Source organism: Oncorhynchus nerka, linkage group LG22 (genome assembly GCF_034236695.1).
Source record: "Oncorhynchus nerka isolate Pitt River linkage group LG22, Oner_Uvic_2.0, whole genome shotgun sequence".
Taxonomy (NCBI): Eukaryota; Metazoa; Chordata; class Actinopteri; order Salmoniformes; family Salmonidae; genus Oncorhynchus; species Oncorhynchus nerka.
The window spans coordinates 3,895,462-3,967,550 of record NC_088417.1 but is presented as its reverse complement, the minus strand read 5'-3'; positions in this window follow the sequence as shown (position 1 = coordinate 3,967,550).

The following is a 72,089-nucleotide window of genomic DNA, read 5'->3' as shown; positions in this document are numbered from 1 at the left end:
ATCAGAGCCATAACATGTATCAGAGCCACAGTAAACATGTATCAGAGCCATAACATGTATCAGAGCCACAGTAAACATGTATCAGAGCCATAACATGTATCAGAGCCATAACATGTATCAGAGCCACAGTAAACATGTATCAGAGCCATAACATGTATCAGAGCCATAACATGTATCAGAGCCATAACATGTATCAGAGCCATAACATGTATCAGAGCCATAACATGTATCAGAGCCACAACATGTATCAGAGCCATAACATGTATCAGAGCCATAACATGTATCAGAGCCATAACATGTATCAGAGCCACAGTAAACATGTATCAGAGCCATAACATGTATCAGAGCCACAGTAAACATGTATCAGAGCCATAACATGTATCAGAGCCATAACATGTATCAGAGCCATAACATGTATCAGAGCCATAACATGTATCAGAGCCATAACATGTATCAGAGTCACAACATGTATCAGAGCCATAACATGTATCAGAGCCATAACATGTATCAGAGCCATAACATGTATCAGAGCCACAGTAAACATGTATCAGAGCCATAACATGTATCAGAGCCATAACATGTATCAGAGCCATAACATGTATCAGAGCCACAGTAAACATGTATCAGAGCCATAACATGTATCAGAGCCATAACATGTATCAGAGCCATAACATGTATCAGAGCCATAACATGTATCAGAGCCATAACATGTATCAGAGCCATAACATGTATCAGAGCCACAGTAAACATGTATCAGAGCCATAACATGTATTAGAGCCATAACATGTATCAGAGCCATAACATGTATCAGAGCCACAGTATACATGTATCAGAGCCATAACATGTATCAGAGCCATAACATGTATCAGAGTCACAGTAAACATGTATCAGAGCCATAACATGTATCAGAGCCATAACATGTATCAGAGCCATAACATGTATCAGAGCCATAACATGTATCAGAGCCATAACATGTATCAGAGTCATAACATGTATCAGAGCCATAACATGTATCAGAGTCACAGTAAACATGTATCAGAGCCATAACATGTATCAGAGCCATAACATGTATCAGAGCCACAACATGTATCAGAGCCACAACATGTATCAGAGCCACAGTAAACATGTATCAGAGCCATAACATGTATCAGAGCCATAACATGTATCAGAGCCACAGTATACATGTATCAGAGCCATAACATGTATCAGAGCCATAACATGTATCAGAGTCACAGTAAACATGTATCAGAGCCATAACATGTATCAGAGCCATAACATGTATCAGAGCCACAGTAAACATGTATCAGAGCCACAGTAAACATGTATCAGAGCCATAACATGTATCAGAGCCACAGTAAACATGTATCAGAGCCATAACATGTATCAGAGCCATAACATGTATCAGAGCCATAACATGTATCAGAGCCATAACATGTATCAGAGCCATAACATGTATCAGAGCCACAGTAAACATGTATCAGAGCCATAACATGTATCAGAGCATGTATCAGAGCCAGTAAACATGTATCAGAGCCATAACATGTATCAGAGCCATAACATGTATCAGAGCCATAACATGTATCAGAGCCATAACATGTATCAGAGCCATAACATGTATCAGAGCCACAGTAAACATGTATCAGAGCCATAACATGTATCAGAGCCATAACATGTATCAGAGCCACAGTAAACATGTATCAGAGCCATAACATGTATCAGAGCCATAACATGTATCAGAGCCATAACATGTATCAGAGCCATAACATGTATCAGAGCCATAACATGTATCAGAGCCATAACATGTATCAGAGCCATAACATGTATCAGAGCCAGTAAACATGTAAGAGCATAACATGTATCAGAGCCATAACATGTATCAGAGCCACAGTAAACATGTATCAGAGCCATAACATGTATCAGAGCCATAACATGTATCAGAGCCATAACATGTATCAGAGCCACAGTAAACATGTATCAGAGCCATAACATGTATCAGAGCCATAACATGTATCAGAGCCATAACATGTATCAGAGCCATAACATGTATCAGAGCCATAACATGTATCAGAGCCATAACATGTATCAGAGCCATAACATGTATCAGAGCCATAACATGTATCAGAGCCATAACATGTATCAGAGCCATAACATGTATCAGAGCCATAACATGTATCAGAGCCACAGTAAACATGTATCAGAGTCACAGTAAACATGTATCAGAGCCATAACATGTATCAGAGCCACAGTAAACATGTATCAGAGCCATAACATGTATCAGAGTCACAGTAAACATGTATCAGAGCCATAACATGTATCAGAGCCATAACATGTATCAGAGCCATAACATGTATCAGAGCCATAACATGTATCAGAGCCATAACATGTATCAGAGCCATAACATGTATCAGAGCCATAACATGTATCAGAGCCACAGTAAACATGTATCAGAGCCATAACATGTATCAGAGCCAGTAAACATGTATCAGAGCCACAGTAAACATGTATCAGAGCCATAACATGTATCAGAGCCACAGTAAACATGTATCAGAGCCATAACATGTATCAGAGCCATAACATGTATCAGAGCCACAGTAAACATGTATCAGAGTCACAGTAAACATGTATCAGTGCCATAACATGTATCAGAGCCACAACATGTATCAGAGCCACAGTAAACATGTATCAGAGCCATAACATGTATCAGAGCCACAGTAAACATGTATCAGAGCCATAACATGTATCAGAGCCACAGTGAACATGTATCAGAGCCACAGGAAACATGTATCAGAGCCATAACATGTATCAGAGCCACAGTGAACATGTATCAGAGCCATAACATGTATCAGAGCCATAACATGTATCAGAGCCATAACATGTATCAGAGCCACAACATGTAACATGTATCAGAGCCACAGTAAACATGTATCAGAGCCATAACATGTATCAGAGCCACAGTAAACATGTATCAGAGCCATAACATGTATCAGAGCCATGACATGTATCAGAGCACATGTATCAGAGCCATAACATGTAAGAGCCATAACATGTATCAGAGCCACAGTAAACATGTATCAGAGCCATAACATGTATCAGAGCCACAGTAAACATGTATCAGAGCCATAACATGTATCAGAGCCATAACATGTATCAGAGCCATAACATGTATCAGAGCCATAACATGTATCAGAGCATGTCACAGTAAACATGTATCAGAGCCATAACATGTATCAGAGCCATAACATGTATCAGAGCCATAACATGTATCAGAGCCATAACATGTATCAGAGCCATAACATGTATCAGAGCCATAACATGTATCAGAGCCATAACATGTATCAGAGCCATAACATGTATCAGTAAACATGTATCAGAGCCATAACATGTATCAGAGCCATAACATGTATCAGAGCCACAGTAAACATGTATCAGAGCCATAACATGTATCAGAGCCATAACATGTATCAGAGCCATAACATGTATCAGAGCCATAACATGTATCAGAGCCATAACATGTATCAGAGCCACAGTAAACATGTATCAGAGCCACAGTAAACATGTATCAGAGCCATAACATGTATTAGAGCCATAACATGTATCAGAGCCATAACATGTATCAGAGCCACAGTATACATGTATCAGAGCCATAACATGTATCAGAGCCATAACATGTATCAGAGCCACAGTAAACATGTATCAGAGCCATAACATGTATCAGAGCCATAACATGTATCAGAGCCATAACATGTATCAGAGCCATGTATCAGAGCACAGTAAACATGTATCAGAGCCATAACATGTATCACAGCCATAACATGTATCAGAGCCACAGTAAACATGTATCAGAGCCATAACATGTATCAGAGCCACAGTAAACATGTATCAGAGCCACAACATGTATCAGAGCCACAACATGTATCAGAGCCACAGTAAACATGTATCAGAGCCATAACATGTATTAGAGCCATAACATGTATCAGAGCCATAACATGTATCAGAGCCATAACATGTATCAGAGCCACAGTATACATGTATCAGAGCCATAACATGTATCAGAGCCATAACATGTATCAGAGTCACAGTAAACATGTATCAGAGCCATAACATGTATCAGAGCCATAACATGTATCAGAGCCACAGTAAACATGTATCAGAGCCATAACATGTATCAGAGCCATAACATGTATCAGAGCCATAACATGTATCAGAGCCATAACATGTATCAGAGCCACAGTAAACATGTATCAGAGCCATAACATGTATCAGAGCCATAACATGTATCAGAGCCATAAACATGTATCATGTATCAGAGCCATAACATGTATCAGAGCCATAACATGTATCAGAGCCATAACATGTATCAGAGCCAGTAAACATGTATCAGAGCCATAACATGTATCAGAGCCATAACATGTATCAGAGCCACAAAACATGTATCAGAGCCATAACATGTATCAGAGCCACAGTAAACATGTATCAGAGCCACAACATGTATCAGAGCCATAACATGTATCAGAGCCATAACATGTATCAGAGCCATAACATGTATAAGCCATAACATGTATCAGAGCCATAACATGTATCAGAGCCACAGTAAACATGTATCAGAGCCATAACATGTATCAGAGCCATAACATGTATCAGAGCCACAGTAAACATGTATCAGAGCCATAACATGTATCAGAGCCATAACATGTATCAGAGCCATAACATGTATCAGAGCCATAACATGTATCAGAGCCACAGTAAACATGTATCAGAGCCATAACATGTATCAGAGCCATAACATGTATCAGAGCCATAACATGTATCAGAGCCATAACATGTATCAGAGCCACAGTAAACATGTATCAGAGCCATAACATGTATCAGAGCCATAACATGTATCAGAGCCACAACATGTATCAGAGCCATAACATGTATCAGAGCCATAACATGTATCAGAGCCATAACATGTATCAGAGCCATAACATGTATCAGAGCCATAAGAGCCATAACATGTATCAGAGCCATAACATGTATCAGAGCCATAACATGTATCAGAGCCATAACATGTATCAGAGCCATAACATGTATCAGAGCCATAACATGTATCAGAGCCATAACATGTATCAGAGCCACAGTAAACATGTATCAGAGCCATAACATGTATCAGAGCCACAGTAAACATGTATCAGAGCCATAACATGTATCAGAGTCACAGTAAACATGTATCAGAGCCATAACATGTATCAGAGCCATAACATGTATCAGAGCCATAACATGTATCAGAGTCACAACATGTATCAGAGCCATAACATGTATCAGAGCCATAACATGTATCAGAGCCATAACATGTATCAGAGCCACAGTAAACATGTATCAGAGCCATAACATGTATCAGAGCCATAACATGTATCAGAGCCATAACATGTATCAGAGCCATAACATGTATCAGAGCCATAACATGTATCAGAGCCACAGTAAACATGTATCAGAGCCATAACATGTATCAGAGTCACAGTAAACATGTATCAGAGCCATAACATGTATCAGAGCCATAACATGTATCAGAGCCATAACATGTATCAGAGCCATAACATGTATCAGAGCCATAACATGTATCAGAGCCATAACATGTATCAGAGCCATAACATGTATCAGAGCCACAGTAAACATGTATCAGAGCCATAACATGTATCAGAGCCATAACATGTATCAGAGCCATAACATGTATCAGAGTCACAGTAAACATGTATCAGAGCCATAACATGTATCAGAGCCACAGTAAACATGTATCAGAGCCACAGTAAACATGTATCAGAGCCATAACATGTATCAGAGCCACAGTAAACATGTATTAGAGCCATAACATGTATCAGAGCCATAACATGTATCAGAGCCACAGTAAACATGTATCAGAGCCACAGTAAACATGTATCAGAGCCATAACATGTATCAGAGCCACAACATGTATCAGAGCCACAGTAAACATGTATCAGAGCCATAACATGTATCAGAGCCACAGTAAACATGTATCAGAGCCATAACATGTATCAGAGCCACAGTGAACATGTATCAGAGCCACAGGAAACATGTATCAGAGCCATAACATGTAAGAGCATGTATCAGAGCCATAACATGTATCAGAGCCATAACATGTATCAGAGCCATAACATGTATCAGAGCCACAACATGTATCAGAGCCATAACATGTATCAGAGCCACAGTAAACATGTATCAGAGCCATAACATGTATCAGAGCCACAGTAAACATGTATCAGAGCCATAACATGTATCAGAGCCATAACATGTATCAGAGCCATAACATGTATCAGAGCCATAACATGTATCAGAGCCATAACATGTATCAGAGCCACAGTAAACATGTATCAGAGCCATAACATGTATCAGAGCCACAGTAAACATGTATCAGAGCCATAACATGTATCAGAGCCACAGTAAACATGTATCAGAGCCATAACATGTATCAGAGCCATAACATGTATCAGAGCCACAGTAAACATGTATCAGAGCCATAACATGTATCAGAGCCATAACATGTATCAGAGCCATAACATGTATCAGAGCCATAACATGTATCAGAGCCATAACAAGTATCAGAGCCATAACATGTATCAGAGCCATAACATGTATCAGAGCCACAACATGTATCAGAGCCACAGTAAACATGTATCAGAGCCATAACATGTATCAGAGCCATAACATGTATCAGAGCCATAACATGTATCAGAGTCACAGTAAACATGTATCAGAGCCATAACATGTATCAGAGCCATAACATGTATCAGAGCCATAACATGTATCAGAGCCATAACATGTATCAGAGCCATAACATGTATCAGAGCCATAACATGTATCAGAGCCACAGTAAACATGTATCAGAGCCATAACATGTATCAGAGCCATAACATGTATCAGAGCCATAACATGTATCAGAGCCATAACATGTATCAGAGCCACAGTAACATGTATCAGAGCCATAACATGTATCAGAGCCATAACATGTATCAGAGCCAGTAAACATGTATCAGAGCCATAACATGTATCAGACCATAACATGTATCAGAGCCATAACATGTAAGCCATAACATGTATCAGAGTCACAGTAAACATGTATCAGAGCCATAACATGTATCAGAGCCATAACATGTATCAGAGCCACAGTAAACATGTATCAGAGCCATAACATGTATCAGAGCCACAGTAAACATGTATCAGAGCCATAACATGTATCAGAGCCACAACATGTATCAGAGCCACAGTAAACATGTATCAGAGCCATAACATGTATTAGAGCCATAACATGTATCAGAGCCATAACATGTATCAGAGCCACAGTAACATGTATCAGAGCCATAACATGTATCAGAGCCATAACATGTATCAGAGCCACAGTAAACATGTATCAGAGCCATAACATGTATCAGAGCCATAACATGTATCAGAGCCACAGTAAACATGTATCAGAGCCATAACATGTATCAGAGCCATAACATGTATCAGAGCCATAACATGTATCAGAGCCATAACATGTATCAGAGCCACAGTAAACATGTATCAGAGCCATAACATGTATCAGAGCCATAACATGTATCAGAGTCACAGTAAACATGTATCAGAGCCATAACATGTATCAGAGCCATAACATGTATCAGAGCCATAACATGTATCAGAGCCATAACATGTATCAGAGCCATAACATGTATCAGAGCCATAACATGTATCAGAGCCACAGTAAACATGTATCAGAGCCATAACATGTATCAGAGCCACAGTAAACATGTATCAGAGCCATAACATGTATCAGAGCCACAACATGTATCAGAGCCACAGTAAACATGTATCAGAGCCATAACATGTATTAGAGCCATAACATGTATCAGAGCCATAACATGTATCAGAGCCACAGTATACATGTATCAGAGCCATAACATGTATCAGAGCCATAACATGTATCAGAGTCACAGTAAACATGTATCAGAGCCATAACATGTATCAGAGCCATAACATGTATCAGAGCCACAGTAAACATGTATCAGAGCCATAACATGTATCAGAGCCATAACATGTATCAGAGCCATAACATGTATCAGAGCCATAACATGTATCAGAGCCACAGTAAACATGTATCAGAGCCATAACATGTATCAGAGCCATAACATGTATCAGAGCCATAACATGTATCAGAGCCATAACATGTATCAGAGCCACAGTAAATATGTATCAGAGCCACAGTAAACATGTATCAGAGCCACAGTAACATGTATCAGAGCCATAACATGTATCAGAGCCATAACATGTATCAGAGCCATAACATGTATCAGAGCCATAACATGTATCAGAGCCATAACATGTATCAGAGCCACAACATGTATCAGAGCCATAACATGTATCAGAGCCATAACATGTATCAGAGCCATAACATGTATCAGAGCCATAACATGTATCAGAGCCATAACATGTATCAGAGTCACAGTAAACATGTATCAGAGCCATAACATGTATCAGAGCCACAGTAAACATGTATCAGAGCCATAACATGTATCAGAGCCACAGTAAACATGTATCAGAGCCATAACATGTATCAGAGCCATAACATGTATCAGAGCCATAACATGTATCAGAGCCATAACATGTATTAGAGCCATAACATGTATCAGAGCCATAACATGTATCAGAGCCACAGTATACATGTATCAGAGCCATAACATGTATCAGAGCCATAACATGTATCAGAGTCACAGTAAACATGTATCAGAGCCATAACATGTATCAGAGCCATAACATGTATCAGAGCCACAGTAAACATGTATCAGAGCCATAACATGTATCAGAGCCATAACATGTATCAGAGCCATAACATGTATCAGAGCCATAACATGTATCAGAGCCACAGTAAACATGTATCAGAGCCATAACATGTATCAGAGCCATAACATGTATCAGAGCCACAGTAAACATGTATCAGAGCCATAACATGTATCAGAGCCACAGTAACATGTATCAGAGCCATAACATGTATCAGAGCCATAACATGTATCAGAGTCACAGTAAACATGTATCAGAGCCATAACATGTATCAGAGCCATAACATGTATCAGAGCCACAACATGTATCAGAGCCATAACATGTATCAGAGCCATAACATGTATCAGAGCCATAACATGTAAGAGCATAACATATCAGAGCCATAACATGTATCAGAGCCACAACATGTATCAGAGCCATAACATGTATCAGAGCATGTATCAGAGCCATAACATGTATCAGAGCCATAACATGTATCAGAGCCATAACATGTATCAGAGCCATAACATGTATCAGAGCCATAACATGTATCAGAGCCATAACATGTATCAGAGCCATAACATGTATCAGAGCCACAGTAAACATGTATCAGAGCCATAACATGTATCAGAGCCACAACATGTATCAGAGCCATAACATGTATCAGAGCCATAACATGTATCAGAGCCATAACATGTATCAGAGCCATAACATGTATCAGAGTCACAGTAAACATGTATCAGAGCCATAACATGTATCAGACCCATAACATGTATCAGAGCCATAACATGTATCAGAGCCATAACATGTATCAGAGTCACAGTAAACATGTATCAGAGCCATAACATGTATCACAGCCATAACATGTATCAGAGCCACAGTAAACATGTATCAGAGCCATAACATGTATCAGAGCCACAGTAAACATGTATCAGAGCCACAACATGTATCAGAGCCACAACATGTATCAGAGCCACAGTAAACATGTATCAGAGCCATAACATGTATCAGAGCCACAACATGTATCAGAGCCACAGTAAACATGTATCAGAGCCATAACATGTATTAGAGCCATAACATGTATCAGAGCCATAACATGTATCAGAGCCACAGTATACATGTATCAGAGCCATAACATGTATCAGAGCCATAACATGTATCAGAGTCACAGTAAACATGTATCAGAGCCATAACATGTATCAGAGCCATAACATGTATCAGAGCCACAGTAAACATGTATCAGAGCCATAACATGTATCAGAGCCATAACATGTATCAGAGCCATAACATGTATCAGAGCCACAGTAAACATGTATCAGAGCCATAACATGTATCAGAGCCATAACATGTATCAGAGCCATAACATGTATCAGAGCCATAACATGTATCAGAGCCACAGTAAATATGTATCAGAGCCACAGTAAACATGTATCAGAGCCACAGTATACATGTATCAGAGCCATAACATGTATCAGAGCCATAACATGTATCAGAGTCACAGTAAACATGTATCAGAGCCATAACATGTATCAGAGCCATAACATGTATCAGAGCCACAACATGTATCAGAGCATGTATCAGAGCCATAACATGTATCAGAGCCATAACATGTATCAGAGCCATAACATGTATCAGAGCCATAACATGTATCAGAGCCATAACATGTATCAGAGCCATAACATGTATCAGAGCCATAACATGTATCAGAGCCACAACATGTATCAGAGCCATAACATGTATCAGAGCCACAACATGTATCAGAGCCATAACATGTATCAGAGCCATAACATGTATCAGAGCCATAACATGTATCAGAGCCACAACATGTAAGAGCATAACATGTATCAGAGCCACAGTAAACATGTATCAGAGCCATAACATGTATCAGAGCCAAAACATGTATCAGAGCCATAACATGTATCAGAGCCACAGTAAACATGTATCAGAGCCATAACATGTATCAGAGCCATAACATGTATCAGAGCCATAACATGTATCAGAGCCATAACATGTATCAGAGCCATAACATGTATCAGAGCCATAACATGTATCAGAGCCATAACATGTATCAGAGCCATAACATGTAAGAGCCATGTATCAGAGCCATAACATGTATCAGAGCCACAGTAGAGCCATACATGTATCAGAGCCATAACATGTATCAGAGCCATAACATGTATCAGAGTCACAGTAAACATGTATCAGAGCCATAACATGTATCAGAGCCATAACATGTATCAGAGCCACAGTAAACATGTATCAGAGCCATAACATGTATCAGAGCCATAACATGTATCAGAGCCATAACATGTATCAGAGCCATAACATGTATCAGAGCCACAGTAAACATGTATCAGAGCCATAACATGTATCAGAGCCATAACATGTATCAGAGTCACAGTAAACATGTATCAGAGCCATAACATGTATCAGAGCCATAACATGTATCAGAGCCATAACATGTATCAGAGCCATAACATGTATCAGAGTCACAGTAAACATGTATCAGAGCCATAACATGTATCACAGCCATAACATGTATCAGAGCCACAGTAAACATGTATCAGAGCCATAACATGTATCAGAGCCACAGTAAACATGTATCAGAGCCACAACATGTATCAGAGCCACAACATGTATCAGAGCCACAGTAAACATGTATCAGAGCCATAACATGTATCAGAGCCATAACATGTATCAGAGCCACAGTAAACATGTATCAGAGCCATAACATGTATCAGAGCCACAGTATGTATCAGAGCATGTATCAGAGCCATAACATGTATCAGAGCCATAACATGTATCAGAGCCACAGTAAACATGTATCAGAGCCATAACATGTATCAGAGCCATAACATGTATCAGTGCATGTAAACATGTATCAGAGCCATAACATGTAACATGTATCAGAGCCATAACATGTATCAGAGCCATAACATGTATCAGAGCCACATGTATCAGAGCATGTATCAGAGCCATAACATGTATCAGAGCCATAATAACATGTATCAGAGCCATAACATGTATCAGAGCCACAGTAAATATGTATCAGAGCCACAGTAAACATGTATCAGAGCCACAGTATACATGTATCAGAGCCATAACATGTATCAGAGCCATAACATGTATCAGAGTCACAGTAAACATGTATCAGAGCCATAACATGTATCAGAGCCATAACATGTATCAGAGCCATAACATGTATCAGAGCCATAACATGTATCAGAGCCATAACATGTATCAGAGCCATAACATGTATCAGAGCCATAACATGTATCAGAGCCATAACATGTATCAGAGCCATAACATGTATCAGAGCCATAACATGTATCAGAGCCATAACATGTATCAGAGCCATAACATGTATCAGAGCCATAACATGTATCAGAGCCATAACATGTATCAGAGCCATAACATGTATCAGAGCCACAACATGTATCAGAGCCATAACATGTATCAGAGCCACAGTAAACATGTATCAGAGCCATAACATGTATCAGAGCCACAACATGTATCAGAGCCATAACATGTATCAGAGCCATAACATGTATCAGAGCCACAACATGTATCAGAGCCATAACATGTATCAGAGCCATAACATGTATCAGAGCCATAACATGTATCAGAGCCATAACATGTATCAGAGTCACAGTAAACATGTATCAGAGCCATAACATGTATCAGAGCCATAACATGTATCAGAGCCATAACATGTATCAGAGCCATAACATGTATCAGAGTCACAGTAAACATGTATCAGAGCCATAACATGTATCAGAGCCATAACATGTATCAGAGCCACAGTAAACATGTATCAGAGCCATAACATGTATCAGAGCCACAGTAAACATGTATCAGAGCCATAACATGTATCAGAGCCATGTATCAGAGCCACAGTAAACATGTATCAGAGCCATAACATGTATCAGAGCCACAACATGTATCAGAGCCACAGTAAACATGTATCAGAGCCATAACATGTATCAGAGCCATAACATGTATCAGAGCCATAACATGTATCAGAGCCATAACATGTATCAGAGCCATAACATGTATCAGAGCCATAACATGTATCAGAGCCACAGTAAACATGTATCAGAGCCATAACATGTATCAGAGCCATAACATGTATCAGAGCCACAGTAAACATGTATCAGAGCCATAACATGTATCAGAGCCATCATGTATCAGAGCCATAACATGTATCAGAGCCACAGTAAACATGTATCAGAGCCATAACATGTATCAGAGCCATAACATGTATCAGAGCCATAACATGTATCAGAGCCATAACATGTATCAGAGCCACATGTAAAGCATGTATCAGAGCCACAGTAAACATGTATCAGAGCCACAGTAAACATGTATCAGAGCCATAACATGTATCAGAGCCATAACATGTATCAGAGTCACAGTAAACATGTATCAGAGCCATAACATGTATCAGAGCCATAACATGTATCAGAGCCACAACATGTATCAGAGCCATAACATGTATCAGAGCCATAACATGTATCAGAGTCACAGTAAACATGTATCAGAGCCATAACATGTATCAGAGCCATAACATGTATCAGAGCCATAACATGTATCAGAGCCACAGTAAACATGTATCAGAGCCATAACATGTATTAGAGCCATAACATGTATCAGAGCCATAACATGTATCAGAGCCACAGTATACATCTATCAGAGCCATAACATGTATCAGAGCCATAACATGTATCAGAGCCATAACATGTATCAGAGTCACAGTAAACATGTATCAGAGCCATAACATGTATCAGAGCCATAACATGTATCAGAGCCACAGTAAACATGTATCAGAGCCATAACATGTATCAGAGCCATAACATGTATCAGAGCCATAACATGTATCAGAGCCACAGTAAACATGTATCAGAGCCATAACATGTATCAGAGCCATAACATGTATCAGAGCCATAACATGTATCAGAGCCATAACATGTATCAGAGCCACAGTAAATATGTATCAGAGCCACAGTAAACATGTATCAGAGCCACAGTATACATGTATCAGAGCCATAACATGTATCAGAGCCATAACATGTATCAGAGTCACAGTAAACATGTATCAGAGCCATAACATGTATCAGAGCCATAACATGTATCAGAGCCACAACATGTATCAGAGCCATAACATGTATCAGAGCCATAACATGTATCAGAGCCATAACATGTATCAGAGCCATAACATGTATCAGAGCCATAACATGTATCAGAGCCATGTGTATCAGAGCCATAACATGTATCAGAGCCACAACATGTATCAGAGCCATAACATGTATCAGAGCCATAACATGTATCAGAGCCATAACATGTATCAGAGCCATAACATGTATCAGAGCCATAACATGTATCAGAGCCATAACATGTATCAGAGCCACAGTAAACATGTATCAGAGCCATAACATGTATCAGAGCCAAAACATGTATCAGAGCCATAACATGTATCAGAGCCACAGTAAACATGTATCAGAGCCATAACATGTATCAGAGCCATAACATGTATCAGAGCCACATGTATCAGAGCCAAACATGTATCAGAGCCATAACATGTATCAGAGCCATAACATGTATCAGAGCCACAACATAATCAGAGCCATAACATGTATCAGAGCCATAACATGTATCAGAGCCATAACATGTATCAGAGCCATAACATGTATCAGAGCCATAACATGTATCAGAGCCATAACATGTAAACATGTATCAGAGCCATAACATGTATCAGAGCCATAACATGTATCAGAGCCATAACATGTATCAGAGCCATAACATGTATCAGAGCCACAGTAAACATGTATCAGAGCCATAACATGTATCAGAGCCATAACATGTATCAGAGCCATAACATGTATCAGAGCCATAACATGTATCAGAGCCATAACATGTATCAGAGCCATAACATGTATCAGAGCCATAACATGTATCAGAGCCATAACATGTATCAGAGCCATAACATGTATCAGAGCCATAACATGTATCAGAGCCACAGTAAACATGTATCAGAGCCACAACATGTATCAGAGCCATAACATGTATCAGAGCCATAACATGTATCAGAGCCATAACATGTATCAGAGCCATAACAAGTATCAGAGCCATAACATGTATCAGAGCCATAACATGTATCAGAGCCACAGTAAACATGTATCAGAGCCATAACAACATGTATCAGAGCCATAACATGTATCAGAGCCATAACATGTATCAGAGCCATAACATGTATCAGAGCCATAACAAGTATCAGAGCCATAACATGTATTAGAGCCATAACATGTATCAGAGCCATAACATGTATCAGAGCCATAACATGTATCAGAGCCATAACAAGTATCAGAGCCATAACATGTATCAGAGCCATAACATGTATCAGAGCCATAACATGTATCAGAGCCACAGCATGTGTTACTTTCCTGTTTGCGTTTGAGTGCAAATGTTGGTCAAGCCATAATGCAGGGAAATGAGGACAAAGCACTAGATAACATTTTTCTAGTATGGAACTGATTCAATTAGACTGATTCAATTAGACCGATTCAATTAAATTAGACTGATTCAATTAAATTAGACTGATTCAACTAGACTAATTCAATTAGACTGATTCAACTAGACCGATTCAATTAAATTAGACTGATTCAATTAGACTGATTCAATTAGACTGATTCAATTAGACTGATTCAATTAGACTATTTTGCTGGAGGTCAAACTCGGGTCAGTTCAGTGCTTAGAGACCGTTTATAACTGAGTTATACGGGGACAAAGAATTAGATCCTTTTATTCAATATCGAACTGATTCAGTACTCTGATCTATATCTGATCTCTCTCAGTCAAAAGAACAACGTGTGTGTGTGTCCATGGACTGTCTCTGGTATCTGTACCTGTGCTGACCACATACCTGAATTAAAGATGTTTACAGTAACTAAGTATTCCATCTAAACAACCACATGTAAACCAGTGTAAAATATACCGTACCAAGTATGGAGTATCTCCGAGAACACTATACAATACAGTACACAGATAAAACACCACGCTCCCTAACCACAGCATACAATACAGTACACAGATAAAACACCACGCTCCCTAACCAAAGCATACAATACAGTACACAGATAAAACACCCCGCTCCCTAACCACAGCATACGATAAAGTACACAGATAAAACACCACGCTCCCTAACCACAGCATACGATGCAGTACACAGATAAAACACCACGCTCCCTAACCACAGCATACAATACAGTACACAGATAAAACACCACGCTCCCTAACCACAGCATACAATACAGTACACAGATAAAACACCACGCTCCCTAACCACAGCATACAATACAGTACACAGATAAAACACCACGCTCCCTAACCACAGCATACGATAAAGTACACAGATAAAACACCACGCTCCCTAACCACAGCATACGATGCAGTACACAGATAAAACACCACGCTCCCTAACCACAGCATACAATACAGTACACAGATAAAACACCACGCTCCCTAACCACAGCATACAATACAGTACACAGATAAAACACCACGCTCCCTAACCACAGCATACAATACAGTACACAGATAAAACACCACGCTCCCTAACCACAGCATACAATACACAGATAAAACACCACGCTCCCTAACCACAGCATACAATACAGTACACAGATAAAACACCACGCTCCCTAACCACAGCATACGATACAGTACACAGATAAAACACCACGCTCCCTAACCACAGCATACAATACAGTACACAGATAAAACACCACGCTCCCTAACCACAGCATACAATACAGTACACAGATAAAACACCACGCTCCCTAACCACAGCATACAATACAGTACACAGATAAAACACCACGCTCCCTAACCACAGCATACAATACAGTACACAGATAAAACACCACGCTCCCTAACCACAGCATACAATACAGTACACAGATAAAACACCACGCTCCCTAACCACAGCATACAATACAGTACACAGATAAAACACCACGCTCCCTAACCACAGCATACAATAAAGTACACAGATAAAACACCACGCTCCCTAACCACAGCATACAATGCAGTACACAGATAAAACACCATGCTCCCTAACCACAGCATACAATACAGTACACAGATAAAACACCCCGCTCCCTAACCACAGCATACAATACAGTACACAGATAAAACACCACGCTCCCTAACCACAGCATAAAATACAGTACACAGATAAAACACCCCGCTCCCTAACCACAGCATACAATACAGTACACAGATAAAACACCACGCTCCCTAACCACAGCATACAATACAGTACACAGATAAAACACCACGCTCCCTAACCACAGCATACAATACAGTACACAGATAAAACACCACGCTCCCTAACCACAGCATATGATGCAGTACACAGATAAAACACCACGCTCCCTAACCACAGCATACAATACAGTACACAGATAAAACACCACGCTCCCTAACCACAGCATACAATACAGTACACAGATAAAACACCACGCTCCCTAACCACAGCATACAATACAGTACACAGATAAAACACCACGCTCCCTAACCACAGCATACAATACAGTACACAGATAAAACACCATGCTCCCTAACCACAGCATACAATACAGTACACAGATAAAACACCACGCTCCCTAACCACAGCATACAATACAGTACACAGATAAAACACCACGCTCCCTAACCACAGCATACAATACAGTACAGAAAAAACACCACGCTCCCTAACCACAGCATACAATACAGTACACAGATAAAACACCACGCTCCCTAACCACAGCATACAATACAGTACACAGATAAAACACCACGCTCCCTAACCACAGCATACAATACAGTACACAGATAAAACACCACGCTCCCTAACCACAGCATACAATACAGTACACAGATAAAACACCACGCTCCCTAACCACAGCATACAATACAGTACACAGATAAAACACCACGCTCCTAACCACAGCATACAATACAGTACACAGATAAAACACCACGCTCCCTAACCACAGCATACAATACAGTACACAGATAAAACACCACGCTCCCTAACCACAGCATACAATACACAGATAAAACACCACGCTCCCTAACCACAGCATACAATACAGTACACAGATAAAACACCACGCTCCCTAACCACAGCATACGATACAGTACACAGATAAAACACCACGCTCCCTAACCACAGCCTAAAATACAGTACACAGATAAAACACCACGCTCCCTAACCACAGCATACAATACAATACACAGATAAAACACCACGCTCCCTAACCACAGCATACAATACAGTACAAGGATAAAACACCACACTCCTTAACCACAGCATACAATACAGTACACAGATAAAACACCACACTCCCTAACCACAGCAAACTGTGAAACTTGTTTCACTCTAACACCCCAACACCTCTCATCATCCCGAGGTCACCATCCCCACAGTGAAGCATGGTGGAGGTCGGAGGTTCACCTTCCAGCAGGACAATGACCCTAAGCATACTGCTAAAGCAACACTCGGGTGGTTTAAGGGGAAACATTTGAATGTCTTGGAATGGCCTAGTCAAAGCCCAGATCTCAATCCAATTGAGAATCTGTGGTATGACTTTAAGATTGCTGTACACCAGTGGAACCCATCCAACTTGAAGGAGCTGGAGCAGTTTTGCCTTGAAGAATGGGCAAAAATCCCAGTGGCTAGATGTGCCAAGCTTATAGAGACATACCTCAACAGACTTGTAGCTGTAACTGCTGCAAAAGTTGGCTCTACAAAGCATTAACTTTGGTTGGGTGTATAGTTACGCTCAAGTTTTCTTTTGTTTTGGTGTTATTTCTTGTTTGTCTCACAATAAAAAAATATTTTGCATCTTCAAAGTGGAAGGCATGTTGTGTAAATCAAGTGATACACCCCCCCAAAAAAAATATATTTTAATTCTAGGTTGTAGAGCAACAATATAGGAAAAATGCCCAATGGGGATGAATATCTTTGCAAGTCACTGCAGATGTTCCACCTCTCAGTTCTGCAAAAATGAAATTTGACCAATACTGACCAATGTTCACCCATTACTGTGGTAAGAACTACACTGAAAACAAAGTGGAGATTCAGTCTATATGCACTACAACATTACATGTATCACAGTAACAACAAGACAAATGACCTGTTTTCCCTTCTGAAAGTACAGACAATGGATGCAACCGTGTAACGGCTCAGGTTGGGTTGCAGCAGCTGTCCAGCTTCTCTCATAGTCCTCCCGTGTATGAGCACATGATGAACTAGGGTGGCACGGATTTCGTCTGAGATGACTTGTTTTTTGTTGTTGTTGTCCTCATCCTCATCCTCTTCCTCTTCCTCTCGGTTGTCTTGCAACTCGGGCATTGTTAGGATCCATTGATCCAAAGCACATGGCCTCTAGGCCCTATTGATTGATCCTGCCATTCTGATGGTTGTGTTAACAACATTTTGCACCTGGAGAAAGGTGTGCTGAGTTTGAGTTTAGGTTTGTGGAGACTTGAGTTAATTATTAATTAATAATTTAATTAATTTAATTTAATAATAATTATTATTATAATTAATTAATTATATTGTTGAGCATTTGTTTGCTGAATGAATATATAGTGCAATTATTTATTTATTTATCCACTTTTGTGTAAAGTCATGCAGAAAGAGTTTTGAATATTGAAACAGGTGAATAGTGTTTATGGTTACTGGTAATGTGTGTGTGTTTTTGGGATTGACGTAAGGGGATGGTGCTACAGGAAGCCGTTTTTGTGTTTATTAAGCAATCGAGAAAAACTGTTAGGTTAGGATGAAGGGAGGGAATAACCATGTCTGCAATAGAGGAGGGAGGGCGAGCTGATCCGATGCCTGGAATGGAATAAATGGAACGGTATCAAACACATCGATCCGAGATCAGTGTCTACTTCTACCTGGAAGGTTTTCATCTTTTTGTTGTGGACGGCAGTGGGAATAACCATGTCTGCAATAGAGGAGGCTGGTGGGAGGAGCTATGAGAGGACGGGCTCGTTGTAATGCCTGGAATGGAATAAATGGAACGGTATCAAACACATCGAACACATGGAAACCATGGAAACCACATGTTTGACTCCATTCCATTAATTCCATTCCAGACATTACAATGAGCCCGTCCTCCTATAGCTCCTCCCACCAGCCTCCTCTGGTCTACAATGACGTACAATGGCGAAGTAAATAAATAACCGTAAGCCTCTAATTCTCCACCTCTTAGGTCGGTAAAAATCATAAATCTGGAGAATCATCAATGTGCCGGACAGCTGAATGTGTCTCAATACCTGTAGCCCTTTCCTGGAGTCAGACGACCTGATGGGTGGAATGGTATTTATATTTTTAAGAATTTCATAATTAATTTGTTTTAAAAAGAAGACCAGAATCCCTCTGTGTGACCAAACAATTTTGATAATTAGTCTTCTGTGATGATGATATAAAGTGTAATCCTTGGGATGAAAACTCAAAATGACCTAGATGCACTATTTCAACTCTATATCTGACTGGATGTCTTCAGAGAGTTGAAAGCACTTCTTTATTTTAAGTCGCTCTGGATAAGAGCGTGGATAAATTTCTAAATGTAATGAAATGTTTGTTTAGCCCACTGCAGAAAACATGTATCCCTGATTTATAGTTAGTTAAAGTAATCCTTCTCATGAAGAACTAGATGCATTTGGATGAGGGACAATGTTCACTGACTCTCATATTCAATTTGTGTTTCTGGATACCCAGTAATGTGTGTGTGTTTTGACTTAAATGTAATGTAAATGTAAATTTAGCCCACTGCAGTAAAACATGTGTATGTGTGTCATTCCTGTCTCAGTAATGTTTGGATGAGGTCAATGTCAGTACTCTCATAATGTGTGTGTTTGTCATTACCCAGTAATGTGTGTGTGTCATTCCCCAGTAATGTGTGTGTGTTTTGCATTACCCAGTAATGTGTGTGTGTGTCATTACCCAGTAATGTGTGTGTGTTTTGCATTACCCAGTAATGTGTGTGTGTTTTGCATTACCCAGTAATGTGTGTGTGTGTGTCATTACCCAGTAATGTGTGTGTGTTTTGCATTACCCAGTAATGTGTGTGTGTGTCATTCCCCAGTAACGTGTGTGTGTGTCATTCCCCAGTAATGTGTGTGTGTTTTGCATTACCCAGTAATGTGTATGTGTGTCATTCCCCAGTAATGTGTGTGTGTGTGTCATTACCCAGTAATGTGTGTGTGTGTCATTACCCAGTAATGTGTGTGTGTCATTCCCCAGTAATGTGTGTGTGTTTTGCATTACCCAGTAATGTGTGTGTGTGTGTCATTACCCAGTAATGTGTGTGTGTTTTGCATTACCCAGTAATGTGTGTGTGTGTGTCATTACCCAGTAATGTGTGTGTGTTTTGCATTACCCAGTAATGTGTGTGTGTTTTGCATTACCCAGTAATGTGTGTGTGTGTGTCATTACCCAGTAATGTGTGTGTGTTTGCATTACCCAGTAATGTGTGTGTGTTTTGCATTACCCAGTAATGTGTGTGTGTGTCATTCCCCAGTAACGTGTGTGTGTGTCATTCCCCAGTAATGTGTGTGTGTGTCATTCCCCAGTAATGTGTGTGTGTGTCATTCCCCAGTAATGTGTGTGTGTGTCATTCCCCAGTAATGTGTGTGTGTTTTGCATTACCCAGTAATGTGTGTGTGTGTGTCATTCCCCAGTAATGTGTGTGTGTGGCATTCCCCAGTAATGTGTGTGTGTGTCATTACCCAGTAATGTGTGTGTGTGTCATTACCCAGTAATGTGTGTGTGTGTCATTACCCAGTAATGTGTGTGTGTGTCATTCCCCAGTAATGTGTGTGTGTGTCATTCCCCAGTAATGTGTATGTGTGTCATTCCCCAGTAATGTGTGTGTGTGTCATTCCCCAGTAATGTGTGTGTGTTTTGCATTCCCCAGTAATGTGTGTGTGTGTGTCATTCCCCAGTAATGTGTGTGTGTGTCATTACCCAGTAATGTGTGTGTTTTGCATTACCCAGTAATGTGTGTGTGTGTCATTCCCCAGTAATGTGTGTGTGTGTCATTCCCCAGTAATGTGTGTGTGTGTCATTCCCCAGTAATGTGTGTGTGTGTCATTCCCCAGTAATGTGTGTGTGTCATTCCCCAGTAATGTGTGTGTGTTTTGCATTCCCCAGTAATGTGTGTGTGTGTCATTACCCAGTAATGTGTGTGTGTGTCATTCCCCAGTAATGTGTGTGTGTCATTCCCCAGTAATGTGTGTGTGTGTCATTCCCCAGTAATGTGTGTGTGTGTCATTCCCCAGCAATGTGTGTGTGTGTCATTCCCCAGTAATGTGTGTGTGTGTGTCATTCCCCAGTAATGTGTGTGTGTGTCATTCCCCAGTAATGTGTGTGTGTGTCATTCCCCAGTAATGTGTGTGTGTGTCATTCCCCAGTAATGTGTGTGTGTGTCAACGGACTGTTTGTGGAGTCTGCTTTGAACATCCCAGGTCATTTTCCATGCTACTGTTACTCCTCAAAAGCAGTACACTGGGCTGTGTCTCTCGCTCTGTCTATGGCAGGCTGACAGACCATAAACCAGGAGGAAAGGTTCCTCCTAGTAACATCATATTTAAAGTCACATCTGTGATTGTTTGTCTTAGTGCTTATTCTGCTGATGTTTACACTGGTCTTAATGGTTGGAAACGGTGTGTCGGGAGAGAGAAAGTCAGCCTTAGATATTGTGTGGAATATCACTGACTAGAGGGGGCGGTAACCAGAGAATATCACTGACTAAAGGGGAGGTAACCAGAGAATATCACTGACTAAAGGGGGAGGTAACCAGAGAATATCACTGACTAAAGGGGAGGTAACCAGAGAATATCACTGACTAAAGGGGAGGTAACCAGAGAATATCACTGACTAAAGGGGGCGGAAACCAGAGAATATCACTGACTAAAGGGGGCGGAAACCAGAGAATATCACTGACTAAAAGGGGCGGAAACCAGAGAATATCACTGACTAAAGGGGGCGGAAACCAGAGAATATCACTGACTAAAGGGGAGGTAACCAGAGAATATAACTGACTAAAGGGGAGGTAACCAGAGAATATCACTGACTAAAGGGGCGGAAACCAGAGAATATCACTGACTAAAGGGGAGGTAACCAGAGAATATCACTGACTAAAGGGGGCGGAAACCAGAGAATATCACTGACTAAAGGGGGCGGTAACCAGAGAATATCACTGACTAAAGGGGGCGGAAACCAGAGAATATCACTGACTAAAGGGGGCGGAAACCAGAGAATATCACTGAATAAAGGGGAGGTAACCAGAGAATATCACTGACTAAAGGGGGCGGAAACCAGAGAATATCACTGACTAAAGGGGAGGTAACCAGAGAATATCACTGACTAAAGGGGGCGGAAACCAGAGAATATCACTGACTAAAGGGGGCGGTAACCAGAGAATATCACTGACTAAAGGGGCGGAAACCAGAGAATATCACTGACTAAAGGGGGCGGAAACCAGAGAATATCACTGACTAAAGGGGAGGTAACCAGAGAATATCACTGACTAAAGGGGGCGGAAACCAGAGAATATCACTGACTAAAGGGGAGGTAACCAGAGAATATCACTGACTAAAGGGTAGGTAACCAGAGAATATCACTGACTAAAGGGGGCGGTAGGTAACCAGAGAATATCACTGACTAAAGGGGAGGTAACCAGAGAATATCACTGACTAAAGGGGGCGGTAACCAGAGAATATCACTGACTAAAGGGGAGGTAACCAGAGAAAATCACTGACTAAAGGGGCGGTAACCAGAGAATATCACTGACTAAAAGGGAGGTAACCAGATAATATCACTGACTAAAGGGGCGGTAACCAGACTATCACTGACTAAAGGGGCGGTAACCAGAGAATATCACTGACTAAAGGGGCGGTAACCAGACTATCACTGACTAAAGGGGGCGGTAACCAGAGAATATCACTGACTAAAGGGGCGGTAACCAGAGAATATCACTGACTAAAGGGGGCGGTAGGTAACCAGACTATCACTGACTAAAGGGGGCGGTAACCAGAGAATATCACTGACTAAAGGGGCGGTAACCAGACTATCACTGACTAAAGGGGCGGTAACCAGAGAATATTACTGACTAAAGGGGCGGTAACCAGAGAATATCACTGACTAAAGGGGGCGGTAGGTAACCAGAGAATATCACTGACTAAAGGGGTGGTAACCAGAGAATATCACTGACTAAAGGGGAGGTAACCAGAGAATATCACTGACTAAAGGGGGCGGAAACCAGAGAATATCACTGACTAAAGGGGCGGTAACCAGAGAATATCACTGACTAAAGGGGGCGGTAACCAGAGAATATCACTGACTAAAGGGGGCGGTAACCAGAGAATATCACTGACTAAAGGGGAGGTAACCAGAGAATATCACTGACTAAAGGGGAGGTAACCAAAGAATATCACTGACTAAAGGGGCGGTAACCAGAGAATATCACTGACTAAAGGGGGCGGAAACCAGAGAATATCACTGACTAAAGGGGCGGTAACCAGAGAATATCACTGTCTAAAGGGGGCGGTAACCAGAGAATATCACTGACTAAAGGGGGCGGTAACCAGAGAATATCACTGACTAAAGGGGTCGGTAAACAGAGAATATCACTGTCTAAAGGGGGCGGTAACCAGAGAATATCACTGACTAAAGGGGAGGTAACCAGAGAATATCACTGACTAAAGGGGAGGTAATCAAAGAATATCACTGACTAAAGGGGCGGTAACCAGAGAATATCACTGACTAGAGGGGGCGGTAGGTAACCAGAGAATATCACTGACTAAAGGGGCGGTAACCAGAGAATATCACTGACTAAAGGGGGCGGAAACCAGAGAATATCACTGACTAGAGGGGGCGGTAGGTAACCAGAGAATATCACTGACTAAAGGGGCGGTAACCAGAGAATATCACTGACTAAAGGGGGCGGTAGGTAACCAGAGAATATCACTGACTAAAGGGGGCGGAAACCAGAGAATATCACTGACTAAAGGGGAGGTAACCAGAGAATATCACTGACTAAAGGGGGAGGTAACCAGAGAATATCACTGACTAAAGGGGGCGGTAGGTAACCAGAGAATATCACTGACTAAAGGGGGCGGAAACCAGAGAATATCACTGACTAAAGGGGAGGTAACCAGAGAATATCACTGACTAAAGGGGGAGGTAACCAGAGAATATCACTGACTAAAGGGGGAGGTAACTAGAGAATATCACTGACTAAAGGGGAGGTAACCAGAGAATATCACTGACTAAAGGGGGCGGAAACCAGAGAATATCACTGACTAGAGGGGGCGGTAGGTAACTAGAGAATATCACTGACTAAAGGGGCGGTAACCAGAGAATATCACTGACTAAAGGGGGCGGAAACCAGAGAATATCGGGACTCTGGTTAATGCGGCTCAAAAGTAAACTGCATCCCAAATGGCAACCTATTCCCTGTGTAGTGCACCAGATTGGCCGTTAGGGCTCTTGTCAACAGTAGTGCACGAGATTGGCCGTTAAGGGCTCTTGTCAACAGTAGTGCACTTTATAGTGAATAGGGTGGCATTTAGGACGTAAACGTATTCGTGGCTAACAGTAGTATCCATCCATCCACTGCTCTAAATACTGAAAGTATTCTCACTCTTCCTGAATATTTCCCCGTTCCTGACAGAAGGACACTGGAGCCAGAGGATCATCATCTAAGGGAGTGAATGTTATTTACAATAAGGGTTACATGGGGAGAATTGGACCTCTCTGAAAATAAAATGGATGGCCTTCCCTTCAGAAAAATAGAAAAATATGTTTTTACTTAAACCTTCTCTGAACGTTTGAAACAAAAAAAGAAAGAAAGAAGAAGAAGTGAAACCCCAAAATAATAATTCACCCTCGCTTTTACCCTCACTTCCCGGACGGACCCCGAGCCAGTTTCAGAAACGGTTCTTTACCCTCGCTTCCCGGACGGAACCCGAGCCAGTTTCAGAAACGGTTCTTTACCCTCGCTTCCCGGACGGACCCCGAGCCAGTTTCAGAAACGGTTCTTTACCCTCGCTTCCCGGACGGACCCGAGCCAGTTTCAGAACCTTTACCCTCGGGACGGACCCGAGCCAGTTTCAGAAACGGTTCTTTACCCTCGCTTCCCCTTTACCCTCGCTTCCCGGACGGACCCCGAGCCAGTTTCAGAAACGGTTCTTCGCCCTGTAAGCATTACTTGGCAAGGTTGTGGTTGTTCGCAGACCATCGTGGACAAGAGTAGGGGGTGGAAAGATCTCCTTTATAGTAAAAGTATTGCATGAATCTATCATCGTATTTGCAGGTCCCGAGAAAAAGTAGCCTTTTATTAAAATGTCATGTAAATTCTATGTCATACATACGTACATATTAGCAGAATATTTCTTCATACCACACAAATAACAGGCTATAAATATACAGAGAGGTATAACTATGTGTTTATCTGATCATATTTCTCCAATGCCAAATCAGTGTGTCTTGTTTGCAATGAAACTGTCCCTGTTTGCAAATAATTACAGTTATCATCATTAGTCATTTAGGTCAACATTGGATCATTCAGAGATCCTCACTGAACTTCTGGAGAGAGTTTGCTGCACTGAAAGTAAAGGGGCTGAATAATTTTGCACGCCCAATTTTTCAGTTTTTGATTTGTTAAAAAAGTTCGAAATATCCAATAAATGTCGTTCCACTTCATGATTGTGTCCCACTTGTTGTTGATTCTTCACAAAAAAATACAATTTTATATCTTTATGTTTGAAGCCTGAAATGTGGCAAAAGGTCGCAAAGTTCAAGGGGGCCGAATACTTTCGCAAGGCACTGTATATCTGAGACGTTCATTAGGTATCTGAGCATGGTACTTTCAGAAGTTAGGCCTACCTTTCCACCCCAGGCAGAGGAGGCTTACCGATGCTCAGAAAATGTACGATTCTGTGCCTTAATTAATCCCAACAAACGAAGGTCACAAGTGTTTCCCTAGAAACGGTTTGAGATTAAACGTCTTCTATTGTACAGAAAATGAATATCGTAATCAATTGACAGCGATAGAATTAGAATTACTTCCCAAGAATATGTATTTTTTTTTTTTGTCTCCTCGGCTATAAAACGTTGTAGCTCAACCTCAAAGGAACAAAACAATGATATCCCCACATGCATCAAAGTCACCTCTTTCCTGGGGATTTTACAGCTTGTTTTAAAGCATCGCTTGTTTCATAAAGCAGCACTGTTTATATAATCAGATCTGTTTTTATTTTCTACAAATCTTAAAGTAACAAGCAGACCCGTCTCGTGCTTGTCTCCAACCCCTGTGTTTTCAGTTCGTCTGTTGCCAGTTCGTCTTGTCAAGTCTTACCAGCGTGTTTTCCCGTTTTCCAGTATCGCTAGTTTCTGTTTTCTAGTCTTCCCGATTCTGACTATTCTGCCTGCCCTGACACTGCCTGCCGTTCTCCCTCCGATTGACGCTGCCTAGGATTTACTGACCCCTGCCTGCCCTGACACTGCCCCATGTTTTGTAATAAACATCTGGGATTCAAACTGTGTCCTGAGTTGTGTTAGGGTAGGCATTTTTTGCCCTTGTCTTTAATAAAAAGGTAGTCCTATAGCATACACCCTCAATTCCAGTCTTAGTTTCAACATAAGACCTTCACTGACAAGGAGGAAGGCTACGTAAAGAGTGCATGGTGGGTGGAGAAATTGACTGACAAATCTATGGATATACCAGCCTATAGCCTAATGTAGTCTGCCTTCCTCTTATTTCTAAATAGGAAAGAAATAGGCTCCAACACAAAGCCCTCTTGTTGTTAGTAAAGTGTAATTAAAATGAAGAAGGTTTAATTTAGTTATGCCTACTTGAATTTGCCTACGTTCAGCGACATGAGCTGTCCATTTCTGATTGGTCACGCCGCGGCTGCTTCTTCCTGTCGAATCTGGCTCACTGTGAGGTCAATAACTCTCAGAAATACATCATGTTTTTTAAAAATCAAATCAATTTTAGTTGATGGCAAGATGACACTCTCTTTCTCAAACTGAGTCTAGTCCGCGAGCAACATCGTTTGATTTTGGATTCTCTCCGTCGCCTGCGCACTTTAATTTTTTTTTCAGAGAGTAAAGCATTTATACTTTTCCATTGCGTTACCAACAGAGATTTTTAAAGTATCCATTTTTTAAAATATTTTTTTTTTACAGACGATTGACTGGAAAATAATGGTCCAACCCGTCGCGTATCTCACTGCACCCCCATGTGCCATGTCTTGAAATATGCAGACAGATGAATTAAAATACATTGTAATACTTCTGACAGACAACATTTTAACTCCGCCCCCTTAACTAGATAACAAAAATGGACTCAAATGTAAAAATCACGATCCTCCCCTATAATCCTCCAGGTTACCAATATGTCAATTTCGATCCATCCCTAACTACAACCTCACAGTACCTGCAAATAATAATTTGTTCAATTTTTATGTAAATTTCATTGCAGACATAATCTCAAAGAGTTTGTTAAGAACCACTCCAACAGACTGGATGTAGCACCACTCTAACAGACTGGATGTAGCACCACTCTAACAGACTGGATGTAGCACCACTCTAGAACCACTCTAAACAGACTGGATGAACACTCCATAATCTCAAAGAGTTTGTTAAGAACCACTCCAACAGACTGGATGTAGCACCACTCTAACAGACTGGATGTAGCACCACTCTAACAGACTGGATGTAGAACCACTCTAACAGACTGGATGTAGCACCACTCTAACAGACTGGATGTAGCACCACTCTAACAGACTGGATGTAGCACCACTCCACTCTAACAGACTGGATGAACACTCCATAATCTCAAAGAGTTTGTTAAGAACCACTCCAACAGACTGGATGTAGCACCACTCTAACAGACTGGATGTAGCACCACTCTAACAGACTGGATGAACACTCCATAATCTCAAAGAGTTTGTTAAGCAAAATAAACAACAAGTCATTTAAGAATAAATATAAACTACAACAGCAGCCAGTCTGTTAGAGTGGTGCTACATCCAGTCTGTTAGAGTGGTGCTACATCCAGTCTGTTAGAGTGGTGCTAGATCCAGTCTGTTAGAGTGGTGCTACATCCAGTCTGTTAGAGTGGTGCTAGATCCAGTCTGTTAGAGTGGTTCTAACCAGACTGTTAGATGGTTCTAGATCCAGTCTAAGTGGTTCTACATCCAGTCTGTTAGAGTGGTTCTACATCCAGTCTGTTAGAGTGGTGCTACATCCAGTCTGTTAGAGTGGTTCTACATCCAGTCTGTTAGAGTGGTTCTACATCCAGTCTGTTAGAGTGGTTCTAGATCCAGTCTGTTAGAGTGGTTCTAGATCCAGTCTGTTAGAGTGGTGCTACATCCAGTCTGTTAGAGTGGTACTACATCCAGTCTGTTAGAGTGGTGCTACATCCAGTCTGTTGGAGTGGTGCTACATCCAGTCTGTTGGAGTGGTTCTACATCCAGTCTGTTGGAGTGGTGCTACATCCAGTCTGTTAGAGTGGTTCTACATCCAGTCTGTTAGAGTGGTTCTACATCCAGTCTGTTAGAGTGGTGCTACATCCAGTCTGTTAGAGTGGTGCTACATCCAGTCTGTTAGAGTGGTTCTACATCCAGTCTGTTAGAGTGGTTCTACATCCAGTCTGTTAGAGTGGTGCTACATCCAGTCTGTTAGAGTGGTGCTACATCCAGTCTGTTAGAGTGGTTCTACATCCAGTCTGTTAGAGTGGTTCTACATCCAGTCTGTTAGAGTGGTGCTACATCCAGTCTGTTAGAGTGGTTCTACATCCAGTCTGTTAGAGTGGTTCTACATCCAGTCTGTTAGAGTGGTTCTACATCCAGTCTGTTAGAGTGGTGCTACATCCAGTCTGTTAGAGTGGTGCTACATCCAGTCTGTTAGAGTGGTTCTAGATCCAGTCTGTTAGAGTGGTGCTACATCCAGTCTGTTAGAGTGGTGCTACATCCAGTCTGTTAGAGTGGTTCTACATCCAGTCTGTTAGAGTGGTTCTAGATCCAGTCTGTTAGAGTGGTTCTAGATCCAGTCTGTTAGAGTGGTGCTAGATCCAGTCTGTTAGAGTGGTGCTACATCCAGTCTGTTAGAGTGGTGCTACATCCAGTCTGTTAGAGTGGTGCTAGATCCAGTCTGTTAGAGTGGTGCTACATCCAGTCTGTTAGAGTGGTGCTACATCCAGTCTGTTAGAGTGGTGCTACATCCAGTCTGTTAGAGTGGTGCTACATCCAGTCTGTTAGAGTGGTGCTACATCCAGTCTGTTAGAGTGGTGCTACATCCAGTCTGTTAGAGTGGTGCTACATCCAGTCTGTTAGAGTGGTGCTACATCCAGTCTGTTAGAGTGGTGCTACATCCAGTCTGTTAGAGTGGTGCTACATCCAGTCTGTTAGAGTGGTGCTACATCCAGTCTGTTAGAGTGGTGCTACATCCAGTCTGTTAGAGTGGTGCTACATCCAGTCTGTTAGAGTGGTGCTACATCCAGTCTGTTAGAGTGGTGCTACATCCAGTCTGTTAGAGTGGTGCTACATCCAGTCTGTTAGAGTGGTGCTACATCCAGTCTGTTAGAGTGGTGCTACATCCAGTCTGTTAGAGTGGTGCTACATCCAGTCTGTTAGAGTGGTGCTACATCCAGTCTGTTAGAGTGGTGCTACATCCAGTCTGTTAGAGTGGTGCTACATCCAGTCTGTTAGAGTGGTGCTACATCCAGTCTGTTAGAGTGGTGCTACATCCAGTCTGTTAGAGTGGTGCTACATCCAGTCTGTTAGAGTGGTGCTACATCCAGTCTGTTAGAGTGGTGCTACATCCAGTCTGTTAGAGTGGTTCTAGAGTGGTGCTACATCCAGTCTGTTAGAGTGGTGCTACATCCAGTCTGTTAGAGTGGTGCTACATCCAGTCTGTTAGAGTGGTTCTACATCCAGTCTGTTAGAGTGGTGCTACATCCAGTCTGTTAGAGTGGTTCTACATCCAGTCTGTTAGAGTGGTGCTACATCCAGTCTGTTAGAGTGGTGCTAGATCCAGTCTGTTAGAGTGGTTCTACATCCAGTCTGTTAGAGTGGTGCTACATCCAGTCTGTTAGAGTGGTGCTACATCCAGTCTGTTAGAGTGGTTCTACATCCAGTCTGTTAGAGTGGTGCTAGATCCAGTCTGTTAGAGTGGTGCTACATCCAGTCTGTTAGAGTGGTGCTAGATCCAGTCTGTTAGAGTGGTGCTACATCCAGTCTGTTAGAGTGGTGCTACATCCAGTCTGTTAGAGTGGTGCTACATCCAGTCTGTTAGAGTGGTGCTAGATCCAGTCTGTTAGAGTGGTGCTAGATCCAGTCTGTTAGAGTGGTGCTACATCCAGTCTGTTAGAGTGGTGCTACATCCAGTCTGTTAGAGTGGTGCTAGATCCAGTCTGTTAGAGTGGTGCTACATCCAGTCTGTTAGAGTGGTGCTACATCCAGTCTGTTAGAGTGGTGCTACATCCAGTCTGTTAGAGTGGTGCTAGATCCAGTCTGTTAGAGTGGTTCTACATCCAGTCTGTTAGAGTGGTGCTAGATCCAGTCTGTTAGAGTGGTGCTAGATCCAGTCTGTTAGAGTGGTGCTAGATCCAGTCTGTTAGAGTGGTGCTACATCCAGTCTGTTAGAGTGGTGCTACATCCAGTCTGTTAGAGTGGTGCTACATCCAGTCTGTTAGAGTGGTTCCAGATCCAGTCTGTTAGAGTGGTTCTAGATCCAGTCTGTTAGAGTGGTTCTACATCCAGTCTGTTAGAGTGGTGCTACATCCAGTCTGTTAGAGTGGTTCTACATCCAGTCTGTTAGAGTGGTGCTACATCCAGTCTGTTAGAGTGGTGCTACATCCAGTCTGTTAGAGTGGTGCTACATCCAGTCTGTTAGAGTGGTGCTACATCCAGTCTGTTAGAGTGGTGCTAGATCCAGTCTGTTAGAGTGGTGCTAGATCCAGTCTGTTAGAGTGGTGCTAGATCCAGTCTGTTAGAGTGGTTCTAGATCCAGTCTGTTAGAGTGGTGCTACATCCAGTCTGTTAGAGTGGTGCTAGATCCAGTCTGTTAGAGTGGTGCTACATCCAGTCTGTTAGAGTGGTGCTACATCCAGTCTGTTAGAGTGGTGCTACATCCAGTCTGTTAGAGTGGTGCTAGATCCAGTCTGTTAGAGTGGTTCTACATCCAGTCTGTTAGAGTGGTGCTAGATCCAGTCTGTTAGAGTGGTGCTAGATCCAGTCTGTTAGAGTGGTGCTAGATCCAGTCTGTTAGAGTGGTGCTACATCCAGTCTGTTAGAGTGGTGCTACATCCAGTCTGTTAGAGTGGTGCTACATCCAGTCTGTTAGAGTGGTTCCAGATCCAGTCTGTTAGAGTGGTTCTAGATCCAGTCTGTTAGAGTGGTTCTACATCCAGTCTGTTAGAGTGGTGCTACATCCAGTCTGTTAGAGTGGTTCTACATCCAGTCTGTTAGAGTGGTGCTACATCCAGTCTGTTAGAGTGGTGCTACATCCAGTCTGTTAGAGTGGTGCTACATCCAGTCTGTTAGAGTGGTGCTACATCCAGTCTGTTAGAGTGGTGCTAGATCCAGTCTGTTAGAGTGGTGCTAGATCCAGTCTGTTAGAGTGGTGCTAGATCCAGTCTGTTAGAGTGGTTCTAGATCCAGTCTGTTAGAGTGGTGCTACATCCAGTCTGTTAGAGTGGTGCTACATCCAGTCTGTTAGAGTGGTGCTACATCCAGTCTGTTAGAGTGGTGCTACATCCAGTCTGTTAGAGTGGTTCTAGATCCAGTCTGTTAGAGTGGTTCTACATCCAGTCTGTTAGAGTGGTTCTAGATCCAGTCTGTTAGAGTGGTGCTACATCCAGTCTGTTAGAGTGGTTCTAGATCCAGTCTGTTAGAGTGGTTCTACATCCAGTCTGTTAGAGTGGTTCTAGATCCAGTCTGTTAGAGTGGTGCTACATCCAGTCTGTTAGAGTGGTTCTAGATCCAGTCTGTTAGAGTGGTGCTAGATCCAGTCTGTTAGAGTGGTGCTACATCCAGTCTGTTAGAGTGGTTCTAGATCCAGTCTGTTAGAGTGGTGCTACATCCAGTCTGTTAGAGTGGTGCTACATCCAGTCTGTTAGAGTGGTGCTACATCCAGTCTGTTAGAGTGGTGCTAGATCCAGTCTGTTAGAGTGGTGCTACATCCAGTCTGTTAGAGTGGTTCTAGATCCAGTCTGTTAGAGTGGTGCTAGATCCAGTCTGTTAGAGTGGTGCTACATCCAGTCTGTTAGAGTGGTTCTAGATCCAGTCTGTTAGAGTGGTTCTAGATCCAGTCTGTTAGAGTGGTGCTAGATCCAGTCTGTTAGAGTGGTGCTAGATCCAGTCTGTTAGAGTGGTGCTACATCCAGTCTGTTAGAGTGGTGCTAGATCCAGTCTGTTAGAGTGGTGCTAGATCCAGTCTGTTAGAGTGGTGCTACATCCAGTCTGTTAGAGTGGTGCTAGATCCAGTCTGTTAGAGTGGTGCTACATCCAGTCTGTTAGAGTGGTGCTAGATCCAGTCTGTTAGAGTGGTGCTAGATCCAGTCTGTTAGAGTGGTGCTACATCCAGTCTGTTAGAGTGGTTCTACATCCAGTCTGTTAGAGTGGTGCTACATCCAGTCTGTTAGAGTGGTTCTACATCCAGTCTGTTAGAGTGGTGCTAGATCCAGTCTGTTAGAGTGGTGCTACATCCAGTCTGTTAGAGTGGTGCTAGATCCAGTCTGTTAGAGTGGTGCTACATCCAGTCTGTTAGAGTGGTGCTACATCCAGTCTGTTAGAGTGGTGCTACATCCAGTCTGTTAGAGTGGTGCTACATCCAGTCTGTTAGAGTGGTGCTACATCCAGTCTGTTAGAGTGGTGCTACATCCAGTCTGTTAGACTGGTGCTACATCCAGTCTGTTAGAGTGGTGCTAGATCCAGTCTGTTAGAGTGGTGCTACATCCAGTCTGTTAGAGTGGTGCTAGATCCAGTCTGTTAGAGTGGTGCTACATCCAGTCTGTTAGAGTGGTGCTAGATCCAGTCTGTTAGAGTGGTGCTAGATCCAGTCTGTTAGAGTGGTGCTACATCCAGTCTGTTAGAGTCCAGTCTGTTAGAGTGGTGGTGCTACATCCAGTCTGTTAGAGTGGTGCTAGATCCAGTCTGTTAGAGTGGTGCTACATCCAGTCTGTTAGAGTGGTGCTAGATCCAGTCTGTTAGAGTGGTGCTAGATCCAGTCTGTTAGAGTGGTGCTACATCCAGTCTGTTAGAGTGGTTCTACATCCAGTCTGTTAGAGTGGTGCTACATCCAGTCTGTTAGAGTGGTTCTACATCCAGTCTGTTAGAGTGGTGCTAGATCCAGTCTGTTAGAGTGGTGCTACATCCAGTCTGTTAGAGTGGTGCTAGATCCAGTCTGTTAGAGTGGTGCTACATCCAGTCTGTTAGAGTGGTGCTACATCCAGTCTGTTAGAGTGGTGCTACATCCAGTCTGTTAGAGTGGTGCTACATCCAGTCTGTTAGAGTGGTGCTACATCCAGTCTGTTAGAGTGGTGCTACATCCAGTCTGTTAGAGTGGTGCTACATCCAGTCTGTTAGAGTGGTGCTACATCCAGTCTGTTAGAGTGGTGCTAGATCCAGTCTGTTAGAGTGGTGCTACATCCAGTCTGTTAGAGTGGTGCTAGATCCAGTCTGTTAGAGTGGTGCTACATCCAGTCTGTTAGAGTGGTGCTACATCCAGTCTGTTAGAGTGGTGCTACATCCAGTCTGTTGGAGTGGTGCTAGATCCAGTCTGTTAGAGTGGTGCTAGATCCAGTCTGTTAGAGTGGTGCTAGATCCAGTCTGTTAGAGTGGTGCTAGATCCAGTCTGTTAGAGTGGTGCTACATCCAGTCTGTTAGAGTGGTGCTAGATCCAGTCTGTTTAGAGTGGTGCTACATCCAGTCTGTTAGAGTGGTGCTAGATCCAGTCTGTTGGAGTGGTGCTAGATCCAGTCTGTTAGAGTGGTGCTAGATCCAGTCTGTTAGAGTGGTGCTAGATCCAGTCTGTTAGAGTGGTGCTAGATCCAGTCTGTTAGAGTGGTGCTACATCCAGTCTGTTAGAGTGGTGCTAGATCCAGTCTGTTAGAGTGGTGCTAGATCCAGTCTGTTAGAGTGGTGCTAGATCCAGTCTGTTAGAGTGGTGCTACATCCAGTCTGTTAGAGTGGTGCTACATCCAGTCTGTTAGAGTGGTGCTACATCCAGTCTGTTGGAGTGGTTCTAGATCCAGTCTGTTAGAGTGGTGCTAGATCCAGTCTGTTAGAGTGGTGCTAGATCCAGTCTGTTAGAGTGGTGCTACATCCAGTCTGTTAGAGTGGTGCTAGATCCAGTCTGTTAGAGTGGTGCTAGATCCAGTCTGTTAGAGTGGTTCTACATCCAGTCTGTTAGAGTGGTGCCATCCAGTCTGTTGGAGTGGTTCTAGATCCAGTCTGTTAGAGTGGTGCTAGATCCAGTCTGTTAGAGTGGTGCTAGATCCAGTCTGTTAGAGTGGTGCTACATCCAGTCTGTTAGAGTGGTGCTAGATCCAGTCTGTTAGAGTGGTGCTAGATCCAGTCTGTTAGAGTGGTGCTAGATCCAGTCTGTTAGAGTGGTGCTACATCCAGTCTGTTAGAGTGGTGCTACATCCAGTCTGTTAGAGTGGTGCTACATCCAGTCTGTTAGAGTGGTGCTAGATCCAGTCTGTTAGAGTGGTGCTAGATCCAGTCTGTTAGAGTGGTGCTAGATCCAGTCTGTTGGAGTGGTTCTACATCCAGTCTGTTAGAGTGGTGCTACATCCAGTCTGTTAGAGTGGTGCTACATCCAGTCTGTTGGAGTGGTTCTAGATCCAGTCTGTTAGAGTGGTGCTACATCCAGTCTGTTAGAGTGGTGCTAGATCCAGTCTGTTGGAGTGCTTCTACATCCAGTCTGTTGGAGTGGTTCTAGATCCAGTCTGTTAGAGTGGTTCTAGATCCAGTCTGTTGGAGTGGTTCTAGATCCAGTCTGTTAGAGTGGTGCTACATCCAGTCTGTTAGAGTGGTGCTAGATCCAGTCTGTTAGAGTGGTGCTAGATCCAGTCTGTTAGAGTGGTGCTAGATCCAGTCTGTTAGAGTGGTGCTACATCCAGTCTGTTAGAGTGGTGCTACATCCAGTCTGTTAGAGTGGTGCTACATCCAGTCTGTTAGAGTGGTGCTACATCCAGTCTGTTAGAGTGGTGCTACATCCAGTCTGTTAGAGTGGTGCTACATCCAGTCTGTTAGAGTGGTGCTAGATCCAGTCTGTTAGAGTGGTGCTACATCCAGTCTGTTAGAGTGGTGCTAGATCCAGTCTGTTAGAGTGGTTCTAGATCCAGTCTGTTAGAGTGGTGCTCATCCAGTCTGTTAGAATGGTGCTACATCCAGTCTGTTGGAGTGGTTCTAGATCCAGTCTGTTAGAGTGGTGCTAGGTCCAGTCTGTTAGAGTGGTGCTAGATCCAGTCTGTTAGAGTGGTGCTACATCCAGTCTGTTAGAGTGGTGCTAGATCCAGTCTGTTAGAGTGGTGCTAGATCCAGTCTGTTAGAGTGGTTCTACATCCAGTCTGTTAGAGTGGTGCTACATCCAGTCTGTTGGAGTGGTTCTAGATCCAGTCTGTTAGAGTGGTGCTAGATCCAGTCTGTTAGAGTGGTGCTAGATCCAGTCTGTTAGAGTGGTGCTACATCCAGTCTGTTAGAGTGGTGCTAGATCCAGTCTGTTAGAGTGGTGCTAGATCCAGTCTGTTAGAGTGGTGCTAGATCCAGTCTGTTAGAGTGGTGCTACATCCAGTCTGTTAGAGTGGTGCTACATCCAGTCTGTTAGAGTGGTGCTACATCCAGTCTGTTAGAGTGGTGCTAGATCCAGTCTGTTAGAGTGGTGCTAGATCCAGTCTGTTAGAGTGGTGCTACATCCAGTCTGTTGGAGTGGTTCTAGATCCAGTCTGTTAGAGTGGTGCTAGATCCAGTCTGTTAGAGTGGTGCTACATCCAGTCTGTTAGAGTGGTGCTAGATCCAGTCTGTTAGAGTGGTGCTAGATCCAGTCTGTTAGAGTGGTGCTAGATCCAGTCTGTTAGAGTGGTGCTACATCCAGTCTGTTAGAGTGGTGCTACATCCAGTCTGTTAGAGTGGTGCTACATCCAGTCTGTTAGAGTGGTGCTAGATCCAGTCTGTTAGAGTGGTGCTAGATCCAGTCTGTTAGAGTGGTGCTAGATCCAGTCTGTTGGAGTGGTTCTACATCCAGTCTGTTAGAGTGGTGCTACATCCAGTCTGTTAGAGTGGTGCTACATCCAGTCTGTTGGAGTGGTTCTAGATCCAGTCTGTTAGAGTGGTGCTACATCCAGTCTGTTAGAGTGGTGCTAGATCCAGTCTGTTGGAGTGCTTCTACATCCAGTCTGTTGGAGTGGTTCTAGATCCAGTCTGTTAGAGTGGTTCTAGATCCAGTCTGTTGGAGTGGTTCTAGATCCAGTCTGTTAGAGTGGTGCTACATCCAGTCTGTTAGAGTGGTGCTAGATCCAGTCTGTTAGAGTGGTGCTAGATCCAGTCTGTTAGAGTGGTGCTAGATCCAGTCTGTTAGAGTGGTGCTACATCCAGTCTGTTAGAGTGGTGCTACATCCAGTCTGTTAGAGTGGTGCTACATCCAGTCTGTTAGAGTGGTGCTACATCCAGTCTGTTAGAGTGGTGCTACATCCAGTCTGTTAGAGTGGTGCTACATCCAGTCTGTTAGAGTGGTGCTAGATCCAGTCTGTTAGAGTGGTGCTACATCCAGTCTGTTAGAGTGGTGCTAGATCCAGTCTGTTAGAGTGGTTCTAGATCCAGTCTGTTAGAGTGGTGCTACATCCAGTCTGTTAGAATGGTGCTACATCCAGTCTGTTGGAGTGGTTCTAGATCCAGTCTGTTAGAGTGGTGCTAGGTCCAGTCTGTTAGAGTGGTGCTAGATCCAGTCTGTTAGAGTGGTGCTACATCCAGTCTGTTAGAGTGGTGCTAGATCCAGTCTGTTAGAGTGGTGCTAGATCCAGTCTGTTAGAGTGGTTCTACATCCAGTCTGTTAGAGTGGTGCTACATCCAGTCTGTTGGAGTGGTTCTAGATCCAGTCTGTTAGAGTGGTGCTAGATCCAGTCTGTTAGAGTGGTGCTAGATCCAGTCTGTTAGAGTGGTGCTACATCCAGTCTGTTAGAGTGGTGCTAGATCCAGTCTGTTAGAGTGGTGCTAGATCCAGTCTGTTAGAGTGGTGCTAGATCCAGTCTGTTAGAGTGGTGCTACATCCAGTCTGTTAGAGTGGTGCTACATCCAGTCTGTTAGAGTGGTGCTACATCCAGTCTGTTAGAGTGGTGCTAGATCCAGTCTGTTAGAGTGGTGCTAGATCCAGTCTGTTAGAGTGGTGCTAGATCCAGTCTGTTGGAGTGGTTCTACATCCAGTCTGTTAGAGTGGTGCTACATCCAGTCTGTTAGAGTGGTGCTACATCCAGTCTGTTGGAGTGGTTCTAGATCCAGTCTGTTAGAGTGGTGCTACATCCAGTCTGTTAGAGTGGTGCTAGATCCAGTCTGTTGGAGTGCTTCTACATCCAGTCTGTTGGAGTGGTTCTAGATCCAGTCTGTTAGAGTGGTTCTAGATCCAGTCTGTTGGAGTGGTTCTAGATCCAGTCTGTTAGAGTGGTGCTACATCCAGTCTGTTGGAGTGGTTCTAGATCCAGTCTGTTAGAGTGGTGCTACATCCAGTCTGTTAGAGTGGTGCTACATCCAGTCTGTTAGAGTGGTGCTACATCCAGTCTGTTAGAGTGGTTCTAGATCCAGTCTGTTAGAGTGGTGCTAGATCCAGTCTGTTAGAGTGGTGCTAGATCCAGTCTGTTGGAGTGGTGCTAGATCCAGTCTGTTAGAGTGGTGCTACATCCAGTCTGTTAGAGTGGTTCTAGATCCAGTCTGTTAGAGTGGTTCTAGATCCAGTCTGTTAGAGTGGTTCTAGATCCAGTCTGTTAGAGTGGTTCTAGATCCAGTCTGTTAGAGTGGTGCTAGATCCAGTCTGTTAGAGTGGTTCTAGATCCAGTCTGTTAGAGTGGTTCTAGATCCAGTCTGTTAGAGTGGTGCTAGATCCAGTCTGTTAGAGTGGTTCTAGATCCAGTCTGTTAGAGTGGTGCTAGATCCAGTCTGTTAGAGTGGTTCTAGATCCAGTCTGTTGGAGTGGTGCTACATCCAGTCTGTTAGAGTGGTGCTACATCCAGTCTGTTGGAGTGGTTCTAGATCCAGTCTGTTAGAGTGGTTCTACATCCAGTCTGTTGGAGTGGTTCTAGATCCAGTCTGTTAGAGTGGTTCTACATCCAGTCTGTTAGAGTGGTGCTAGATCCAGTCTGTTAGAGTGGTTCTACATCCAGTCTGTTGGAGTGGTTCTAGATCCAGTCTGTTAGAGTGGTTCTAGATCCAGTCTGTTGGAGTGGTTCTACATCCAGTCTGTTAGAGTGGTGCTAGATCCAGTCTGTTAGAGTGGTGCTAGATCCAGTCTGTTAGAGTGGTTCTACAATCCAGTCTGTTTAGAGTGGTTCTAGATCCAGTCTGTTAGAGTGGTTCTACATCCAGTCTGTTAGAGTGGTGCTAGATCCAGTCTGTTAGAGTGGTTCTAGATCCAGTCTGTTAGAGTGGTTCTACATCCAGTCTGTTAGAGTGGTGCTAGATCCAGTCTGTTAGAGTGGTTCTAGATCCAGTCTGTTAGAGTGGTTCTACATCCAGTCTGTTAGAGTGGTGCTAGATCCAGTCTGTTAGAGTGGTTCTAGATCCAGTCTGTTAGAGTGGTTCTAGATCCAGTCTGTTGGAGTGGTTCTAGATCCAGTCTGTTAGAGTGGTTCTAGATCCAGTCTGTTTAGAGTGGTTCTAGATCCAGTCTGTTAGAGTGCTTCTACATCCAGTCTGTTAGAGTGGTTCTACATCCAGTCTGTTAGAGTGGTGCTAGATCCAGTCTGTTAGAGTGGTTCTACATCCAGTCTGTTAGAGTGGTGCTAGATCCAGTCTGTTAGAGTGGTTCTAGATCCAGTCTGTTGGAGTGGTTCTAGATCCAGTCTGTTAGAGTGGTTCTAGATCCAGTCTGTTGGAGTGGTTCTACATCCAGTCTGTTGGAGTGGTTCTAGATCCAGTCTGTTAGAGTGGTTCTAGATCCAGTCTGTTTAGAGTGGTTCTAGATCCAGTCTGTTGGAGTGCTTCTAGATCCAGTCTGTTGGAGTGGTTCCAGATCCAGTCTGTTGGAGTGGTTCTAGATCCAGTCTGTTAGAGTGGTTCTAGATCCAGTCTGTTAGAGTGGTTCTAGATCCAGTCTGTTGGAGTGGTTCTACATCCAGTCTGTTAGAGTGGTTCTAGATCCAGTCTGTTAGAGTGGTTCTAGATCCAGTCTGTTAGAGTGGTTCTAGATCCAGTCTGTTAGAGTGGTTCTAGATCCAGTCTGTTGGAGTGGTTCTACATCCAGTCTGTTAGAGTGGTTCTAGATCCAGTCTGTTAGAGTGGTTCTACATCCAGTCTGTTAGAGTGGTTCTAGATCCAGTCTGTTAGAGTGGTTCTAGATCCAGTCTGTTAGAGTGGTTCTAGATCCAGTCTGTTAGAGTGGTTCTAGATCCAGTCTGTTAGAGTGGTTCTAGATCCAGTCTGTTAGAGTGGTTCTAGATCCAGTCTGTTAGAGTGGTTCTACATCCAGTCTGTTAGAGTGGTTCTACATCCAGTCTGTTAGAGTGGTTCTAGATCCAGTCTGTTAGAGTGGTTCTAGATCCAGTCTGTTAGAGTGGTTCTAGATCCAGTCTGTTAGAGTGGTTCTAGATCCAGTCTGTTAGAGTGGTTCTACATCCAGTCTGTTAGAGTGGTTCTACATCCAGTCTGTTAGAGTGGTTCTACATCCAGTCTGTTAGAGTGGTTCTAGATCCAGTCTGTTAAAGTGGTTCTAGATCCAGTCTGTTAGAGTGGTTCTAGATCCAGTCTGTTTAGAGTGGTTCTAGATCCAGTCTGTTGGAGTGCTTCTAGATCCAGTCTGTTGGAGTGGTTCCAGATCCAGTCTGTTGGAGTGGTTCTAGATCCAGTCTGTTAGAGTGGTTCTAGATCCAGTCTGTTAGAGTGGTTCTAGATCCAGTCTGTTGGAGTGGTTCTACATCCAGTCTGTTAGAGTGGTTCTAGATCCAGTCTGTTAGAGTGGTTCTAGATCCAGTCTGTTGGAGTGGTTCTACATCCAGTCTGTTAGAGTGGTTCTAGATCCAGTCTGTTAGAGTGGTTCTAGATCCAGTCTGTTAGAGTGGTTCTAGATCCAGTCTGTTAGAGTGGTTCTAGATCCAGTCTGTTGGAGTGGTTCTACATCCAGTCTGTTAGAGTGGTTCTAGATCCAGTCTGTTAGAGTGGTTCTACATCCAGTCTGTTAGAGTGGTTCTAGATCCAGTCTGTTAGAGTGGTTCTAGATCCAGTCTGTTAGAGTGGTTCTAGATCCAGTCTGTTAGAGTGGTTCTAGATCCAGTCTGTTAGAGTGGTTCTAGATCCAGTCTGTTAGAGTGGTTCTAGATCCAGTCTGTTAGAGTGGTTCTACATCCAGTCTGTTAGAGTGGTTCTACATCCAGTCTGTTAGAGTGGTTCTAGATCCAGTCTGTTAGAGTGGTTCTAGATCCAGTCTGTTAGAGTGGTTCTAGATCCAGTCTGTTAGAGTGGTTCTAGATCCAGTCTGTTAGAGTGGTTCTACATCCAGTCTGTTAGAGTGGTTCTACATCCAGTCTGTTAGAGTGGTTCTACATCCAGTCTGTTAGAGTGGTTCTAGATCCAGTCTGTTAAAGTGGTTCTAGATCCAGTCTGTTAGAGTGGTTCTAGATCCAGTCTGTTTAGAGTGGTTCTAGATCCAGTCTGTTGGAGTGCTTCTAGATCCAGTCTGTTGGAGTGGTTCCAGATCCAGTCTGTTGGAGTGGTTCTAGATCCAGTCTGTTAGAGTGGTTCTAGATCCAGTCTGTTAGAGTGGTTCTAGATCCAGTCTGTTGGAGTGGTTCTACATCCAGTCTGTTAGAGTGGTTCTAGATCCAGTCTGTTAGAGTGGTTCTAGATCCAGTCTGTTAGAGTGGTTCTAGATCCAGTCTGTTAGAGTGGTTCTAGATCCAGTCTGTTGGAGTGGTTCTACATCCAGTCTGTTAGAGTGGTTCTAGATCCAGTCTGTTAGAGTGGTTCTACATCCAGTCTGTTAGAGTGGTTCTAGATCCAGTCTGTTAGAGTGGTTCTAGATCCAGTCTGTTAGAGTGGTTCTAGATCCAGTCTGTTAGAGTGGTTCTAGATCCAGTCTGTTAGAGTGGTTCTAGATCCAGTCTGTTAGAGTGGTTCTACATCCAGTCTGTTAGAGTGGTTCTAGATCCAGTCTGTTAGAGTGGTTCTAGATCCAGTCTGTTAGAGTGGTTCTAGATCCAGTCTGTTAGAGTGGTTCTAGATCCAGTCTGTTAGAGTGGTTCTAGATCCAGTCTGTTAGAGTGGTTCTACATCCAGTCTGTTAGAGTGGTTCTACATCCAGTCTGTTAGAGTGGTTCTAGATCCAGTCTGTTAGAGTGGTTCTAGATCCAGTCTGTTAGAGTGGTTCTAGATCCAGTCTGTTAGAGTGGTTCTACATCCAGTCTGTTAGAGTGGTTCTACATCCAGTCTGTTAGAGTGGTTCTACATCCAGTCTGTTAGAGTGGTTCTAGATCCAGTCTGTTAAAGTGGTTCTAGATCCAGTCTGTTAGAGTGGTTCTAGATCCAGTCTGTTTAGAGTGGTTCTAGATCCAGTCTGTTGGAGTGCTTCTAGATCCAGTCTGTTGGAGTGGTTCCAGATCCAGTCTGTTGGAGTGGTTCTAGATCCAGTCTGTTAGAGTGGTTCTAGATCCAGTCTGTTAGAGTGGTTCTAGATCCAGTCTGTTGGAGTGGTTCTACATCCAGTCTGTTAGAGTGGTTCTAGATCCAGTCTGTTAGAGTGGTTCTAGATCCAGTCTGTTAGAGTGGTTCTAGATCCAGTCTGTTAGAGTGGTTCTAGATCCAGTCTGTTGGAGTGGTTCTACATCCAGTCTGTTAGAGTGGTTCTAGATCCAGTCTGTTAGAGTGGTTCTACATCCAGTCTGTTAGAGTGGTTCTAGATCCAGTCTGTTAGAGTGGTTCTAGATCCAGTCTGTTAGAGTGGTTCTAGATCCAGTCTGTTAGAGTGGTTCTAGATCCAGTATGTTAGAGTGGTTCTAGATCCAGTCTGTTAGAGTGGTTCTACATCCAGTCTGTTAGAGTGGTTCTACATCCAGTCTGTTAGAGTGGTTCTAGATCCAGTCTGTTAGAGTGGTTCTAGATCCAGTCTGTTAGAGTGGTTCTAGATCCAGTCTGTTAGAGTGGTTCTACATCCAGTCTGTTAGAGTGGTTCTACATCCAGTCTGTTAGAGTGGTTCTACATCCAGTCTGTTAGAGTGGTTCTAGATCCAGTCTGTTAAAGTGGTTCTAGATCCAGTCTGTTAGAGTGGTTCTAGATCCAGTCTGTTGGATTGGTTCTAGATCCAGTCTGTTGGAGTGGTTCTAGATCCAGTCTGTTGGAGTGGTTCTAGATCCAGTCTGTTGGAGTGGTTCTAGATCCAGTCTGTTAGAGTGGTTCTAGATCCAGTCTGTTAGAGTGGTTCTAGATCCAGTCTGTTAGAGTGGTTCTAGATCCAGTCTGTTAGAGTGGTTCTAGATCCAGTCTGTTAGAGTGGTTCTAGATCCAGTCTGTTAGAGTGGTTCTACATCCAGTCCGTTAGAGTGGTTCTACATCCAGTCTGTTAGAGTGGTTCTAGATCCAGTCTGTTAGAGTGGTTCTAGATCCAGTCTGTTAGAGTGGTTCTAGATCCAGTCTGTTTAGAGTGGTTCCAGATCCAGTCTGTTGGAGTGGTTCTAGATCCAGTCTGTTAGAGTGGTTCTAGATCCAGTCTGTTAGAGTGGTTCCAGATCCAGTCTGTTGGAGTGCTTCTAGATCCAGTCTGTTGGAGTTCTTCTAGATCCAGTCTGTTAGAGTGGTTCTAGATCCAGTCTGTTGGAGTGGTTCTACATCCAGTCTGTTGGAGTGGTTCTAGATCCAGTCTGTTAGAGTGGATCCAGATCCAGTCTGTTGGAGTGGTTCTAGATCCAGTCTGTTTGAGTGCTTCTAGAACCAGTCTGTTAGAGTGGTTCTAGATCCTGTCTGTTAGAGTGGTTCTAGATCCAGTCTGTTGGAGTGGTTCTACATCCAGTCTGTTGGAGTGCTTCTAGATCCAGTCTGTTGGAGTGGTTCTAGATCCAGTCTGTTGGAGTGCTTCTAGATCCAGTCTGTTGGAGTGGTTCTAGATCCAGTCTGTTGGAGTGCTTCTAGATCCAGTCTGTTTGGAGTGCTTCTAGATCTAGTCTGTTAGAGTGTTTCTAGATCCAGTCTGTTGGAGAGGTTCTAGATCCAGTCTGTTAGAGTGGTTCCAGATCCAGTCTGTTGGAGTGGTTCTAGATACAGTCTTTTGGAGTGCTTCTAGATCCAGTCTGTTAGAGTGGTTCCAGATCCAGTCTGTTGGAGTGGTTCTACATCCAGTCTGTTGGAGTGGTTCTAGATCCAGTCTGTTAGAGTGGATCCAGATCCAGTCTGTTGGAGTGGTTCTAGATCCAGTCTGTTAGAGTGGTTCTACATCCAGTCTGTTAGAGTGGTTCTACATCCAGTCTATTAGAGTGGTTTTAGATCCAGTCTGTTAAAGTGGTTCTAGATCCAGTCTGTTAGAGTGGTTCTAGATCCAGTCTGTTGGATTGGTTCTAGATCCAGTCTGTTGGAGTGGTTCTAGATCCAGTCTGTTGGAGTGGTTCTAGATCCAGTCTGTTGGAGTGGTTCTAGATCCAGTCTGTTAGAGTGGTTCTAGATCCAGTCTGTTAGAGTGGTTCTAGATCCAGTCTGTTAGAGTGGTTCTAGATCCAGTCTGTTAGAGTGGTTCTAGATCCAGTCTGTTAGAGTGGTTCTAGATCCAGTCCGTTAGAGTGGTTCTACATCCAGTCCGTTAGAGTGGTTCTACATCCAGTCTGTTAGAGTGGTTCTAGATCCAGTCTGTTAGAGTGGTTCTAGATCCAGTCTGTTAGAGTGGTTCTAGATCCAGTCTGTTTAGAGTGGTTCTAGATCCAGTCTGTTGGAGTGCTTCTAGATCCAGTCTGTTGGAGTGGTTCCAGATCCAGTCTGTTGGAGTGGTTCTAGATCCAGTCTGTTGGAGTGGTTCTAGATCCAGTCTGTTAGAGTGGTTCTAGATCCAGTCTGTTAGAGTGGTTCCAGATCCAGTCTGTTGGAGTGCTTCTAGATCCAGTCTGTTGGAGTTCTTCTAGATCCAGTCTGTTAGAGTGGTTCTAGATCCAGTCTGTTGGAGTGGTTCTACATCCAGTCTGTTGGAGTGGTTCTAGATCCAGTCTGTTAGAGTGGATCCAGATCCAGTCTGTTGGAGTGGTTCTAGATCCAGTCTGTTTGAGTGCTTCTAGAACCAGTCTGTTAGAGTGGTTCTAGATCCTGTCTGTTAGAGTGGTTCTAGATCCAGTCTGTTGGAGTGGTTCTACATCCAGTCTGTTGGAGTGCTTCTAGATCCAGTCTGTTGGAGTGGTTCTAGATCCAGTCTGTTGGAGTGCTTCTAGATCCAGTCTGTTGGAGTGGTTCTAGATCCAATCTGTTGGAGTGCTTCTAGATCCAGTCTGTTTGGAGTGCTTCTAGATCTAGTCTGTTAGAGTGTTTCTAGATCCAGTCTGTTGGAGAGGTTCTAGATCCAGTCTGTTAGAGTGGTTCCAGATCCAGTCTGTTGGAGTGGTTCTAGATACAGTCTTTTGGAGTGCTTCTACATCCAGTCTGTTAGAGTGGTTCCAGATCCAGTCTGTTGGAGTCGTTCTACATCCAGTCTGTTGGAGTGGTTCTAGATCCAGTCTGTTAGAGTGGATCCAGATCCAGTCTGTTGGAGTGGTTCTAGATCCAGTCTGTTGGAGTGGTTCCAGATCCAGTCTGTTTGAGTGCTTCTAGATCCAGTCTGTTGGAGTGCTTCTAGATCCAGTCTGTTGGAGTGGTTCCAGATCCAGTCTGTTGGAGTGGTTCTAGATCCAGTCTGTTAGAGTGGTTCTAGATCCAGTCTGTTAGAGTGGTTCTAGATCCAGTCTGTTGGAGTGGTTCTACATCCAGTCTGTTAGAGTGGTTCTAGATCCAGTCTGTTAGAGTGGTTCTAGATCCAGTCTGTTAGAGTGGTTCTAGATCCAGTCTGTTAGAGTGGTTCTAGATCCAGTCTGTTGGAGTGGTTCTACATCCAGTCTGTTAGAGTGGTTCTAGATCCAGTCTGTTAGAGTGGTTCTACATCCAGTCTGTTAGAGTGGTTCTAGATCCAGTCTGTTAGAGTGGTTCTAGATCCAGTCTGTTAGAGTGGTTCTAGATCCAGTCTGTTAGAGTGGTTCTAGATCCAGTCTGTTAGAGTGGTTCTAGATCCAGTCTGTTAGAGTGGTTCTAGATCCAGTCTGTTAGAGTGGTTCTAATCCAGTCTGTTAGAGTGGTTCTACATCCAGTCTGTTAGAGTGGTTCTAGATCCAGTCTGTTAGAGTGGTTCTAGATCCAGTCTGTTAGAGTGGTTCTAGATCCAGTCTGTTAGAGTGGTTCTAGATCCAGTCTGTTAGAGTGGTTCTACATCCAGTCTGTTAGAGTGGTTCTACATCCAGTCTGTTAGAGTGGTTCTACATCCAGTCTGTTAGAGTGGTTCTAGATCCAGTCTGTTAAAGTGGTTCTAGATTCAGTCTGTTAGAGTGGTTCTAGATCCAGTCTGTTGGATTGGTTCTAGATCCAGTCTGTTGGAGTGGTTCTAGATCCAGTCTGTTGGAGTGGTTCTAGATCCAGTCTGTTGGAGTGGTTCTAGATCCAGTCTGTTAGAGTGGTTCTAGATCCAGTCTGTTAGAGTGGTTCTAGATCCAGTCTGTTAGAGTGGTTCTACATCCAGTCTGTTAGAGTGGTTCTAGATCCAGTCTGTTAGAGTGGTTCTAGATCCAGTCTGTTTAGAGTGGTTCTAGATCCAGTCTGTTGGAGTGCTTCTAGATCCAGTCTGTTGGAGTGGTTCCAGATCCAGTCTGTTGGAGTGGTTCTAGATCCAGTCTGTTGGAGTGGTTCTAGATCCAGTCTGTTAGAGTGGTTCTAGATCCAGTCTGTTAGAGTGGTTCCAGATCCAGTCTGTTGGAGTGCTTCTAGATCCAGTCTGTTGGAGTTCTTCTAGATCCAGTCTGTTGGAGTGGTTCTAGATCCAGTCTGTTGGAGTGCTTCTAGATCCAGTCTGTTGGAGTGGTTCTAGATCCAGTCTGTTGGAGTGCTTCTAGATCCAGTCTGTTTGGAGTGCTTCTAGATCTAGTCTGTTAGAGTGTTTCTAGATCCAGTCTGTTGGAGAGGTTCTAGATCCAGTCTGTTAGAGTGGTTCCAGATCCAGTCTGTTGGAGTGGTTCTAGATACAGTCTTTTGGAGTGCTTCTAGATCCAGTCTGTTAGAGTGGTTCCAGATCCAGTCTGTTGGAGTGGTTCTACATCCAGTCTGTTGGAGTGGTTCTAGATCCAGTCTGTTAGAGTGGATCCAGATCCAGTCTGTTGGAGTGGTTCTAGATCCAGTCTGTTGGAGTGGTTCCAGATCCAGTCTGTTTGAGTGTTTCTCGATCCAGTCTGTTAGAGTGCTTCTAGATCCAGTCCGTTAGAGTGGTTCTACATCCAGTCCGTTAGAGTGGTTCTACATCCAGTCTGTTAGAGTGGTTCTAGATCCAGTCTGTTAGAGTGGTTCTAGATCCAGTCTGTTAGAGTGGTTCTAGATCCAGTCTGTTTAGAGTGGTTCTAGATCCAGTCTGTTGGAGTGCTTCTAGATCCAGTCTGTTGGAGTGGTTCCAGATCCAGTCTGTTGGAGTGGTTCTAGATCCAGTCTGTTGGAGTGGTTCTAGATCCAGTCTGTTAGAGTGGTTCTAGATCCAGTCTGTTGGAGTGGTTCTAGATCCAGTCTGTTGGATTGGTTCTAGATCCAGTCTGTTGGAGTGGTTCTAGATCCAGTCTGTTGAAGTGGTTCTAGATCCAGTCTGTTGGAGTGGTTCTAGATCCAGTCTGTTAGAGTGGTTCCAGATCCAGTCTGTTGGAGTGCTTCTAGATCCAGTCTGTTGGAGTTCTTCTAGATCCAGTCTGTTAGAGTGGTTCTAGATCCAGTCTGTTGGAGTGGTTCTACATCCAGTCTGTTGGAGTGGTTCTAGATCCAGTCTGTTAGAGTGGATCCAGATCCAGTCTGTTGGAGTGGTTCTAGATCCAGTCTGTTTGAGTGCTTCTAGATCCAGTCTGTTAGAGTGGTTCTAGATCCTGTCTGTTAGAGTGGTTCTAGATCCAGTCTGTTGGAGTGGTTCTACATCCAGTCTCTTGGAGTGCTTCTAGATCCAGTCTGTTGGAGTGGTTCTAGATCCAGTCTGTTGGAGTGCTTCTAGATCCAGTCTGTTGGAGTGGTTCTAGATCCAGTCTGTTGGAGTGCTTCTAGATCCAGTCTGTTTGGAGTGCTTCTAGATCTAGTCTGTTAGAGTGTTTCTAGATCCAGTCTGTTGGAGAGGTTCTAGATCCAGTCTGTTAGAGTGGTTCCAGATCCAGTCTGTTGGAGTGGTTCTAGATACAGTCTTTTGGAGTGCTTCTAGATCCAGTCTGTTAGAGTGGTTCCAGATCCAGTCTGTTGGAGTGGTTCTACATCCAGTCTGTTGGAGTGGTTCTAGATCCAGTCTGTTAGAGTGGATCCAGATCCAGTCTGTTGGAGTGGTTCTAGATCCAGTCTGTTGGAGTGGTTCCAGATCCAGTCTGTTTGAGTGTTTCTCGATCCAGTCTGTTTGAGTGCTTCTAGATACAGTCTGTTAGAGTGGTTCTAGATCCTGTCTGTTAGAGTGCTTCTAGATCCAGTCTGTTTGAGTGGTTCTAGATCCAGTCTGTTGGAGTGGTTCTACATCCAGTCTGTTGGAGTGCTTCTAGATCCAGTCTGTTGGAGTGCTTCTAGATCCAGTCTGTTGGAGTGCTTCAAGATCCAGTCTGTTGGAGTGGTTCTACATCCAGTCTGTTGGAGTGCTTCTAGATCCAGTCTGTTGGGGTGCTTCTAGATCCAGTCTGTTGGAGTGCTTCTAGATCCAGTCTGTTGGAGTGCTTCTAGATCTAGTCTGTTAGAGTGGTTCTAGATCCAGTCTGTTGGAGTGGTTCTAGATCCAGTCTGTTGGAGTGGTTCTAGATCCAGTCTGTTGGAATGGTTCTAGATCCAGTCTGTTGGAGTGGTTCTAGATTCAGTCTGTTGGAGTGGTTCTAGATCCAGTCTGTTGGAGTGCTTCTAGATCCAGTCTGTTGGAGTGGTTCTACATCCAGTCTGTTGGAGTGGTTCTAGATCCAGTCTGTTGGAGTGGTTCTAGATCCAGTCTGTTGGAGTGCTTCTACATCCAGTCTGTTGGAGTGGTTCTAGATCCAGTCTGTTGGAGTGGTTCTAGATCCAGTCTGTTGGAGTGGTTCTAGATCCAGTCTGTTGGAGTGCTTCTAGATCCAGTCTGTTTGGAGTGCTTCTCGATCCAGTCTGTTAGAGTGCTTCTACATCCAGTCTGTTGGAGTGCTTCTAGATCCAGTCTGTTGGATTGCTTCTTGAAGCTTCCAGATGGACAGCCGTGGTCATGAGAGGATCTGTAAGCTAGATGGTCAGCGGAGGTGGTGGTTGGAGGTGTTGGTCAGGTCACCATGTCCAAGGGCAGGCAGGTAGGCAGGCTGCTCCATGTCATCGGGGCATCTCTGCCATCTGCATCTTCTTGGTATTGGGACTCTCTGATGAAGTTCGAGCTCCCCACAGAGTACAGCCCAAGTATCCTCCTGAGCAATGAAGCAGTCCCAATGCCACCCCTGCCTGTGTAGCCTCCTCTTGGAGTCACTGTTGGTGAAAAACAACCCAGAGTCTGTAGATGACATTCTAATGAAAACACACTTGCTAGCTAGCATTAGCTAGCTTGTTGACAACACAGATTTTCATCAAGTTATGGGCATGAATCCAATTAATGATGTCAACTTGATCTGTACTCATGTAGCTATTAAGAAAATAAAATGTTTGTAAAGAATATTTACAAAAAAACTATTAAATATTTACAGAACATACATGAGCTCTGCCTACGCTGCCACTCGGCGTCATGGCAACTATAGAAATCACTATGGAAATAAGGATGAGCGTTAAATATGTAGGCCAAATAATATCTGTCAATCAACCAGTCAGAGTCACTTTAAGTTGGTGATGCAAAAACCCAACTGAATATGAGACACTAACCTAATCGTCAAATCGTCTCTCGCCCTCGTCAAAATGGCCACATTTGAAAGACAATAATATCTGTTGGCATCACTTGGACATAGATCGGTGTGATGAATGAGGAAACTGGCATGAGTCTTACTGAGAGAGAACAACCATTACACTATGACTCTAAAGCCAGGCCATAATGATGAAACTGGCCGTACAAGGCAGAGAACAACCATTAGCTGCTCAACTGTCACCCTAAAGCCAGGTCAAGCTGACTGGATGTCTGTTGGGATGCATTGTGCAGGATGCTGTTTTTACTGGCCAAAAAACAAAACAGGATCTCCTCTCCTCTCCTCTCCTCTCCTCTCCTCTCCTCTCCTCTCCTCTCCTCTCCCACAACCTTTCATCATTCCATCTGGGTGTAGACCAACGTGTTTGAAAGACTCACAACATTATTTATACATTTCTAGTAGAAAAGGAGGCTCAACAACACTCTTTACACAGCTCTACAAGGAATGGAGACTCATCAGAGAATCCCAAGTCACAGAGGGCTTGGTTGAGAGGGGAGGGCTTGGTTGAGAGGTAAAGCAGTGCTCAGGGAGTAAATGAGGTGATTTGTCTATCCTTAACCATACCCTAACCCTGAGCCATACACTACCCTAACTTTAACCCTAACCATACCCGCCACTAACTTTAACCCTACCCCCAACCATACCCTAACTTAACCCTACCCCTACCCTTACCCCTAACCATACCCTAACCTAACCCTACCCCTAACCTAACCCTAAACCTAACCTAACCCTACCCCGAACCATAACCTAACCCTACCCCTAACCTACCCTACCCCTAACCATACCCTAACCTAACCCCACCCCTAAAAATACCCTAACCTAACCCTACCCCTAACCATACCCCTAACAATACCCCAACCTAACCCTACCCCTAACCCTACCCCTAACCATACCCTAACCATACCCTAACCCTAACCTCACCCCTAACCATACTCTACCCCTAACCTTACCACTAACCATACCCTACCCCTAACCTAACCCTACCCCTAACCTAACCCTACCCCTAACCATACCCTAACCCTAACCCTACCCCTAACCCTAACCCTACCCCTACCCCTAACTCTAACCTAACCCTACTCCTAACCCTACCCCTAACTATACCCTAACCATACCATAACCTAACCCTACCCCTAACCATACCATAACCTAACCCTACCCCTAACCATACCCTAACCTAACCCTACACCTAACCTAACCCTACACCTAACCCTACCCCTAACCTAACCCTACCCCTAACCCTAGCCCAAACCCTACCCCTAACCATACCATAACCTAACCCTACCCCTAACCATACCCTAACCTAACCCTACCCCTAACCTAACCCTACACCTAACCCTACCCCTAACCATACCCTAACCTAACCCTACCCCTAACCCTAACCCTAACCTTACCCCTAACCATACCCCTAACCCTACCCTAACCTTACCCCTAACCTTACCCCTAACCATACCCCTAACCCTACCCCCAACCATACCCTAACCTAACCCTACCTAACCTAACCCTACCCCTAACCTTACCCCTACCCCTAACCCTAACCCTACCTCTAACCTAACACTACTCCTAACCATACCCTAACCATATAATAACCTAACCCTACCCCTAATCATACTCTAAACCCTACCCCTAACCTAACCCTACCCCCCTACCCCTAACCATACCCTACCCCTAACCCTAACCATACCCCTAACCCTACCCCTAACCTAACCCCACCCCTAACCATACCCTAACCTTACCACTAACCATACCCTACCCCTAACCTAACCCTAACCAAACCCTACCCCTACCCCTAACCTAACCCTACCCCTAACCTAACCCTACCCCTAACCATACCCTAACCCTAACCCTACCCCTAACCCTACCCCTACCCCTAAACCTAAACCTAACCCTACCCCTACCCCCTAACCCTAACCCTACCTCTAACCTAACACTACTCCTAACCATACCCTAACCATATAATAACCTAACCCTAGCCCTAACCATACCCCAACCTAACCCTAACCCTACCCCTAACCATACCCTACCCTAACCCTAACCCTACCCCTAACCTACCCCTAACCATACCATAACCTACCCCTACCCCTAACCATACCCCTAACCTAACCCTAAACCTACCCCTAACCTAACCCTACCCCTAACCATACCCTAACCTAACCCTAACCCTACCCCTAACCTAACCCTACCCCTAACCATACCCTAACCTAACCCTAACCCTACCCCTAACCATACCCCTACCCCTAACCATACCCCTAACCATACCCTAACCTAACCCTAACCCTACCCCTAACCATACCCCTACCCCTAACCATACCCCTAACCATACCCTAACCTTACCCCTAACTTTACCCTCAGCACTTTATCAACAATGGTCTTCCTCCTGTTGTTGAGCTCTCAGCCTTTCATGTTCTCTCACCCTCTCCAGACCGTTCTGATGTACAATATAGAAACAGGGCAGAAAGTTGCAATAGGCCCATGCAACCCACTGTTTGGTATCAGCATAAACAGAAACCCTCTTAAACCTACCCTTAACCCTAACCCTAATGCTAACCTGACCCCTAACCCTACCCCTACCTCTGCTGAAGCAAAGTGCTTTGCCTGAGCATGTGAAAAAGTGCTATAAAAATGAAATTCATGATTATTCCGGGCTCAGTCATGTTTCTGGTTTAATCCAACAGAATATGAATCTTCGCCCTCAGGAGATCCCCACAGAACTCATCAGCCAATCCCAGAGGATATGGGCCGTGAAGTTTCACCGCTGCCCTGGAAAAAGAGCTCAACTTGAGTCGTGTCATGTGTGAGGGAGTTTCAGTCAGAACCTGTCTCTCCACTCAGAACACGTCGGGCCCAATAGCAACACAGAAGATTCACCACGCGTCGGGTGAGAAGACCTCTCTCTACGCATTGAGACGTTATAACAACAATCCATAATGTTGGTTCCATATGGAACCATGGCAGCTCTGCTCTGCTCACTACTGGACCTCTTGGCGAGGTCAGTCTAGAAGCTTCACCCCAAATAGTGCCCTATCTCTTATATACACTCTTAGGAGAAAAAAAGGTGCTATCTAGAATCTAACAGGGTTCTTCGGTTGTCCCCATACGAGAACCATTTGAAGAACCCTATTTTGTTCCTTTTGGGTTCCAGGTAGAACCCTTTCCATAGAGAGTTCTACATGGAACCCAAAAAGGGTTCTACCTGGAGCCAAAAATAATTCTCCTATGGGGAAGAACCCTATTTGGTTCCAGGTAGAACCCTTTCCATAGAGAGTTCTACATGGAACCCTTTTTTATAAGACTGTAGGGCCCAAAGGGCTATGGTCAAACGTAGGGGACTATAACGGGAAGAGGATCTCATACAGGACGCAGTCTAAAACAAGAAGAAGAACAGAAAGACCAGTCTACAGTTCTAGTTTATTGTGGAAGTCAGTGGACCCTCTTCTCCTTGAACCACAGAGTGCCTGTCTGTCTCTGTTCTCTTCTATCACCATGTCATTTAAGGTGAGAGGTGAGCCCAGAGGCTACAGAAGGGACAAGAGGCTTCTTCTCTATTTCTGCATCCCAAATAGCACCCTATTTTCTATGGGGCGGCATCTGCCCCTGACTAGGCAGTTAACCCACTGTTCCTAGGCCGTCATTGAAAATAAGAATTTGTTCTTAACTGACTTGCCTAGTAAAATAAAGGTAAAATATAAAAAGAGTGCAGTACTGTTGACAAGGGTCTTTTGGGACACAGGTTCTGTTGTAGTTCAGTCTGTAGTGAAGAGTGGACAATATCTCTGTAATCCCTATGTCATAGAATCCAAGAAATTCGGCTTGTCACCAAAAGCAGTCACAAACTTCTATAGATACACAACCGAGAGCATCCTGTTAGGCTGTATCACCGCCTGGTACGGCAACTGCTCCGCCCACAACCATAAGGCTCTCCAGAGGGTAGTGAGGTCTGCACAACGCATCACCGGGGGCAAACTACCTGCCCTCCAGGACACCTACACCACCCGATGTCACAGGAAGGCCATAAAGATCATCAAGGACAACAACCACCTGAGCCACTGCCTGTTCACCCCGGTATCATCTAGAAGGCGAGGGCAGTACAGGTGCATCAAAGCTGGGGCCGCTTCTATCTCAAGGCCATCAGACTCTTAAACAGCCACCACTAACATTGAGTGGCTGCTGCCAACACACTGACTCAACTCCAGCCACTTTAATAATGGGAATTGATGGGAAATGATGTAAAAAAATGTATCACTAGCCACTTTAAACAATGCCACTTAATATAATGTTTACATACCCTACATTACTCATCTCATATGTATATACTGTACTCTATACCATCTACTACATCTTGCCATCTTTATGTAATACATGTATCACTAGCCACTTTAAACTATGCCACTTTTATATTTACATACCCTACATTACTCATCTCATACGTATATAACTGTACTCGATACCATCTATTGCATCTTGCCTATGCCGTTCTGTACCATCACTCATTCATATATCTTTATATGTACATATGTACATATTCTTTATCCCTTTACACTTGTGTGTATAAGGTAGTAGTTGTGGAATTGTTAGTTTAGATTACTCGTTGGTTATTACTGCATTGTCGGATTTGATTTGATTTGATTTGACCAGACACACACAGACCTTTTTTCACCTAATCAAAAAGTCAGCCAGAAGTTTGTTGAATTCCCATCTACTGTATGCCAACCATCTTTAAGTGACAATCTGCAGTTGCTTCATCTATTTTTGGACTTGAAGACTTGCTCGATTTGGTCTTATGTAGCAACATTTGAAATGATTTTCATCCAATGTAAAAAAACAACTAAAAACAGAGACTCGCTAGGAAATGATATATCAGACACTACGGTTGAGGAACAATGGGAAAGTAATTCTGCTTTGAAAATGGATAAACCTGTAACCTCACTTTTGAGAAATGAATGTTTTGGGAGCTACTGGAGAACTCTTCTTTGTCTACACCCACTTAGCATCAATCCCTCTTAACCCTCTTAAGCCCCACCCATGTCTTTAAGGGTTGATCCGAGCGTTCTGTCCCAACAACAGCTATCAAGCTCCCAAGCTAACTGGCTAACGTTGGCTATCTTGCTAACTACTTCTAGACACAAATGAGAGAACAGCTCACTCTGACCATTTGACTCACCCTAGCGGAGCTGGTTACGCTGTTGTCATGTTATCCAGAGTGTTGGTGACTGCATCTGTGCTGGTGGCAACGATTGAATTAGGCTTTTTTTGCCAACATGTACTCACACCGGCCGTATTCAAGTGTTGGTAAATTGGTCAGTTATTCTGCACTCTCAGACAAGAGTAGTCTAAAATCGGAGTAGATAGCCAGAGAGAATTTACCAGCTACGTCTATCGACAGTTGTCGCAGTGACATCATGAACATTCTATTGAAATGGTTACTTGTATAGCGAAGACTTTTGTTAAGACATGTAGCTAAACAATTAACCATAATTTCAGCTCATATCTTTACTACCCCGCATGAATGTGCAGGTAGCTAACCAACCAGGTTCAATGTTAGCTAGCTAACATTAGGCTATAGCTAGCTAACATTAGGCTATAACTAGCTAACATTAGGCTATAACTAGCTAACATTAGGCTATAACTAGCTAACATTAGGCTATAACTAGCTAACATTAGGCTATAGCTAGCTAACATTAGGCTATAACTAGCTAACATTAGGCAAACTGCAAATTAGATATAAATAATATTACTACAACTAGATAACATACACTAGTAACAGACTACACTTAGGCTTAATGAACATTAGCCAGCTAGCTAACATTAGGCTATAACTAGCAATGCAAATGGCTCTGAGATATGAATAATATTACTACACAGATCATACACGCAATGTTAGCTAGCTAGGTAACAGTACACTTTAATGACCAGCCAGCTAGCTAACATTAGCTAGGTAACAGTACACTTTAATGACCAGCCAGCTAGCTAACATTAGCTAGGTAACAGTACACTTTAATGACCTGCCAGCTAGCTAACATTAGCTAGGTAACAGTACACTTTAATGACCTGCCAGCTAGCTAACATTAGCTAGGTAACAGTACACTTTAACTTGAAATGACCAGCCAGCTAGCTAACATTAGCTAGGTAACAGTACACTTTAATGACCAGCCAGCTAGCTAACATTAGCTAGGTAACAGTACACTTTAATGACCAGCCAGCTAGCTAACATTAGCTAGGTAACAGTACACTTTAATGACCAGCCAGCTAGCTAACATTAGCTAGGTAACAGTACACTTTAACTTGAAATGACCTGCCAGCTAGCTAACATTAGCTAGGTAACAGTACACTTTAACTTGAAATGACCAGCCAGCTAGCTAACATTAGCTAGGTAACAGTACACTTTAACTTGAAATGACCAGCCAGCTAGCTAACATTAGCTAGGTAACAGTACACTTTAACTTGAAATGACCAGCCAGCTAGCTAACATTAGCTAGGTAACAGTACACTTTAACTTGAAATGACCAGCCAGCTAGCTAACATTAGCTAGGTAACAGTAAACTTTAACTTGAAATGACCAGCCAGCTAGCTAACATTAGCTAGGTAACAGTACACTTTAACTTGAAATGACCAGCCAGCTAGCTAACATTAGCTAGCTAGGTAACAGTACACTTTAACTTGAAGTGACCAGCCAGCTAGGTAACAGTACACTTTAACTTGAAATGACCAGCCAGCTAGCTAACATTAGCTAGCTAGGTAACAGTACACTTGAAATGAAATGACTTTCTGACAAAATGTACATTTTCTGTAACGACAGACGCTGCAGATGAGAAGCAGGTTCGGGGATGTGAACATTTAATGCGGAAACAGACAGGAACAGGAACAGCACAAAGACAAACGACAATACATGCCGCAGTGGGGAACTGACAAATATAGGGGAGGTAATAAACAGGCGATTGAGTCCAGATGAGTCCAATTATTTTTGATGCACGTGACTGGGGAAGACGGATGTGTGTAATGATGGTGGCAGGAGTGCGTAATGCTGGGGAGCAGGCGCAGGCGTGACAATTTTCTATATTTTCCCAGTTGGAGCTCGTTTTATCTGAGTTTCCCAGTTGTCTTGAACTCAATTGATTATTTTCTGGCCGATGGCATTACCGCCTTTTTCGTGATATCCAATTGGTAGTTACGATCTTGTCTCATCGCTGCAATTCCCCTATGGACTCGGTGAAGGTTCTACTGCTTCTTGACACACTGCTCGGTTAACCCGGAAGCCAGACCCACTAATGTGTCGGGGGAAACACTGTCGAACTGATGACTGAAGTTCACCGACCGGCCAGCCACAAGGAGTCGCTAGAGCACGATGAGACAAGGACATTCCGGCCGGCCAAACCCTCCCCTAACCCGGACGACGTCCCATGGGTCTCCCAGTCAAGGCCGGACGTGACACAGTCTGGGATCAAACCCGGGGATGAGACAAGGACATTCCGGCTGGCCAAACCCTCCCCTAACCCGGACGACGTCCCATGGGTCTCCCAGTCACGGCCGGCCGTGACACAGTCTGGGATCAAACCCGGGGATGCAATGACACCTTCATTGTTGAATTTCTGGTTTCCAACTCGTTGTGTTTATGCACCCGAGGGGCTTGACTTTTCTTTCCTTTTCTCGCTCTAGCGTTACATTTTACGGTGACGCAGTGTCCCCATGAGTGACAGAACACTGAGCCAATCACGGCACTAGAGAACAATACTGACCCGTACGCTTCGTATTTTCCTCTGGCTGCCCCACCTCTATAGAGATCACTGAGCTGGGCTGAAACACCTGTATTTTGGAGCTGCCCCACCTCTACAGAGATCACTGAGCTAGGCTGAAACACCTGTATTTAGGAGCTGCCCCACCTCTACAGAGATCACTGAGCTGGGCTGAAACACCTGTATTTAGGAGCTGCCCCACCTCTACAGAGATCACTGAGCTGGGCTGAAACACCTGTATTTTGGAGCTGCCCCACCTCTACAGAGATCACTGAGCTGGGCTGAAACACCTGCATTTTGGAGCTGCCCCACCTCTACAGAGATCACTGAGCTGGGCTGAAACACCTGTATTTTGGAGCTGCCCCACCTCTACAGAGATCACTGAGCTGGGCTGAAACACCTGTATTTAGGAGCTGCCCCACCTCTACAGAGATCACTGAGCTAGGCTGAAACACCTGCATTTTGGAGCTGCCCCACCTCTACAGAGATCACTGAGCTAGGCTGAAACACCTGCATTTTGGAGCTGCCCCACCTCTACAGAGATCACTGAGCTGGGCTGAAACACCTGCATTTTGGAGCTGCCCCACTGAGATCACTGGGCTGGCTGAAACACCTGCATTTTGGAGCTGCCCCACCTCTACAGAGATCACTGAGCTGGGCTGAAACACCTGCATTTTGGAGCTGCCCCACCTCTACAGAGATCACTGAGCTGGGCTGAAACACCTGCATTTTGGAGCTGCCCCACCTCTACAGAGATCACTGAGCTGGGCTGAAACACCTGCATTTTGGAGCTGCCCCACCTCTACAGAGATCACTGAGCTGGGCTGAAACACCTGCATTTTGGAGCTGCCTTCCTCAAGAAAACAAAAATAGAGACAATGTTTGTATGCGGCTTTATTGACTCAATTATATATATATTTTTAACATTGTTTGCAAACTGATATTTTACACGTATTAATGCCAAAATAACATGCAAAACTCTGCCCCACCTGCCCTGAATGATTCATGGCCACTGCTTGCGACTGTGATATATAGGCCTAATGCCGAGACAATAAGGGGACACAGTGGCAGAATACATTTACTCACCCTACTTGTAGAGAAACACCAACGCCATCCTCCCCTCTTTCATGCTGACGAAACAGTCCATCACTCTGTCATACAGTACACACTTTTATTTTTTGATGTACGAGGCTACCTGGATAAAATGCTTGCTCGCTAGCCTAACTTGCATTCATGTGCAAAGTTAGCTAGATACCATTAGCCTTCTACATCTAGCTACATATTGAACTAACATCCTCTCAGACCATTTTTCTCAAGCCCTCTCAACCAAGCCTTCTCAACCAAGCCTTCTCAACCAAGCCCTCTCAACCAAGCCCTCTCAACCAAACCATCTCAACCAAGCCGTCTCAACCAAGCCCTCTCAACCAAGCCCTCTCAACCAAGCCCTCTCAACAAAGCCCTCTCAACCAAGCCCTCTCAACCGACCCCTCTCAACCAAGCCCTCTCAACCACGCCCTGTCAGACAAGCCCTCTCAACCAAGCCCTCTCAACCAAGCCCTCCCCAAGCCCTCCCTGTCAACAAAGCCCTCCCCTCTCAACCAAGCCCTCTCAACCAAGCCCTCCCCTCAACCAACCAAGCCCTACCCTCTCAACCAAGCCCTCTGTGACTTGGGATTCTCTGATGAGTCTCCATTCCTTGTAGAGCTGTGTAAAGAGTGTTGTTGAGCCTCCTTTTCTACTAGAAATGTATAAATAATGGTGTGAGTCTTTCAAACACGTTGGTCTACACCCAGATGGAATGATGAAAGGTTGTGGGAGAGGAGAGGAGAGGAGAGGAGAGGAGAGGAGAGGAGAGGAGAGGAGAGGAGAGGAGAGGAGATCAGAGGAGAGGAGGAGGCGAGGCGAGGCGAGGCGAGGAGATCAGAGGAGAGGAGGAGGCGAGGCGAGGCGAGGCGAGGAGAGGAGAGGAGATCCTGATTTGTTTTTTTTGGCCAGTAAAAACAGCATCCCAACAGACATCCAGTCAGCTTGACCTGGCTTTAGGGTGACAGTTGAGCAGCTAATGGTTGTTCTCTGCCTTGTACGGCCAGTTTCATCATTATGGCCTGGCTTTAGAGTCATAGTATAATGGTTGTTCTCTCTCAGTAACTTGGGATTCTCTGATGAGTCTCCATTCCTTGTAGAACTGTATAAAGAGTGTTGTGGAGCCTCCTTTTCTACTAGAAACGTATAAATAATGTTGTTAATTTGAAATCAACCAACGTTGAAAACCTAGGCCTATGTGTATTGTCTATGTTCAGGTGAACCCTGGGTTGAATTCAATCACTAACTGTTGATGACTTTGTAAATGCTACAGTATTACAGGCCTAAATAGTCTGATTGATGAGGTTTGACATATACAGTATAGTTACATTTAGTTTGATCTGTTAATGATTGATCTGTTAATGATTTCAAAGTGAATATAGTATAGTTATAGTTAGTTACGAAGAGATCTCTCAATAATCGTTCTCACGACAGCACGTAGTAGTCAGTGACAAATGCCAACGCTAAACAGGGCTTGTTTAAAACCCTGGATGGGAGACCGAATGAAGAGCTGTAGTTACATCAACTCACCCATAGGAGGTGCTGCTGAGCCTATATATTCCCCCCCCCCCCCCCACCCTGATATTCCTGTGGTTGAAATTCCACCCTATAAAAAAAACGGTTAACTTTTTTTCAAATCCAATTTATTTTCCACGTAGATTCCGTGTCACAATACGTAGATTCCGTGTCACAATACGTAGATTCCGTGTCACAATACGTAGATTCCGTGTCACAATACGTAGATTCCGTGTCACAATACGTAGATTCCGTGTCACAATACGTAGATTCCGTGCACTACTGTTCCACTGGATGTCATAAGGTGAACGCACCAATTTGTAAGTCGCTCTGGATAAGAGCGTCTGCTAAATGACTTAAATGTAAATGTAAATGCACAATACGTAGATTCCGTGGCACAATACGTAGATTCCGTGTCACAATATGTTGACAAGTTACATTGAAACAACGTTGATTGAATCTGTTTGTTCCCTATTCGAGAAAGAACCATCTTTAAATGGATTATTAACCTGAGATTCTCTCTCCTCAGCTGTGGGCTCTGGTCAAAGTAGTGCACGACATATGGAAAAGGTTGCCATTTTGGGACACACACCCTGTCTCTCTACACCACCACACATGAATAAACAGAACGAACTGACCTGTATGTGGGGTAGTCAAAGGAAGCGACAGAAGCTTGTGTGTGTGTGTGTGTGTGTGTGTGTGTGTGTGTGTGTGTGTGTGTGTGGGGGGGTTAGGGAAAATATGATTTTGAATGGGACTGAATTGTGTGTCCCCGCAAGGTTAGTTGTACAACACTGTGTGTGTGTGTGTGTGTGTGTGTGTGTGAACAAACAGAAGACACTCCCATGTACGTGGTGCAGACTGTCTTGCCACTGATCCTAAACTGGAGCATACAGTCTAGAAACAGTTGTAATACTGTCTGTATATCACACATTTCCACTGTGTGTGTGTAGGTGTGTTTGTGTGTGTGTGTAGGTGTGTGTGTGTGTGTGTGTGTGTGTGTGTGTGTGTGTGTGTGTGTGTGTGTGTGTGTGTGTGTGTGTGTGTGTACAGCAAAGGGATCATGGTCAGGTGGGATGAAAGACAAACACGGTCCTCCTCATCCATCATCTCTCCCTTTCCACAACGATGAGAGGGAGGGAGCGAGAGCGACAGAGAGAGCAACCAAGGGACGGGTGGACAGATGGAGAGACAGGCAGACAGTAGGCCAGTCTTCTCTACCACAGGTCTGCTGCCATCCTCTCCTCTCGCCCACAGCTCTCTGATGGTGTCTGAATCCTTCCATCCGCCCATCCTGACCATCCTGACCGACCAAGCCTGCCAGACCATCGTGACCATCCAAGCCTGCCAGACCATCGTGACCCACCAGGCCTGCCAGACCATCCTGACCGACCAAGCCTGCCAGACCATCCTGACCCACCAGGCCTGCCGGACCATCCTGACCCACCAGGCCTGCCAGACCATCCTTACCATCCTGACCCACCAGGCCTGCCAGACCATCCTGACCCACCAGGCCTGCCAGACCATCCTGACCATCCAGGCCTGCCAGACCATCCTGACCATCCCGGCCTGCCAGACCATCCTGACCCACCAGGCCTGCCAGACCATCCTGACCCACCAGGCCTGCCAGACCATCCTGACCCACCAGGCCTGCCGGACCATCCTGACCCACCAGGCCTGCCAGACCATCCTTGCCATCCTGACCCGCCAGGCCTGCCAGACCATCCTGACCATCCTGACCATCCAGGCCTGCCAGACCATCCTGACCATCCTGACCATCCAGGCCTGCCAGACCATCCTGACCATCCTGACCATCCAGGCCTGCCAGACCATCCAGACCATCCTGACCATCCCGGCCTGCCAGACCATCCTGACCCACCAGGCCTGCCAGACCATCCTGATCCACCAGGCCTGCCAGACCATCCTGACCCAACAGGCCTGCCAGACCATCCTGACCCACCAGGCCTGCCAGACCATCCTGACCCACCAAGCCTGCCGGACCACCTGACCCACCAGGCCTGCCAGACCATCCTGACCGACCAAGCCTGCCAGACCATCCTGACCGACCAAGCCTGCCAGACCATCCTGACCGACCAAGCCTGCCAGACCATTCAGGCCTGCCGGACCATCCTGACCCACCAGGCCTGCCGGACCATCCTGACCCACCAGGCCTGCCAGACCATCCTTACCATCCTGACCCACCAGGCCTGCCAGACCATCCTGACCCACCAGGCCTGCCAGACCATCCTGACCATCCAGGCCTGCCAGACCATCCTGACCATCCCGGCCTGCCAGACCATCCTGAACCACCAGGCCTGCCGGACCATCCTGACCCACCAGGCCTGCCAGACCATCCTTGCCATCCTGACCCGCCAGGCCTGCCAGACCATCCTGACCATCCTGACCATCCAGGCCTGCCAGACCATCCTGACCATCCTGACCATCCAGGCCTGACAGATCATCCTGACCATCCAGACCACCCTGACCATCCCGGCCTGCCAGACCATCCTGACCCACCAGGCCTGCCAGACCATCCTGATCCACCAGGCCTGCCAGACCATCCTGACCCACCAGGCCTGCCAGACCATCCTGACCCACCAGGCCTGCCAGACCATCCTGACCCACCAGGCCTGCCGGACCATCCTGACCCAGCAAGCCTGCCGGACCATCCGGACCATCCTGACCCACCAAGCCTGCCGGACCATCCGGACCATCCTGACCCACCAGGCCTGCCGGACCATCCTGACCCACCAGTCCTCCTGCCCTGCTGCAGGCCCTGTTGCCTGGAGCTCACCACGACCGTGCTGACTGCCGAGCCTGACCTCAGGGCACAGGGAAAAAAAGAGTCTGAAATAAAATAAACCGAAGACTGCTCAGATGAACACACTGAAACATAGTGGGGGGAGAGCTCACAATGGGTCTATGTTTATTGACTTGTTTCTGTCAAGACCAGGGAACACAGGGGAAGATCTCAGTTTATTGACTTGTTTCTGTCAAGACCAGGGAACACAGGGAAATGTGTAGTGGGCATCCCATTGCATATAGGTCACTACTTTTGTCCAGGGCCCAGATCTCCTTCACATAGAGTTGATCAGGCTGTTGATTGTGTCCTGTGGAATGTTGTCTCACTCCTCTTCAATGGCGAAGTTGCTTGATATTGACTGGAACTGGAACACACGTTGATCCAGAGCATCCCAAACATGCTCAATAGGTGACATGTCTGGTGAGTACGCAGGCCATGGAAGAACTGGGACATTTTCAACTTCCAGGAATTGTGTACAGATCCTTGTGACATGGGGCCGTGTATTATCATGCTGAAACATGAGGTGATGGTGGCAGATGAATGACACGACAACGGGCCTCAGGATCTCATCACGGTATCTCTGTGCATTCAAATTGCCATCGATAAAATGTAATTGTGTTTGTTGTTCGTAGCTTATGCCTGCCCATACCGTAACCCCACCACGGGGCACTCTGTTCACAACGTTGACATCAGCAAACTGCTCGTCCACACGATGCCATACACACTGCCATCTGCCTGGTACACTTGAAACCGGGATTCATCCCTGAAGAGCACACGTGCCAGTGGTCATCGAAGGTGAGCATTTGGCCCACTGAAGTTGGTTACGACGCCAAACTGCATTCAGGTCAAGACCCTGGTGAGGACGATAAGCTTGTAGATGAGCTTCCCTCAGATGGTTTCTGACAGTTTGTGCAGAAATTCTTTGGTTGTGCAAACCCACAGTTTCATCAGCTGTCCGGGTGGCTGGTCTCAGACGATCCCGCAGGTGAAGAAGCCGGATGTGGAGGTCATGGGTTTCCGTGGTTAGTGTAACGGATGTGAAACGGCGAGCTAGTTAGCGGTGGTTCCGCACTAAATAGTGTTTCAATCGGTGACGTCACTTGCTCTGAGACCTTGAAGTAGTGGTTCCCCTTGCTCTGCAAGGGCCGCGGCTTTTGTGGAGCGATGGGTAACGATGCTTTGTGGGTGACTGTTGTTGATGTGTGCAGAGGGTCCCTGGTTCGTGCCCGGGTATGGGCAGGGGACGGTATAAAGTTATACTGTTACATTGGGTTTCCGTGGTTACACGTGGTCTGCAGTTTTGAGGCCGGTTGGACGTTCCACCAAATGATCGAAAACGACATATGGTAGAGAAATGAACATTAAATTCTATGGCAACAGTTCAGATGGACATTATTGCAGTCAGCATCCAACTGCACGCTCCCTCAAAACTTGAGACATCTGTGGCATTGAGTTGTGTGACAAAACTGCACATTTTAGAGTGGCCTTTTATTGTACCCAGCACAAGGTGCACCTGTGTAATGATCATACTGCTTAAATCAGCTTCTTGATACGCCACACCTGTCAGGTGGATGGATCATCTTGGTAAAGGAGAAACGCTCACTGACAGGATGTAAACACATTTGTGTGTAAAAAAAAGAAGAAGAAGAGAAAAATAAGCTTTTTGTTCGTCCGAAGAGGAGAGGCGAGAAGGATCGGAGGACCAATATGCGGCGTGGCAAGTGTCCATATCGGTTTTTAATAACAAAAACACTGAACACTATGAAATAAAAACAATAAACGAATACGTGAAATGACAAAAACTGAAACAGTACCGTGTGGTGAAAAACACAGACATGGAAACAAACAGTGAAACCCAGGCTACCTAAGTATGATTCTCAATCAGAGACAACTGATGACACCTGCCTCTGATTGAGAACCATACTAGGCCGAAACATAGAAATCCCCAAATCATAGAAACACAAACATAGACTGCCCACCCCAACTCACGCCCTGACCAGACTAAATAAATACAAAACAAAGGAAATAAAGGTCAGAACGTGACAGTATGGAACATTTCCGTGATCTTTTATTTCAACACTTTTCTATGTTTATATTTTTGTTTAGTATATATTGTTGATGAGAAGGGAATATTACAGGGTTGATGTATTCTTTATGGAGAAATGACTTAAAGGTGAAAACAGAAAGGATGAGTGAGTATAACTCATGTTTTGTTTGATGTGGACACATCGATCCAGGCCTAAAGCTGTATATAATACTATTTGTCTGCTCTAAAAGCCCATAAAATGTTTGTAGAGACCAGTATGACCTTAAAAGGAGACCAGAATATGGGGTGAGCACAAGTAATGAATTTGACCTGCGAATCAGGTTATTCTGAACACTCTAAAAAGTGCCCGATAGGATTCCATCCAGTCTTTTCTTGGTTTTGTCCCAAATGGCGCCCTGTTCCCAATAGGGGAATTGATCTTCCCTATGGGCCTTGGTCTAAAGTAGTGAACTACATAGGGAATTAACATTTGGGACACAAACACTCTCTCTCAGATCTCTTGCAGGAGATGCTGTTCCAAGACGAACTGTTCATCTGGAGCCAAGACATGGGAGGATGACGTGGTTAGCAGCTACACTGACGGACTGGAGCTGTAGGGTTCAGCTCCAAATGGCACCCTGTTCCCTATATAGTGCACTACTTTCGACGAGAGCTCTGGAGAAAGTAGTGCACTATGTAGGGAATAAGGTGTGATTTTGGAAAAACAGATGCTTATCTGAAATAGTGAGGCTTCGATGGGTCTCTGAGACATCCCTCCCTCCCACCACAAACCACTTCATAAACACAGCATGAAATATATTTGTGAAAATTAAGCTCTGTACTTTAATGAAATGTGGTTTTGCTTGTTTTGGACTTATGCCCCGTTTTGTCAGAGCTGATCACGGTGTTTCGGTGTTGATTAACAACTGCTCACACTAATGTTTTATTAGTAAAATATTAGAAACAATTCTACAGACAGAAACAACAATGTGAAGTCGTATGGAGTATTGCACAAAAAAGCTTTGGGTGTGGATACGGTGGGAACATGTGGATCTGAGCAAGTGTGATGTCATTCATGTTTGTAGAAATGTAATTGAGAAGTTGTTTACTGTTATGTCTCTGTCTTCTTGTTTGTCCCCCCCCCCCAAAAAAAACATTAAAAAATGAACTGCTTATAGTGTAGTGGTCAGGTCAACCACGTAGCCTTGTCCGAGCAGGTAGTCAGAGATCCCCTCAGGGAAGGAGCCCATCTCCTGTTTCTGTAGTGTGAGGCAGATTTATTTAACCCCTGGACAGGATGCTAATCAATCACAGGGCCCAACTGAGCTGTGTATACATGCTAGCTACCACATGCTGAATTATGACATGCGGTTTCCGTCCTACTCAAAATATTTTTCCACTGCTCTCTACAGCTGAGAAAGATTCTGGTTCTTATCCATAATAATATCATCATGTAGGCAAGACAGAAAGAAAGAAAGAAAGAAAGACTACGCCAGCGTATCTGCGAGTTGTTGGCTAGAGAGCAGGTGCCAAGACCAGAGGAGGCGCATTTTTTATTTAACACAACAGTTTTTTTGTGACAAAACTAATCGGTAGAGTTGAAAATGTGATGGGAAACACATTGAATTTTAGATTTCTATTCGGTGATGAAATCTTAAGCGACAAAAGTATATTTTGTAATCCGTCATTACGCACTGATGTTTTATCTGCAAACAAGTCAGTTTGGTGGAAACACACCACTGGTGGGAATATTCACATTTCCCATGCCAATACATCCCATTGACTTCAGTTGAGAGGGACAGACAGACAGACAGACAGACAGACAGACAGACAGACAGACAGACAGACAGACAGACAGACAGACAGACAGACAGACAGTAGCAGCAGAGAGTGAAGGAGAAAACACAGTCTCCCATCAGATGCCCAATACTATTTACCCTTTTCCTATGCGGTTATTAGGCAACATACTCAGCATCGAGCAGATGGACTAGCAAGTGAACCAAACCATTAGCGACAATTAGCAACAATTAGCGTACAGCTCCAAGAACTCATTAGTTAATTATGGGCTAGGGGAGACTGGGCTGGGGGAGACTGGGCTGGGCTGGGGGAGACTGGGCTAGGGGAGACTGGGCTGGGGGAGACTGGGCTAGGGGAGACTGGGCTGGGGGAGACTGGGCGAGGGGAGACTGGGCTGGGGGAGACTGGGCTGGGGAGACGGGGCTGGGTGACACTGGGCTGGATGACACTGGGCTGGAGGAGACTGGGCTAGGGGAGACTGGGCTAGGGGAGACTGGGCTGGGGGAGGAGGTGTGAGGAGGGGAATGCTCACTATGGGCCCAGGGCCTAGAACAACTTGAAAAATGGACATGATGTACAGGACTGTTTGCTTGGAGGCTGTTTAGTTCACCAGACTGATCCCAATAGGACACCTACTGGTGGGCTCACCAGACTGATCCCAATAGGACACCTACTGGTGGGCTCACCAGACTGATCCCAATAGGACACCTACTGGTGGGCACACCAGACTGATCCCAATAGGACACCTACTGGTGGGTTCACCAGACTGATCCCAATAGGACACCTACTGGTGGGCACACCAGACTGATCCCAATAGGACACCTACTGGTGGGTTCACCAGACTGATCCCAATAGGACACCTACTGGTGGGCACACCAGACTGATCCCAATAGGACACCTACTGGTGGGCTCACCAGACTGATCCCAATAGGACACCTACTGGTGGGCTCACCAGACTGATCCCAATAGGACACCTACTGGTGGGCACACCAGACTGATCCCAATAGGACACCTACTGGTGGGCACACCAGACTGATCCCAATAGGACACCTACTGGTGGGCACACCAGACTGATCCCAATAGGACACCTACTGGTGGGCACACCAGACTGATCCCAATAGGACACCTACTGGTGGGCACACCAGACTGATCCCAATAGGACACCTACTGGTGGGCACACCAGACTGATCCCAATAGGACACCTACTGGTGGGCTATATATATCCTGTGTATATAGCCTGGTTATTGTTATCATTGACTCTGTACTGGTATCCTGTGTATATAGCCTGGTTATTGTTATCATTGACTCTGTACTGGTATCCTGTGTATATAGCCTGGTTATTGTTATCATTGACTCTGTACTGGTATCCTGTGTATATAGCCTGGTTATCATTACTTGTTGACTCTGTACTGGTATCCTGTGTATATAGCCTGGTTATCATTACTCATTGACTCTGTACTGGTATCCTGTGTACATAGCCTGGTTATCATTACTTGTTGACTCTGTACTGGTATCCTGTGTATATAGCCTGGTTATCATTACTCATTGACTCTGTACTGGTATCCTGTGTATATAGCCTGGTTATCATTACTTGTTGACTCTGTACTGGTATCCTGTGTATATAGCCTGGTTATTGTTGCTCACTGTATATTTATTCCTCATGTTCTTATTTTTCTCTATATTTTTTTTATGTTTCTCTCTGTTTTCTCGGGAAGGACTGTAAGTTAGCATTTCACTGTTATTCTACACCTGTTGTTTACGAAGCATGTGACAAATGCAATTAAATGAATGAGGCTGACACAAGACATAATGCTGGAGAGTTATGAAACCAGTGCACAAGTAGAGCCAACACTCTGGGCAACAGCAATGATACACATGATGTGCAGGCCTCTTGGGTTGGAGGCTGGTTAGCGTAGCTGGCTAACACACACCATCCTCCCCTTGCTCTTCCTCCCGCTCCTCTTCCTCCTCCTCATTGTCTTCCTCCTCCCCCTTCCCTCCTCTTACTCTGCTTTCTAGGCCTCCTCCTTCTCCTCCTCCGCTTAATCCTCCTCCCTCCTCGTCCTCCCCCCACCTCGTCCTACTCTGCTTTTTACTCCTCCTTCTCCTCCTCCTCCCCTCCCTCCTCGTCCTCCCCCACCTCATCCTACTCTGCTTTCTACTCCTCCCCCTCCTCCTCCTCCCCCTTCTCCTCTCCCCACCTCCTCCCCCTCCCTCCTCCTCCTCCTCCTCCTCCCCCTCCTCCTCCCCCTCCCTCCTCCTCCCCCCTTCTCCTCTCCCCTCTTCCTCCCCCTCCTCCTCCTCCTCCTCCCCCTCCTCACCCTCCCCTTCTCTCCTCCCCCCACCTCATCCTACTCTGCTTTCTACTCCTCCCCCTCCTCCTCCCCCTCCTCCCCTCCCCTTCACCTTCCCCACCCCCTCCCCCCTCCTCCTCCTCCTCCTCCTCCCCTCCTCCCCCCTCCTCCTCCCTCCTCCCCCTCCTCCTCTCCCCCTCTCTCCTCTCCCCCTCCTCTCCCCCTCCTCCTCTCCCCTCTTCCCCTCCTCCTCCTCCTCCCTCCCCTCCTCCTCCTCTCCCCCTTCTCCCCCCTCTTCCTCCCCCTCCCCCTCCTCGTCCTCCCCCCACCTCATCCTACTCTGCTTTCTACCCTCCCCCCTCCTCCTCCTCCCCCTTCTCCTCTCCCCACCTCCTCCCCCTTCTCCTCCTCCTCCTCCTCCCCCTCCTCCTCCCCCTCCCTCCTCCTCCCCCTTCTCCTCTCCCCTCTTCCTCCCCCTCCTCCTCCTCCTCCTCCTCCTCCTTCTACACATGATGGATACATGATGCTCTGTCTTGTTGTAGGTCAAAGTCAAAGAGGGAGGCACACTTTGGACCTGGTTCCCCTTAAAATGACGAAAACATGGAGTTGGTATTAGTGGAAATTCCTATTTAGGTTTTAAGAAACCTTTACACAGTGAAGTAAACTGTCTCCTTACAACATTATCACTGGGCCTGAACTATTCTTAGACTATGAACATTGGTAAAAAGTAAAAGTAATCTTTATTAAGTCATCTATTTCACAGTGCGCGTTGGCATTTGGTGTTAGGAGAAAAAATATGTTGTAGCATCCAAGACCCTGGGCTTTAAATCTCCTGTTTACCAGTAAAACACAGAGTGTGGCAGAGAGAGATACTCCACTGAAAGGACTTTGACCGTGGCAGAGAGAGGTACTCCACTTATATTACTTTGACCGTGGCAGAGAGAGATACTCCACTTAAATGACTTTGACCGTGGCAGAGAAAGGTACTCCACTTATATTACTTTGACCGTGGCAGAGAGAGGTACTCCACTTAAATTACTTTGACCGTGGCAGAGAGAGATACTCCACTTAAATGACTTTGACCGTGGCATAGAGAGGTACTCCACTTAAAGGACTTTGACCGTGGCAGAGAGAGGAACTCCACTTAAAGGACTTTGACCGTGGCAGAGAGAGTTACTCCACTTAAAGGAATTTGACCGTGGCAGAGGGGAGCTCTTAATGTTGTTTATGTTCCTGGAACAGCAGTCTCTCTCTTTCGTCTTTATTAGGTTTCTGTTCTCTCCAGATTGCCGGTATTGTGGGTAGGCAAGGTGCTAATCTGACAGACACAGCAAGGGTTACATTCCAAATGGCAAACCTATTCCCCATAGGTCAAAAGTAGTCATCTATATAGGAAATACGATGCCTTATCAACCATTTCATCTACAGTAGCTATCATTTTTCATTCAGCATAAACTATGTTGAGCATTCTATTCTCTGTCTAAAAACTCGGCGTTACTCTGGACCCTGATCTCTCTTTTGAAGAACATATCAAGACCATTTCAAGGACAGCTTTTTTCCATCTACGTAACATTGCAAAAATCAGAAACTTTCTGTCCAAAAATGATGCAGAAAAATTCATCCATGCTTTTGTCACTTCTAGGTTAGACTATTGCAATGCTCTACTTTCCGGCTACCCGGATAAAGCACTAAATAAACTTCAGTTAGTGCTAAATACGGCTGCTAGAATCCTGACTAGAACCCCAAAATTTGATCATATTACTCCAGTGCTAGCTTCTCTACACTGGCTTCCTGTCAAAGCGAGGGCTGATTTTAAGGTTTTACTGCTAACCTACAAAGCATTACATGGGCTTGCTCCTACCTATCTCTCTGATTTGGTCCTGTCGTACATACCTACACGTACGCTACGGTCACAAGACGAAGGCCTCCTAATTGTCCCTAGAATTTCTAAGCAAACAGCTGGAGGCAGGGCTTTCTCCTATAGAGCTCCATTTTTATGGAACGGTCTGCTTACCCATGTCAGAGACGCAAACTCGGTCTCAACCTTTAAGTCTTTACTGAAGACTCATCTCTTCAGTGGGTCATATGATTGAGTGTAGTCTGGCCCAGGAGTGGGAAGGTGAACGGAAAGGCTCTGGAGCAACGAACTGCCCTTGCTGTCTCTGCCTGGCCGGTTCCCCTCTTTCCACTGGGATTCTCTGCCTCTAACCCTATTACAAGGGCTGAGTCACTGGCTTACTGGGGCTCTCTCATGCCGTCCCTGGAAGGGGTGCGTCACCTGAGTGGATTGATTCACTGATGTGGTCATCCTGTCTGGTTTGACGCCCCCCTTGGGTTGTGCCATGGTGGAGATCTTTGTGGGCTATACTTAGCCTTGTCTCAGGATGGTAAGTTGGTGGTTGAAGATATCCCTCTAGTGGTGTGGGGTCTGTGCTTTAGCAAAGTGGGTGGGGTTATATCCTTCCTGTTTGGCCCTGTCCGGGGGTGTCCTCGGACAGGGCCACAGTGTCTCCTGACCCCTCCTGTCTCAGCCTCCAGTATTTATGCTGCAGTAGTTTATGTGTCGGGGGGCTAGGGTCAGTTTGTTATATCTGGAGTACTTCTCCTGTCCTATTCGGTGTCCTGTGTGAATCTAAGTGTGCGTTCTCTAATTCTCTCCTTCTCTTTGTCTTTCT